Raw genomic sequence first — 60,948 nt, 5'->3', positions numbered from 1 at the left:
TGAGAAGAAAGAAGAAAAAAAAATGGGTAAAAAAAGAGCAGACCTTATAGGAATTGTGATTCACATTTCAGTCACATCATCCAAAGAAATGCTAAACCAGACGTAATTTCCCTTCCCTCATTCCCGACTGGTTGTCATGCATTAAAAGGTACATTATAGATATCTCACATGTTTGTGAAAAGGTACAAGACATTTTTCTCACCAAGCGATCTATTCCTCTTCAACAAGCTTCTCTCTCTACAGGAGCTTGAGTAATTTTAGACGCTCTTCGTGCTCTGAGTCCAGCTTTGGTGTTGTGTAACACCCACAAAGATCTTCAACTACATATTCCTGCAACATCTAAGAAGTAAGAAACAATGCCTATCTTTCTTGCTAAAGCTACTTTTAATCTAATTTGGACCCATATTTGGCTCGACTTCTTGCCAAACACAGGACCCAATAAGCTCACATGAAGAGAATCTACTTGGATATGAGGAATGATCCTGCATAGGAACATTACTAGAAACAACAAGATAAGTGATCCCCTGTAGCTGTGGTTATTTATCATTGGCATTGACGGCATTTTGGACACAGTATACATTCTTGTGAGATAACTGCACTAGTTTTCTGGCAATGGAGCTCACCACCAGAAGAAACACCAGGAACAGCCCAGAAAACCATTAATTTCTATTACTGCTGCATGTCCCATAATCATACAATGTCTATTTATGCCACTCAGCCACAGTGATTTACAAAGCCAGAAGAAAAAATTAATTAACAACTATATATAAAATCCACAAATTTTCACCAGAGTAACCAAGAAATTTTTACCTTTGTAAGCTCCCTCTTTGTGAGGATGTGGTAGTGTCTCTGCCAGATTCTCTGGATGGCCATGGTGGCAGCAAGAAAACCATAGGCAATGCCTAGTATGGCGAAGATGATGACAAAGATGATAACCAGGGCAAAGCATGCTTCCATTGAAGCTGGGAAGCAATCCAAAATGCCCCATCCATAACAACAATTCCGGCAGCCAGCCATGCACGGGTCATTATTATTGAATGACGAGCAATGTAGTATGAGCCCAAAAAACCCCAGCAGCACAAAGAAAGCTAGTACACCTGCAATTTCCAGGGGATAATAGAACATATCATACATCAACGTTTGAAACCTGGGTCTCAACTTTGAAATAGGAATATACTCACCCATCTGTTTACACCTGTTTACACCCTATCTTCGGTCAATAGACCGGACCTATTTCAGTGACTGACGAATTGTCAGTTTTCGATAAACGATCAGTATCCAACGAACGATCAGTGATTGACGAACAGTCAATGATCGACGAATGGTCAGAAGGGTAGTTATAATCAACACTCAAGGATGTAGGTAGTTGCGTAACTACATGGTAACTACCAAAAACCACCAGAACTGCCAAAAATGCATATAAAAGAGCATTTCAACAACAAAGGAAGGGATCCTCAGACCAACACACCAATCTTTACATTTTATCCTTTTATCTTTTTTTTTAGATGTAGACTTTTAGATTTAGATCTTGCTGGAGAATAACTCCAGCAATATGTCTTTTGGCTTGTGTTTCAAAAGACATTCATTAGCATCAAGTTGTAAGCTTCAACAATTCGTGGCTAGCAGAGTTGTAAGGCTTCAACAACTTGGTTACTGGAAAGTGAGCAATTTGGTCCTAGAGTAGTTTAGTTTTAGTGTGATTTAAATACCAAGTTGTAAGCCTCCTAATGTAGTCCTAGATAGGTAGGAGACCTACTAGGATCCAGGTAAATCAGAGTTTTTTAACTATGCTGGTCGAATGGGACAAAATAGATAAACTAGGGTAGAATTAGGGTTAGGGTTTTGAGCTAGGGTTTTATTTGATAATGATGTGCAGGTTTTTAGGAGTCTATTAATGTAAGTTTGGTTTGATTTGGATGAAGTTGGAAATCTAGGATTTCGGGTTAGAGGCCTTGTAAAAATTGGGTGTTTTAGAATCTAGGGTTTAGAGATGAAATCTGGGGAAAGTGAGCGGGTCGAGTGTTAATGGCAGTATGGGGAGTGAGATGAAAATAAAAAGATTAGATTTTGATGGGTGGTTAGGTCTAGGTTGAAGTTAGGGCTGTAGGGCTTAATTAGGGTTTAAGAGATTATAAGGTTGCAATGGAGAATTGAAATTAGGGTTGTTGTCGAGTAAAGTATGAAGGTTGTGGATGAAGTTTAATGATGATTGATGGAGGGAATAAGGATGCTGGTTTGATAATCTGAATTGGATCGATGGGGAAGGTAGGTTGAGGTTAGAGGATGAGAAGTAGAAGGGAATAACTGAAATTAAAATAGCTTACTGGTTTGAAGAGATCCCCAACAACAGTAGCCTGAGCAATTGTGAGAAAACCTCCCGATCTTCATGATGCAAGGAGTCGTAGGAGTCCACCTACCCTTTCCACCTTGATAAACCCACAAGGATGCAATCTCACAAGGAGCAGCAGCAATGGCAGTAAGCATAAAGCAAATTTTTATTAATCAAATTCGTATTTAATGCTGGCCTCCCTTACAAACTTATATAGAAGACTCAAAAATAGACTTAAACACTAAAAAGGAAAGGCCGAATCCTATCCCTAACCTATTAGGTAACTAACTGACTAGGAAACAGAAATAGACTCAAAATAGAGTCCTAATCCAGCCCAACTAAACAATTAAAAGAAAAACCAATAAAATCACTTAAATTGATCCACTGGTTCAAACCAGCTTTGGACCGGTTCAATTTAGAACATTAAAAACATGAAAATAAACTGAGTATAGGGCTAATCCCGTATGCAACTCATGTACCCCAACTTTAGGCCCATAAAAGTGGCCTATTACATAGAAAACCCATGGGATCAAAGGCCCAACATGTATAGAACCTAACCCTAGAGTTACTCCTAATAAAACAACCCTATTTTGTTGATGGATCTGCATCAATTCTCCTCAGCTTGAAAAAATCCGTCATCGAATTTTGTAGTGATAAGGGGGAAACAACATGTGAGTAGCAACTTTGACCATCCCCAAACAGAATTCCGGTGAAGCAGGAACATTGGGGATAAAATCTTCAAGGCGTGGAGCTTTCTCTTCAAAGAACCACGGTGGCAGAACAAACTCTATATGATCGACTTTTGAATCAATATCAAATATGTATGGCATGTTCATAGAGTCTTCAGTGTTAATAACCTTCTTAGACACAAGCTCCACCTCTTCAAGGACAACATTTTGAATGTCATTGTTTTCCTGTGGAATGTTATCAACCACCTATTCATCTTCTATTGTATCAACCTTTCCTACATTGGTTTCTTCGACATAGACCACTTCAGTAGGATCTTCTACATGTTGACTTTCCATCTTTGAAGTTTCAGGCATTGTCTCTTTCTTTTCATCATAATTCACTGTGATCACTTCAGCTTTGTCTTCAACTTATGCTCTCTCAATTTCCGTTGGCAATGTATATTTGTATTCAGCCGCTGATTTAACACTGGTGATGTTAGATTTCCAACACTCTTCAACTTGCAAATGGAATCTCATTGATGGAGGCTTCAAGTTGTCGATGGAAATTTAATTTACCTTGTTGTAGAGCTCTGAACGTCTGTAGGAAATATTTCTTACTCAGATCTTCTTTCATCTCTGCCCATGTAACAGGTTCTCTACCACGGTAGTCAAGATAATCCATCTGGGTTCTCCACCAATTATGTGCTGGATCCACTAGCTTGGTATGTACTAGTCTCATTTTCCTATGCTCAGGCAAATCATACCAATCAAAATAATCATCTAAAGCAGCTAACCAATCACAAAATACCTGTGGATCTTGTCTGCCATCAAAGTCTCTCAACTCATACGCCTCGGAAGGTCTATGGCATTTCCTGTAGTCTCTGTATCCTCTGTTCCTATCTTCACTATGTTCTCTGTACCTTTCTCTGTCTTCTCTGTATTGATCTCTTCCTGGGGCTCTTTGTACTACCGAATTGACTTGATATCTGTCCTTTTCTAGGGGAATGTTTACAAGAGGCACAATTTGCTTTTGCTCTACAATCTTTAACCGATCACTGATCTTATAAAGCATGTCCATGATTGCAGCCATGGGATCAGGTGGGGGTGGTAGTGCTGGATCAACAACAAGATTGCCATGTTCGTCCATGGCTCTGATACCAATTTAATGTAGTCCTAGATAGGTAGGAGACCTACTAGGAGCCAGGTAAATCAGAGTTTTTTAACTATGCTGGCCGAATGGGACAGAATAGATAAACTAAGGCAGAATTAGGGTTAAGGTTAGGGTTTTGAGCTAGGGTTTTATTTGGTAATGATGTGCAGGTTTTTAGGAGTCTATTATTTTAAGTTTGGTTTGATTTGGATGAAGTTGGAAATCTAGGGTTTCGGGTTAGAGGCCTTGTAAAAATTGGGTGTTTTTAGAATCTAGGGTTTAGAGATGGAATCTGGGGAAAGTGAGCTGGTTGAGTGTTAATGGCAGTATGGGGAGTGAGATGAAAATAAAAAGATCATATTTTGATGGGTGGTTAGGTCTAGGTTGAAGTTAGGGCTATAGGGCTTAATTAGGGTTTAATGGATTATAAGGCTGCAATGGAGAATTGAAATCAGGGTTGTTGAAGTATGAAGGCTGTGGATGAAGTTTAATGATGATTGATGGAGGGAATAAGGATGCCGGTTTGATAATCTGAATTGGATCGTGGGAAGGTAGGTTTAGGTTAGAGGATGAGAAGTAGAAGGGAATAACTGAAATTAAAATAGTTTACTGGTTTGAAGAGATCCCCAACAACAGCAGCTTGAGCAATTGTGAGAAAACCTCCCGATCTTCACGATGCAAGGAGTCGTAGGAGTCCACCTACCCTTTCCACCTTGATAAACCCACAAGGATGCAATCTCACAAGGAGCAGCAGCAATGGAAGCAAGCATAAAGCTAATTTTTATTAATCAAATTCGTATTCAATGCTGGCCTCCCTTACAAACTTATATAGAAGACTCAAAAATAGACTGACACTAAAAAGGAAAGGCCTAATCCTATCCCTAACCTATTAGGTAACTTAAACTGACTAAGAAATTGAAATAGACTCAAAATAGAGTCCTAATCCAGCCCAACTAAATAATTAAAAGAAAAACTAATAAAATCATTTAAATTGAACCATTGGTTCAAACCAGCTTTGGACCGGTTCAATTTAGAACATTAAAAACATGAAAATAAACTAAGTATAGGGCTAATCCCGTATGCAACTCATGTACCCCAACTTTAGGCCCATAAAAGTGGCATATTACATAGAAAACCCATGGGATCAAAGGCCCAACATATATAGAATCCAACCCTAGAGTTATTCCTAATAAAACAAGCCTATTTTGCTGATGGATCTGTATCACCTCCCCAGTTTGGAGTTGGTGAGTTGTAAAGACTTCAACAAATACGTTACTGCAAGTAAGCAATTTGATTTCAAAGTTCTTCTTCTTCTTCTTCTTGGCGTTGCAATTTTTACATTTAAAAGTCCTTGGAGCAATCAAGGCACTAGAAAGATCTCACATTTTCTTTGATTAGAAGTCAGATTCGATCCATTCGGTCATCTTTCAAGTCCGTGTGACTCTAGTACGCCAACACATCTTCAACTCATACAACCAATGTTGCGATGCCGAAAATAGTGGAAACACTTTTTGGCATGCCCGGTGGGACACCGGAATTGAATCTTATCGCCAAGAAGAAGGAATGTCGATGAAGGGAATCTAGTTCCGAATCAGGCAGTGAAAATATGCTCAACCAGGGGCACAATCCTATTGTAAATGAGCACTGAAAAGCTGTGACCTGTCGGATATTGGTCAATATTGGCCAAGCAAGGGGCAAGGTTTACCTACCAGCCTTGCTGCTGGTGTTTTGGATGGCCGGCAGTCTATTTTCTGGCCATAAACCAGACCCTCCTTGACCACCACCAACCAGGGGCAATGCAGGTGCTCAACCAAGGGCAAACCCCACAAAACATGTACAGAAGTTCCTCGAAGACCCAAAGGTACATTCAGATATGAACCTTAATTTTCTCAAATTTGACTCGCCCGTTCTCCTACTCGAAAACATATCATTATTTATTCGTCTGCAGTAGACCAATTTGCCTAACCGGACTGGTTTTATTCCGACAAAAATGAGCGTTGTTGGTTTGGTTTTCGGTAATGAAAGCTGCATTGTTGCTATTACTTGGCAACGAGGCATTGACGAAGTATTGTTGAAGTTTGCTGATGAATTCCACCAGCAACATTGTGATGCTAACACGAATAATGTTAGACTCAGTTCCAGTAGGATGAATATGAGAAGGCAGCATCATGTTGTTTATGCAGCACAAAGTTTAGACAATGTTCTCTTTCTACCGCAATTACCCAGTTGTCGAGTAGTGCCACCAACGATAATGGAGATACAAGAACGTGGCTGTAAAAGCCGTTAATTTTAGTGGGACCCATACCGTTTCATAATCAAAATGTGGGGAAGACCCAGTAACAGTTTTGTCAAAGGAGTCTTTTGCTACAACTGAAATTGACTCCAACATCTCAAATTGAAATCAGAAATTGACGAGACTGGGATTTCCCTCGAAGGCCTATTCGATTCTCGTTTTGGTTTTTTGGTTCTCTTCTCTCAAGTAGTGAGTGTTTTCAGTATTAGAATCAGATTCTGAAATGGAGAGTGGCAGAGCCACGAAGGGAGCAGGAGGAAGACAAGGTCACGATAGAAAGAAGGCAGTTTCCAAGTCCATTAAAGCTGGACTGCAATTCCCGGTGGGTCGTGTTGCCTGTATCTTAAAGAAAGGTCGCTACACACGGAGGGTTAGAACCGGTGCTCCCATCTATCTCACTGCGGTCCTTAGTATTTCGCCGCTGAGGTTCTGGAGTTGGCCAGAAATGCAGCCAAGGACAACAAAAAAAAAATTACAGAACCATCCCGAGGCACGTTCTTCTGCTCTGGTATGGAAGATACCTCGTCAGGCATCACTACACTAATGGAGGTCTCTCCATAGCCACCGTGTTCTCTGTTATGATAGGTGGACAGGCTTTGGGACAATCTGCTCCAAGAATGGCAGCATTCGCAAAGGCCAAAGATGAACCAGGGAGCTCCGCGAAGAATGGGGAAGCGGAGAATATGTCGTTGCCGCTGAAGCTATTTATTTTAGATCAAAGAAACTCTTCAATGGCGACTACCTCCGAGGCTTGGGTTTTCAAGTCTCTCAATAAATCATCTGGTTCTAGGCGCTTTGTGTTCAAGAGTTTCTTTCAGCGACTCGTAGAAGAGAAGGCGTTCCAATTAAATAAGCACAAGTACAGTAGTGATGCTTCAAGGACATACAAGCTTGGTGTTCTATCTTGAAGCCTGTGAATCTGGGAGTATTTTCGTGGGCCTTATACTAGAAGACTTAAATATCTATGCATGATTAAGTCCATTGGAGCCCGTGGAGCATTGAAGAGGGCAGATTTGGTCGATTGGATTCATTAATGTGACAAACAATTGAAGACATGCACCTTTCATCATAATGTTCTCTGGCTGAACAGTTTTCAAAATTAGGAATTACTCCTTTTTGATTGGTCTCATGGTGGTAGCAGTAGCGCATCCATGTGGTTTAATCGGGTCTTCATAGAGATTCTTTTGTACAGTGCTGCACTGAACTGCTTTAATGTCTCCAGCAAGGTTCAAGAACTCGGTTTCGGTACTGGTTTCTCCCAGCCAAAAAACAGAGTTGCTGCATTTTTTATTTTTTGAATTCAAAGGGTGGTTTTGGTGGGTTTTAGACATAGTTTGGGCCTGAAACTTGGTACGCAACCTATTTTAGGCAATTTAAACAAAATGACACTATCAGATTTTGCAAAAACAAAGCCCATATAGGGGTTTGACTTGGTGGGAAACTTATTTATGGCAAAAATAAGGACAAACACTTATTTATGGCAAAATTAATATCATTTAAGTAAATGAAATAATATTATTTCATTTACTTATGATATTATTCATTAATAAGCAAATACCCCCTATTTGAATCCAATAAAAATAGTTAAAAAATCAAATTCCAAACGGATAAAAAGTCAACCCCTCAGATCAAGAACAAAAATTGGATTTCTGGCATTAGGTACAATTTTCAACTTTTAAATGCTGGGGTTTTTCTCAAATCAAAAAATTCCATAAATCTTAATATGGTAAAACATTGATAAAAACCAAAAGTGTGGTAAAATATTCATTTGTTTTGATGTCTAAAAAACTATTTTAATTCAGAATGATTTTGACAGCATTCGTGTACTAAGCTTTCAAACAAATCCAAGATTGCTTAAATCTGATTTATATTGAAGGATATGTTTCGGTCAAACCTAATTTGGTGTGCACGAATGCTGTCAAAATCGTTCTGAATGAAAATATTTTTTTAGACATAAAAAAAATGAATATTTTACCGTACTTTTGGTTTTTAGCAAATTTTTACCATATTAAGATTTACGAAATTTATAGATCTAAGAAAAACCCTAGCATTTAAAAGTTTAAAATTGTACCTACTGTCGAAAATCCAATTTTTGCTCTTGAACTAAGGGGTTGACTTTTTATCCTTTTGATTTGATTTTTTAACTATTTGTATTGGATTCAGCACTATTTTACCCCCCTGAAGAGAGAACTTTGGCCTTCCAACCTTCCTCTGAATCTTTTCAATAAGATCCATAAAATATTCATAACGAGCACGTCCTTTGAAGATTGGAGCTCTTAAGTAAAACAAAGGAAGCTTTTTGCACTTTAGATCTCGTGACTCAACCTGTAGACGGCGATACCGCCACCTTCGGAGACATGATCTTCTCTTATTCACTTGTGCTGGTAGCGGAGAGGTCGGCGCCTATGTTCTGGCTCTGGGAGGTGTTCCCTTTCTCTTCTGCGGTTAGGTTGCCATCTAGGTCAAATTTTATAAACTTCGAAAGGAAGTTAGATGATCAGCAAGCTCTTGATCTGATCTAAGAGGTGACCCCTGAAGAGGTGAGACCAGCTATGTTCTCTTTGAAGGACAACAAGGCTCCTGGCCTGGATGGGTATACAGCTCACTTCTACAAGCAGGCTTGGAGTGTTGTTGGTGATGATGTTACAAAGGCGATTCAACATTTTTTCAGATTAATATCATGAGTAAATGAACATTTGCTTAAATGATATTAGGCATCAGTAAGTATCTGTCCTGTTTTTGGCATAAATAAGTGTCAGTATACCAAGTTTTGCATAAATAAGTGTTGCGTAACTATATGATAACTACCAGAACTGCCAAAATGGTTATGAAAGAGCATTTCTATAGCAAAGGAAAGTTGGAAGTTAAGGAACGTAGGGAAACAAGGGAAAGATGAAAGTAGGAGGTTGAAGAAGAAGAAGAGAAAATGATGCAATGTTGTGTGTTGGAGCATTGTCTCCACCACATCTATATTACTTCACTATATACGAGGAATTACATATGCCTCCCTAGGAGGTAAAAGGTAAAAAAAGAAAATTACACTATAAGGTAACTAGGCAATAAACTAGTTCCTAATGTACCCTTATTACATAAACTCTAACACCCCCCCTCAAGCTGAAGAATAAATGTCATGCATTCCCAGCTTGCATAATAGGGTACTAAACTGAAGAGAAGTAAGTCCTTTGGTAAAGATGTCTGCTAGTTGATCACCAGTCTTTACAAAAGGGATGCAGATGCAGCCAGAGTCTATCTTCTCGTTGATGAAGTGTATGTCCACTTCGATGTGCTTTGTTCTATCATGTTGCACCAGGTTATGAGCAATAATGCTTATAGTTGTTTTGTTATCACAGTAGAGCCGCATAGGTCCTTCAGTGTCAAACCCCAACTCCTGGACGAATCCCGTCTCAACCATATGAGTTTGCAAACTCCATGAGCCATAGCCCTAAATTCTGCCTCGACACTAGATCTAGATAAAACAGGCTGTTTTTTGCTTCTCCATGTGACTAAGTTACCTCCCACAAATGTGCAATAACCAAATGGAGACCTTCTGTTTGAGATGGACCCAACTCAATCAGCATCTGTGAAACCTTCTATTCTCAAGTGATTGTGCCTGACATATAATAGTTCTTTCCCTGGAGGAGACTTCAAGTATCTGAGAATGCAGTATACAACATCCAAGTATCCACTCTTAGGAGCATGCATAAACTGGCTCATCACTCCCATTGCATAAGAAATATCTGAGAGAGTCATTGACAGATAGATGAGCTTCCCCACTAGCCTCTAATACTTCCTGGCATCAACAAGAGAGGGACCACAATCTTCTCTAGTTTGTGATTTTGCTCAATAGGAGAACTTGTTGGTTTGCAGCCCAATATCCCTGTCTCTTTCAACAAATCAAGAACAAACTATGACATATGTTGATTCCCCTCTTGGACCTTGATACTTCAATTCTCAAGAAAAGGGATCCAAATCTTTAATCTCAAACTGTTACGCCAAGTTGGTCTTCAGTCTAGCTATCTTAGCTCTGTCATCTCCAGTCACTACAATGTCATCAACATAGACAATGAGGGTTGTGATGGTATCATTAGCTCGCCGGATAAATAGAGTATGGTCAGCTCGACTCTGGGAATAACCTTTTTTAGAATAGCCTGCCTGAACTGCTCAAACCATGCCTTTGGGGACTGTTTAAGACCATATAAACCCTTCTTGAGGAGACACATCTTTCCTTCAGCTGAAGGTACCTTGAATCCAGGAGGGGAGCTGCATGTACACTTCCTCCTCTAAGTCACCATGGAGGACGTCATTCTTCACATCTAATAGATATAGTAGCCAACCTCTACTGGCTGCCTATGATAAGATAACTCTTATAGAGTTGTGCTTAGCTACAAGAGCAAATGTCTCCTGATAGTCAATCCCATATACCTAACTATACCCTTTGGCCACCAACCTTGCCTTGTACCTCTCAATCACACCATCAGACCGATACTTGATTGTGTAGACCCACCTGCATCCAATTGGAACTCTCCCCCTGGGAATATCTACCAATTTCCAAGTACCATTCTTCTCAAGAGCTATCATTTCCTCCGACATGGCTTGCTTCCACTTTGGGTCAGAGATGGCCTCAGTGACATTTTTTAGAATGGAAACAGAAGAGGGAAACATTAAAGGCAAGACTTATAGGAGAGAGAGCATGATAGGAAAAAACTGGGCTATAGGATTAGTACAAACTCTTCCCTTTCTAACAGCAATAGGAAGATCTAAGTCAGAAGGAAGGGAAGGGATGTCACCTAACTGAGGATGGTGGAGCTCATGATGTGGATCCAAAGAGGACTCTTAGCAGGACTTTTTCTTCCTCTAACAGCCTCTTTTGTACACAACTGGCTCCTTCTCATTACCAGAACCACCACTTGACTGATCACCAATTTCAACCACAGCTACTTTTGTGTTTCCCAATGTCTAGCATAAAGGAGAAATAGGTAGGGGAGAAAGAAAGGGAATATCCTCAGCAGCCTTTTTACTCCCACTATTCTCCCCCTGAAGAGGATGTTGATGAGGAGCAAGGAGTTTTGTAGGCATGCGGTTGATGAAAAAGGAAACAATAAGAAGAGCATCAGACTAAAAAGTCTTAAGAACATGCATGCCAAATAATAGACTCTGAGTGACCTCCAATAAATGACGATTTTTCCTCTTAAACTACCCCATTTTATTGGGGTGTGTCAACACAAGTTAGCTGATGGATAATGTCATTATCGGTAAAGAGGTTTTGGAGGCCACCAAACATGTACTCCTTACTTTATTAGAACGGACAATCTTGATTCGAGTTTCAAAATAAGTAAGAATCATCTGATAAAAATTTTTAAATGCATCACAAACATCACTCTTATGTTTCATTAGAACAGTCCAAGTAGTACGGGAATAGTTATCAACAAATGAAACATAGTGATAGCCAATAAAGAGGTAGTAGGAGAGGGCCTCCAAACATCAGTATGCACTATGCACAATATGAAAAGGAATAGTAGATCTATTACCCTGATATGGATAAGATGAACGACAATGTTTGACAAACATACATGGTTCACATTGAAAACATACAAAGAAGGAAAAGAAGAAAATAAATGAGATAATTGTTTCATCATTACAACAAAAGATGGATGGCCAAGTCGACGATGCCATAACATTACAGAATCAACAGAACTACTATCACTACGTCTACACACATAAGACTAAGCTGTAGGCAAAAAAGACAGTTGAGGAGGAAAAAAAGTGACACAACAATTTAGGGATTTAGTTAAGTAACTCACAGATACAAGTTAGTGACAAAGTTAGGGACATGAAGAACGGAATCAAGAGAAATGAAAGATGTAATAGGAATACTGCTCTTACCAGAAATGGAGAGGGAGCCATCAACCGCCCTAATCTTGTCCCTTCCAAAACAAATGGTATAGGAATCATAATAATGGAACGTACCAATCATGCGGTCAGTGGTACTAGAGTCAATGACCCAAGATGGGATTATGGTAGGAGCTGATGTGGAGGCTTGCAAAGCTGAAGATGATGAGGAATTTGCCACTGTAGGTGTAATAGAAGGTGAGCTACCCAGATGTGACATGACCCTGAAATGCTGCAATGTCCTCCCTGGTGAATAAGCTAGAATAAACCTATATGCTAGGTGGGTACTCCAGAGTATCAGTCTTAGTCATAAAAAATATGCTCTAGCTCCTCCCTCTATGGCCACCACGTGCACCAATAGATCCACCACATGTACCAGGAGTATGGCCATGAAGAGCCCAACACCTCTCTCTAGTATGCCTAAGTCTCCCACAATGGTTGCATCTGGGCCTATCTCTGTCATTTCCACGGGATGACCCTTGGCCTCTGCTACCACCACGCCAATCGCTCTGGAAGATAGAAGAAAGAGCAGATGGCTCAAGGGAGGATACAGGTTCCATGGATACCCTCCGAGTCTCCTTGTTCTACAAATCATTGTACACCTCATCTAGGGATGGAAGAGGAGATCTGCCCAAGATTTGTACATGGATGGGCTCATACTCCGGGTTTTAGCCACTAAGCAGAATAAGAACATGCTCCTTCTTAGGGGTGCGATAAACCGTAGCAGCATCTTTGGGCTGGATAGTTGAGGATCCCTAAAATGATCATACTCTTCCTAGAGACAAACCATAGTATTATAAAATTCATAAATAATTCTATTCCCTTCCTTCATTGTAAGGATCTTCTAGAGAAGCTGATACACCTTAGCCGAATCACCAACATAGTCAAAAGTATTGGAAACACTATCACAGATATCTTTGGTAGTTTCCTTTCTAATAAATTTCCACCCAATCCCAGGCTTCATAGAGAAGATCAGCCAAGTCATGACCGTAGAATTTTCAGTCTCTCATTTTGGATATGTTGGGTCGGTTGGATTGGGGGCTTTGATTGTGCCATTAACATACCCAAGCTTCCCTCTACTTCGAAGAGAAAGTTTCACAGAACGTTCTCAGTCCCAGTAGTTGGTATTGTCCAACTTCACAATGGAAATCTGGGTATTTGGGTTGTCAAACATCATCTAAGGAGAAGTAGTACTTGAGACCATCTCTGTAGTGTCACTGCTTCCAGACATGATGAAGAAATACACTCACAAAGTAGAGACAACAACCAAAGTTAAATGGGGAGTCATTGCTCAACCCAAAAAGAAAAACTTCCAAACAATGGTAATCACAGTCCAACAAGCAAACCAGATAAATACTTCAACAAAATCCAACTCCACCATATGCTTCATGGCACAATAATCTCATACAGCAACATGAAGAGCTCAAACAATACAAATCACCAAAACCAAACAGCAAAAAATATCAAAAACCATCTTTACAAAAAACACAGACTGGAACAAAGGCTGGCGGTACCCTATAATCTAAGAGAGAGAGAGGAGTTGTGGAGCAGCAACTCTTAAAGACATGAAACGAGACCATGGGGGTGTAAGCACACCCTAGGTTGATCCAAATGAGCTAAACTCCAGCTCCTACAATAGCCGGATGAAGAAGAGAAAGAAAAAATACCAAGAAGTTGGCGGTAACTTGCTGCCTAGCTGGGTTCGATTTGAGCCCCAAACCTATTTCTTCAATTAAAATCCTCTTTTGGTGTCTCCATGATCTTCATTCACGCTATTACAAGATATCTTCAAACATTTCACATAATAGTTCTTTCCTTGGAACCCCTTTGTAACCTAGGGTTCCAAAGATAGGAAAGAAAAGGAAACAAGAAGGTGACTCGACTCTCAAACCAACAAAATGTGCTCTGATACCAAGTTGGAAGTTAAGGAATGCAAGTACACAAGGGAAAGATGTAAGTAGGAGGTTGAAGAAGAAAAAGAAAATGGTGCAATGTTGTGTGTTTGAGTATTGTCTCCATGGTGCAATGTTGTGTGTTGGAGTATTGTCTCCACCACACCTATATTATTTCACTAATAATTTAAGAGAAATTATATACACCTCCCTAAGGAGGTAAAGGATAAAAAAGGAAAATTACAATATAAGGTAACTAGACAATAAACTAATTTCTAAAGTACCATTATTACATAAACTCTAACAAGGAAGGGATCCCCAGATCAACACAACAATCTTTACATTTTATCCTTTATCTTTTTCTTTTTAGATGTAGACTTTTAGATTTAGATCTTGTTGGAGAATAACTCCAGCAATATGTCTTTTGGCCCGTGTTTCAAAAGACATTCATTAGCATCAAGTTGTAAGCTTCACCAATTTGTGGCTGGCAGAGTTGTAAAGGCTTCAACAAATTCTTTACTGGCAAGTGAGCAATTTGGTCCTAGAGTAGTTTAGTTTTAGTGTAATTTAAATATCAAATTGTAAGCCTCCCCAGTTTGGAGTTGGTGAGTTGTAAAGACTTCAGTGGATATGTTACTTTAAGTAAGGAATTTGATTTAAAAGTTCTTTTTTTTTGGCATAGCAATATTTACATTTGAAAGTCCTTGGAGCAATCGAGGCACTGGAAAGAACTCACATTCTCTTGATTAGAAGTCAGATTCGATCCATTCGGTCATCTTTTGAGTCCTTACGACTCTGGCACGCCAACGCATCTTCAACTCATACAACTGATGCTGTTGCGATGCCGAAAATAGTGGAAAAACCATCCTTCCAAATTAAAGGGACAAAAAACCTTAAAAAAATGCTGATATTTATGATCCTTCCAGACACTTGTCCAAAGTAAGATGTAAACTTAAAAATAACTAGTTTTCCAATTCCATTCTAACAAAAACCATTGTCTGTAAAAGTGTAAGTCTTTAAACAGTTGCATCCTGATTAGCCAATTATTTTTTTTAATCAAGGAGGTGAACTATATGGCATAGGTACACACCTCCTCGACTATGCATTTTGTAAGCAGTTGTGTGCTGGCAGACAGCTTTTGTGACCTTGCACTCATATCCTTACCAGTCTTTCTCTCTGCATCTACCAAGCCTTCAACCTTTGGCCTCAATGTTAGCTACATGCACAACAAATCATTGAGGTTGCAAAGAGGTTGGTATATCCTTACCATTCATTATCTTTAAAAAAACAAAAAACACTATAGGCATTTGTAGATGTTCATGGATTAATAAGATAGCAAACAATTTTCACATGGTTAAATTCCCAGTCAATCATAGGCTCACAGCAACTTTAGCACTTAGGATAAGACATAGATAACTATGACAAGCAGGACAAGATGAAGAGATGGGGAACAAAAAAATAGAATCATACCAATACAGTAGTAAAAGGGTATTGGATGTTTTGACAGTATACGGTCCCAACTATCGTTGAATGAATTCCGGAAATTTCCATTTTTGTCCATGAAGTAAGCAAAGGCACCAATTGCAGCAATCACCTGAAAAAAAAAGAGATATTATAAGGAAAAACAATATTAAAATTTTGCTCTAAAATAGGAAGAAATGAGGGTTTTCCCACCTCAGCAAAAAAGAAAAGAGAAAAAAAATTGAACTTTATCTTCATGATTTAAGCATCTAAAGTCAAATTGACACAGGTTTACCCTCAATAGGCTTCCACAGGGCACGATATCCCTCATTGATCAGATTGCATACCATTTGAGGATATATTGTTATAGCACACCCACCCCGCCCCCCCCCCCCCGAAAAAAAAATTACACAAATAGAAACGGAAAAATGTTCTATTTGGTGTAATATTCTATCAAGACAAGATTCTCCGCAATAAATGAGTAGCACTAAAATGTTTACTGCATAAATACGCAATTTTATCCATCAAACAAAAGGTATGAAAAGGACCAAATTTCTCATGAAGTATGGTAGGACCACACTAAATGGAAGTATTCCACCACCCTCTGATGTACAAGACCTATTTAGTTTATTTATTCCAAAAGTAATTGCAACCAGAATTTATAGTGTCTGACAGCTCAAGCTAAAATATAATTTAGGGCCAAGTACTCCACACAAATTCTATATAAGAGATGACACATTGATATAGACCATGTCATGCAACTCCTCCTGGGTAGTCTTCAAATCAGGTGGGGAAAATAATGATTTCCATTTTGTAAATACAGGAGAACCCTTGTTGCATGAAGGTAACTGAGCACAAGCTAATATCTTAGGCCAATTGATAGATAAGAGGAAGAAGAATATTGAACAGTGCATTGGCTTTAGTAGACATATTCGGCTAGCTCACAATTCAAAATAGATCAGAGCATAGACATTGTGATCCTCAAACCCAAGCACAATACCGTTCATAGATTGTATTTCATAATCTTATCTAATTCTTAGTACATGAACTAGGTTTCATATGGAAAATCTCAGCATTGAAAAGACAAAAATTAATTTGTGTCCTTTTCCATACTGTTTTACAATTGATAAGGCATCCCCTTGTCTCTCATACAATCTTATTATTGTGTGAAACATGAAAATTTTGTATTATTTAAACACATGCAACCAGACCCATGAATTATACAATTAAGGCTCAGTGAATCCAAGACTTCGTATGTTTAACAAACATAGGAAGTTCAACCATTTCAATGCAAAATATGTCAATGGACATGCATATAGGTAGTAACAAGGGCCTTACAGTTTGAACTGCCAAGAATACAAGCAGAACATCTCTTGCCACAAAAATTCTAAATTTTATTTTACGCCAAGAATAGTCCTCAAGTAATTCAACTCGAAGATGGAATTGTGCCTTGCAAGTTGTGCAATGTGAAAAAGCAAATCCTTCCTGTAGGAAGAAACAGAAACATTAAAACAGATTGTAGTATGAACTTCACTTGAAGTACAAATATGTTCGTTCATTATTAACTTTACAGTCAAGAGAAAGAAGATATGCCTTCACTGAGCGCCAATGGTCGAGGCACGAACGATGAACAAATTGCTGGGTTCCTTTGCACATGCAAGGAGATATTAATTCTTCACCTGTACGAGAAACAGAATTTATCCAGATCACATATTAGACCTGTTAAAAATCATGGTCTCCATCACTACTTCCTTGCAAAACTCCATTCCATAACTTATTTACAAGGTACTTCTTGACATTTACATTCAATAGGCAATATCAATAGCAACAACTGCACTTAGAAAGGAAATAAGCGACACATCTCAAACACCTGGACCTTCAAAACATTATAACAAAGACAAAAAAAAGTAATTTTCTATTTTAAATAAGCTCCTATATGCAAAAAAAAAAAAGATGAAACAAGCAGCTAAACTTAATTCGGACTCCATTTGTTGCAGAGCTTCCAAACATTAGTAAACTGGACTTCCAGGGTCTCTGTAGGATGATCTAAACCACCATACCATGGCATGGCAGCTATTGAGTAACTGCAGTATGATGTGATAAAAACTAAAATTCCAGTAATATCAGTGTTATTTTGTATCTTTTCACTGTAACTTCAAATGTGAACATTCAACCAAAATTGATATAATCATCCTAAAATTATTTTCAGAATATAATATATCAATGCAGTGATTTCTGTGGACTTTCTTAAAGAAATATGGAAGGTCTGGTTGCAAAATAAAGAATGCAGGAAGGGAAGCGAAGAATATCGACAGAAAATTTAATATCTTTCCAAAAGGGACTACAGTTCAATTTTCAGAAAGTGAGCATTACCTGGTTCGCCATCGTACTCCAGACAGATACGACAACAAGCCGCCGAAGCAGCTTCGATCTCTTCATCCTTTATTTCGTTCGAACTTCCCGTCAACGAGTCAGCCTCGTTCCCAAGCAGGGGATCGGAGTCATTTGCACTTCGCTCACCCGTCGGTTCAAGCTGCAACTCCCTCTTCATTGACAATTGTCTCGAAAACGAGAGGTTTACAAACCCTAGCGTAATCCAAGATCATCAAATTCTGAGAGTCAAAATCGGGACGAATAGAAAGTAAACGACTAGCGAGCAAAACAAAGATTTTCGAGCAGAAAGCACCAGAGGTTGGTATGAAAATATTGAATTTAATGAAGATAAACGGTTTACAAAACCCAAGCTAATTCGTAATGAAGATCACAAAAAGATGCAGACAGAGAAATTATGAACTTTCGACAAATTAACATCAATTAAAACAGAGATACCCGATACTATGCAAAATTGGGCAGATGGAATTGAAGAATCGATGAACTTACGAGAGCCCGAGGAAGAGATTGAAAGAAAAAAAATTCTAAAGATTCAAGAGCAAGATGGAGACGACGAGTTTCAGTTGCAAAATTAGCAATGAAACCAAAAGAACTGAAGAAGAGAAGAATTGTTCCATGGCTGTACACCAAGGGAGGAAACCTCTCTATAAAATTGGTGGTGCGTATCTCGCACTCATGGACTCAATACCAAAGCAAACATTTTCTGCCACGTAAGCATTTTTTGGGCCCACAAGCCACGAACTGGCTTACTATGCGTCTATGCCTGTAAGGCTGTAACTGTGCCCATCACCTTACCAAAAAAACGAAAAAAAAAACTGTGCCCATCATATGGTTCGGAGTGATTTAGGCTTGTAGGACTCTAAGCTTCCGTTTGCGGATGATAGCTGTTAAAAGCTTTCTTTCTGGGGAAGGCCCCCTCTGCGGTTCTGCACCTAGTGGTCGCCGTCAACGGATGATAGCTGTTATAAACTTTCTTTCTGGGGAAGGCCCTCTGCGGTTTTGCACGTAGTGGTCAAAATGTCTGAATAAAGAGTCTGTTTCCGAGGGAAAGTTTATCAGGGCCCCAAAGATTCATGTTTATGGTCCCACAGTCTGATGGACCCCACTCTAGGGTCTTAAGTAGCGAGAATGGGTTTTTTTTTTTTTTTTAAGGTAATAAGCCAATTTATTTAGGAATAAGGCATGAGGAGTTCAAAGCTTCCAGATTACAAAGTGGGGTAACCTCTAGCAGCGAAAATGGACTAATGTAGCATTTTAACCACTAGTACCCGGTAGAGAAATAATAGCATATAGAGTGGTTTTTTTTTAGGGTAAAGAGTGAATTTATTGCAAAAGATGGCAAAAGGAGCTCAAGGCATCCCGATTACATAAATTTTGGAGCCAAATAAAGGAAATAGGCCAATCTGTCTTACTTATCGTAGACATTGAACCAGTTTAAAGCTTTGAATCTCAAAATCAGGCAAAGAGGGAACCCAATGGCTATTCCAAATTTCCACTTCGTTACCATTGCCAACTTGCCAAAGGAGGCCACTCTCCAAAACCGATCTACCCACCAACATACTCTTCCAAGCCCACAATGGCTTGTTAACCGATCCAGCTTCAAGGAAATTAAAGTGAGGGAAGTAAATGGCCTTAACAAACCTAGTCCAAAAAGAATCTAGATAAGCCCACAATCGCCAAGCAACCTTTGCCAAAAGAGCTCGATTGTAAAGAGTAGGGTCACAAAATCCAAGGCCGCTGTAGATGCTGAATTTTGTCACCCCCCCAGCGATGATGACAACTAGACGCGAAAGACTGGCAATGCCCTTTAAACCCATTTTTTTCAGAGTACCCAAACATCCCCTGTTCCACCTCGAAGATACGCAGTCACATAGTATCCTTGGTGCGGCCCCGCATAAAAAACAAACCGCGGCCACGTGTAAAAAACCACGGCCCCACACGGCGGCCCGGGTAAAAAAATCGCGGTCCCACATGGCGGCCCCATACAAAAAAATTACTGCCCCGCATGGCAGCGCCGAGCATAGCCACAGTGCCGTGCTGCCGCCCCGCGTAGCCGCGGTGTCGTGCGGCAGTGTCAAACCTACCCCTGACTGGCTAGAATTTTGATTGAAGGACAGGAACCCCGACATGGCATCCAAGCACACTGTGAAGTATCACTCCAGTGATTGAATTGCTGTGATGGAAGGGCTTTAGGAAATTGTTATGAATGTGGAATTAGGAGATATGATTAAATTAGTTGATTAGATTAATTAGATTGTTTGTTGATTAGTTAGGTTGTTGTTACAAATGGTTGGATTGTATTACCCTGTAAATAAGGATTGTACCATATGCATTGGATATGGAATATGAAATAAGAAATAAAATAGTTTAGTCTCTCCTCCTATGTATTTTCCCAGGAGTTCTCTCACTTACTCGAATTAGTGAGAAAATCCCCCTTTTATGGTTCTTGAATCTCATCTTAGATTCTGGAATCATAACATTGGTGCTTTCATTGAACCTTCCCCTTCCAATGGGTTTGTTCACCCAATACAATAGGCTGGTCTTCCTTTTCCGGTAACTGGAACGTCAAGATCCGAAACATGCATTCCTTCCATGTCTTGAAGATGCAATCTGCAAAGAGCATGAGAGGATTTACACTGTTGATCTTGCGGCAATTGAAGATTTTGGTTCAATGGCTGATCTTGAACCTTACTTGACACTATCTGGAGCATCCGTGGCTGAGATCACTTCCATTGCCATGGTTGTGTTGTCATCCACCCCTGTAGTTGTTGTTGCTTCTACAGAAATTGCAGTCACCACTGCCGTTGGTGTTCAGCCAATCAACACTGAGAATGGCACAAACCACCTAAAGGATGAGGAGACTGTAGCAGCGAAGACCGCAGCCGATGATCGCATAACCGCTATGGAAGTTTCGTTGCAGGCTTCGTTGGTTGCGAAAAGTGACGGAGTTTTTAAACTCGATCTTGCCGACCTAGTGGCAATGGCCAAAATCCATTGCAAGAAACCCATTTCCGGTGCAAATTGGAATGATACTAGTGCTGCGACACCATTCTTGAAACAAGATTTCTCAGTTTTCTTGGATTTTTCGCTCACTCCGCCATGGCCACCACCGGTCAATCGGGAAATAACTTACCTTATTTTCCACCAAATGTGCGCGCAAGGAACAGCGAAGACTTGGATTTCTCGGCCGCCACCGGAGCCGCCACCACCAACTAACAAAATAGGTGACGGTGGGGGTTCGGATTTCCCACTTGCGGAGAGAATGGAGTTCTCCGACGCTGAAACGGTACGGTAGCTATTACAGCAAGCAGAGCCATCGATCATCGCCTCCACGAGTACAGAGTCGATTCCGTCGATTCCAGCCTCGGCGCTTGTTGCTGCAGGGGGCTCTGTTTCTTCGTAGGGTACCTCTGTCTCAACGGGCTTGCATCAGGAGATCGATGAGTTGGGACCAGGCGGTGTTAGTGGACTTCTGGGCGATTCCAACACCCCGAGATTCCGCAGTAACCGCCCTCACCCTCAGATATATCACCGATTATCGTAGCACCGGCAGCCACACCTTTGTTGACAGAGCCGTCAATATCGTCGGTTTCAAGGCAGAACACGGCGGAGCCAACAACATCAGAGTCTTCGGCCTGGTCGGAGACCAAGAAGATGGAGGAACCAAGCTTGAGTTCCGCGCCAAGGAGGAGAGGGAGCTCTTGTTCAGCCTTCATCTTTGGATACATAACTCTCTTCAGTTCCTCTGCTCCGAAAGCATTTCTGTACATCTGCGCAATCTCGTTTTCGAATCAGGGATCATTAGATGAGGTTAATCAGCCATCAACGATTGCAGCATTCTCCTGCGCCATTGTTGAGTAAAGCTGGCAGCAAGAAAGAAAAGTTGCAGAAAAGAACAAAGCGACAAAGACACAAAAAAAAAAAGAAAAAAAAAAAAGAAAAAAGAAAGTGCCATCTCCATCTCTTTTTTGCTCAACGTCACGGCCAATAAAGTGATTTTTTTCCCATAGATTTGCTGTCCCATGTGGATCTAATGGTGGTTAGGACACGTGGATTGGCCAAGCTCATGCTGGGGGTGTCAATTCATATTTGTTTGTGGCCTCAGTACCCATTTCTTTTCATTTTTGTTTGTTCTGTTGGCCTAACTTGTGGGCTAGCTGGTTTTATGTAGATTTTCATTAACTCCAACCTTGAGGACAAGGCTGTTTTGATGGGCCATGGAATGTTATGAATGTAGAATTAGGAGATATGATTAGATTAATTAGGTTGTTTGTTGATTAGTTAGGTTGTTGTTACAAATGGTTGGATTGTATTACCCTATAAATAGGGATTGTACCATATGCATTGGATATGGAATATGAAATAAGAAATAAAATAGTTTAGTCTCTCCTTCTCTGTATTTTCCCAGGAGTTCCCTCACTTACTCGAAATAGTGAGAAAATCCCCCTTTTATGGTTCTTGAATCTCATCTCAGATTCTGGAATCATAACAGAAATTCAAAGCAACAATGGAGATAAGGTTAGGCAGAGCCTTGGAAAAGATAGGGGAGGACGCTGTTGCTGCAAATCCTGCTACTTCGTTGGGGACTCAGCAAAGGAAAGTTAGGGGCAAGAGCACCAAGAAGGTAAAGAGCCTTAGGCGTATCACATGGTCAATGGACCCTGTGTTGGACAAGTGTGTGTCCATCAAACTCGGTTCGGTCCGGTTCAACCTGGTTCACCTTTGTATTGAACATTTATACATTTTAGTTTAATATTGTCACATGCGATATAAACTTTTTGAGCATTATGTGTCCGTAAGTTATACTTAAAATGGTAGTCACGACTAGGGTTTGGGCTGGGCACCCTTATCATATAGTCGTCGCATTGGGTATGCCTAGACATGTGATGTCAGGGTACGAATGCGAGTGCTCACATGTTTGATGTGTGCATTGGCGAAGAATCTACTTTGTCGATTCCCTCATGTATTACTGCCAGATGTAGGAAGGGATAGACATGTGTCACCGACACCCTGTACCTGAGGGAACCCTGTCACTGCAAAGTGTGATCGCATTCTTTGGTTCATCAATGACTGAGACTCAAGCGAGTCAAAGCCGGTGTTCTGGGAATGCGTGAACACTTTGGGAGTGAAGGAGTTATCCAACACGGTCACCACTGCCCGATTGGGGAACACCAAGATAGAGACTGTCTGTGCATGATCGGATCAGAATCTAGATCCAGTACCGTTTTGGAAATGGTTTTGCAAAATTTATTTTACATAAAATGATACATTATTTATAGTTATTTCAAATAAAGTGTTTTATCGAGTTTTGCGGGACCCGATCGGATGCACAGACACTCTTATATGGACATGTACTATGGATTGGGGTTTGGCAGTACATGTGTGCATGCCCTAGATTCCATAATGATGGTGTTGATTAGTGGGGGGGTTGTATATGGTAAATTGTTATCATATAGGGAGTTATTTGGAATTTGCTAATTTAATTGGCTCTTTATTTAATTAATGGATTTGGTGCTAATTGTAATTATCCATTAATAATTAAATAAAGAATCTAATTAATACTTTCCCTATTAGATTCTGCTTCTTCACCTGTGTAGCACTTTGAGTTTAAACAGAATTGCCAGACTGAGAGAGAGAGAGTCAGACTCTCACTAGGGCTCTATTAAATCTATCTAGGATTTAATTAAACCCTATTATTATAAATAGGGGACCAAAAATACGCAGAAGAGGAGCTCTCCACGTTTTTGGAGCAGACACTCTCTCTCTTACGTTTTTGGTTTCTCTCTCTCCCTCTTGTGATCTCTCTTCTTCTTCTTGCTTCTCTCACCTGTGTTTGAGAGTTAGGGTTTGTGAAACCTTAGATCTGTGCTGAGGAGTTTGAGGGCATCTGGGATTGGCGTGTAGAACCTTGGTAGCACCATTGGAGGTTCAGATCTGTTTGCTTGGAGCGCTCATTGGAGGAAGAACCACTGTCTATTGGAGGAGCAACACTTGAGGCTCACCAGGTTAGCAGTTTTTTATTAATTCCTTCTGTTCATTGATTATTAATATTTATGGGATGCGAAAGATACTCGAATCGATTATTTTCCGCTGCGCATTCGAGTATGGGATGGATCCCTCTTGCCATGTGATGGACTAGAGACGAGTTTCTCCGTCCCTATTGTGATAATTAATTTTATGGAATGTAATAGGGAAGGAGAAACCCTAATAGGGATGCACCAGGGTTCCCATGGGCGACCATGGGAAACCCTAAAATTAAAATGGGGCACCCATGAGACACCCTGGGCTAACCCAGGGCGTGCAAAACCCTAAAGATAAATATCTTGGTCTCCCTAGGGAACCAAGGTTTGATCCCTGGACGTTGTTTGGCCAACAGTGTGGTATCAGAGCCACCTTTCCCACCCATGAATATTAGATAATTAATGGTTAATATGATTATCATGAGTGGGATGCAAGTTGGCACATGGGTGGTTAGGATATGGTTGTTGTAACAACCTTCCCATGTGCACATGGGTAGTTACAAGGTTGTTAGTGTAACAACCTACCCATGTGATGATGGATTTGGTTTGTTTTGTTTATTCCAATTATTGAAGCATGTATCCAATCAGGTTGTGATTACTAATTTTTATTTTAAAATTTTTTAATCATGTTCTATATGTGGGGGGGGGGGGGAGCGCACGCTGCCAAGCCTCTGTGCACGCCCTTCCCCATGAACCTACCATTGTGCGCATCCCCTTGTGGGCTGCTGTCCATGGGCCCTGTGCCTATGGGCTGCGCAGGGAGTGCCTGCAGCCTGCGCAAGTGGGCTGCATGCACCCCCCTTGTTTTCCCTCCAGTTTAACAAAAAAAAAAAAAAAAAAAAAAAAAAACAGATTTTTCAAAACAGAATTTTATTATTTTGTTTTGTTTTTGGAGGATGATGATGTGTGAAGAGATTCCCTCTTTATCCACTTGCAATTAAAATGCTATTTTAATTTTATGGGCGTGGATACATGATATCACATGCGATGTGGTGGTTCAATAATTGAAGGAATCCATGTTTTAATTTTTGGTTCACTTGCTTTAATGCCCATGCATGAAATTATATTATGATGTGAGTATGGGAATGGCATTCTAATAAATGGATGGATTGTTTATGTATGTGATACATGGGGTTATGGGTGGATGTGATGCTTCTCTCTCTTTCTCTCTCTCCCCCTTTCTTTTTTATAAACAAATGTACTCCACCCCATGGGCAACCCAAATGGTGGGTTGGTTTCTCCATGCGGGGTTTCTTTATTATTATGGAAAGGAAAGTGTATAGAATTTTTCTAGGTTTCCATTGTAATTTTAGAGGAGTTAGGACTCCCAGGGCATGTAGATGGTGATCCACATGTGGTGCTCAAAGCTTATGGAGATGCAAGTCACCTACTTTGAAGACGTGATCGGGCGAAAGAGATGATCGAGGCGGGGGCATCCATGGCATGATAAATGCACCCAAAGTTGTTAGTTTTATTTTTATTGGGAGGGTTCTTTAATTGCTTCTGATAAAAATGCCGCCATCCCATAATCACTTTTAATTAATGTTGATTAATTATGTTGTTTAAATCTATCCATGTATGTGAGAGTTAATTAATCCCTCTTTATTCACAATACATGTATGATATGGACTAGTCTTAATCGGTAGACATGTCCATGGCTTCCTATTGAAGATAAATATAGAAAATGTGTGACATGACCCCGCATAAGCCGACAGGACATTGCCAGGACCTCTGTCACGCATTTATCTATATTTACCTCCATCTAGATACGTTAGGGTATGGATAGTGAGAGGGCACTGCGACAGTGGGCCATCTTTCATGATTCCATGATTCTAACTAATGCGATAGGTAAGTACATGACTTGGGTGTATGTTAGCCGACAGGATCTGGACATGACACCCAGGTGGCCGAAAATATTGGAAGCCCATGAGGCGGACAGCTTAGTCCACACTACCATGGTGTGTATAATGACTCCCGACAGGGTAAGTTATGCATGCAAGGGTTGTAGGTATCCAATTCATCTTTTGGGTTATGAGGGAAACCCAAATCATGAAAGACCATTGATGTGTGTGTGCTCAATTTATTATTTTCAATGGTCATTAATTAGCATGTGGTTATTTACTTGTGCATGTGTAGATTAATATACGATGGTTGCCGTTAATTCCAACCTATTAACACTCATTAGCGAATACAAACTTAATGGTACAAACTATGTCGATTGGTACCGGAGCATTAAGTTGCTCCGATCTTGAAGGATTGTACACACGTTTTAGATGAACAAGTTCCTCCTCAACCCGACCCGAACGATTTCGAGGCAAATGAAGAGATGCAATGGTTCCTCATGAGGGATTCCAAGGCATCACTCTATATCCTAGGATCGTTTGAAAAATCGATTGTAGACTCGATCAGGATATACGCACTTCTTGGGGTAAAATGGATAAGCTTGTGAATTGTTCAACAGTTGACACACGCACATTCTGATGCGGTGAGTCAAATCCATAACTCCAAGATGTCTCAGGGGACTCCAGTGATGGATCATGTAATGAAAATGATCAATCTGTTTGAAAAATTGGAATCCATGGGGACTGATTTCAGCCTGCGATACAAGACTGATGTGATCTTAGCGTCACTCACTTCTGCCTACGCACCTTTTAGGATGTCCTACAAGATGTTCGAGAAGGAGATGGAGCTCACCGAGCTTGCTAATGCACTGGTAGAGGCTGAAGCGTCCTTGAAAAAGGACAAGGCTGAGGTCAATGCAACTGAGGCAAAGCCTTCTTCAAATGGGAAGAAGAAGAAAAAGGGAAGTAATGGCAAGACCCTGAAAGCCAAGGGTGGGAAGTCTGGTAATAAAGGCAAAGGCAAGTGCTTCTATTGCAAGAAGGAGGGTCACTGGAAAAGAAACTGTCGTGCTTACCTGGCAACTTTGAAAGACAAGAAGCCGGATGAAACAGAGGCTGCTAAAGAAGGTACATGTGATGTTCACATTCTTTATGAGTCCAATTTGTCTTTTGAACCGACCAATTCTTGGTTGGTGGATAGTGGATCCACTGTTCACATTTGCAATGATTTGCAGGGGTTCAAGGAGACAAGGAACTTGGAAAGAAATAAAGTGCGTCTTCGGATGGGCACTAGAGCTGAGACCATGGCGTTGGTTGTGAAAACTTTTATTTTAAATTTCTGCTAGTTTAGTTTTAAAGGATTGCTATTATGTACCCTTTTTCAAGAGGAAGATAATTTCAGTTTCAAAACTTGTTTTGGACGGATATAGTTTAATTCTAAATTGATTATTCGTTTTAATAATTCCTTTGTGGCATCCGGATATATGCAAAGTGGTTTGTATTTTCTAGATTGCCCTATTAGAACGAATGTTGTTTCAAATGTTGATTTGAAACGGAGAGCAGCTCCAGTGAACTCAACATATCTGTGGCATCTAAGATTGGGTCACATTAATGTGGACCGAATCAGTAGATTGGTGAGGGATGGGTCCTTAGAGAGCCTGAGGGTGGAACCATTCCCCACCTGTGAGTCATGCTTTCAGGGCAAAATGACCAAGAAATCCTTTAGCAATAAAGGTGCTAGAGCCACAGATCTGTTGGAGTTGATACACACTGACGTGTGTGGACCCATAAACATACAAGCAAGATATGGGTATGAGTACTTTATCACGTTCATCGATGATTACTCTAGATATGGTTACATATACTTGATGCGTAGAAAATCGGAAGCCTTTGATAAATTCAAAGAATTTCAAGCCGAGGTCGAAAGACAGCTCGATAAACGCGTTAAGTCCTTACAATCAGATCGTAGAGGGGAGTATCTATCGGATGAGTTTAAAGAACATCTCATATCCCAAGGGATAGTTAGTCAACTAACTAATCCAGGCACACCACAACAAAATGGTGTATCCGAACGATGCAATCGGACCCTATTGGATATGGTTAGGACGATGCTCACTTATAGTGAGCTGCCTCTTTCTTTCTGGGGGTACGCTTTAGAGACGGCGATATATATCTTGAATAGGGTTCCATCTAAGTCTGTAGCCAAGACACCCTTTGAGTTGTGGAAAGGGCGAAAGCCCAGTATTCAACACCTTAGGGTATGGGGTTGCATAGCACATGTGCAAAAGCAAAGCAGACAAGTTAGAATCCAGGACTTCGAGATGCTATTTCTTAGGCTACCCCAAAGGCACGATAGGCTATTATTTCTATGACCTAGTTGACCAAAAGGTCATTGTAAGTAAACATGTCACATTTTTGGAGGAAGAAATGATGACCCGAGGTCCGAACCGAGTAGTCATAAAAGAGCTATCGGATGGCTCGAAACGCGTCACTTCCGAAGTGAGACCAACCGACATACCCGCTGAAATACCAACACCGAGGAACCTCGACGCAGTGGGAGGACTGTTAGACCACCCACCAGGCTAACTCTTCTAATCGAAGAGGAAACAGTGGAAGAGTTCCACATGGTATCAGTTGAATCGGATGATGATCCGATGACATACACTGAGGCTCTAAAGGATGTTGATGCCACTAGGTGGCTGGAAGCAATGCGCTCTGAAATCGATTCAATGCATTCCAACAAGGTCTGGACTCTAGTCGATCCACCACTTGGCGTCAAGCCGATTGGATGTAAATGGATCTTCAAGAGGAAGAAGGGCGCAGATGGAAAGGTCGAGAGATTCAAAGCGAGACTGGTGGCAAAGGATTATACCCGAAAGAGGGTATAGACTATGAGGAAACCTTTTCACCAAGAGCGATGATGAAATCCATCAGATTTTATTGGCTATCGCAAAGACACTTTGAATATGAGATCCGCGGATGGATGTGCAGACCGCATTTCTAAATGGGTTCCTTCAAGAGAAAATCTACATGGAACAGCCAGAGGGGTTCTCTTCCTTGGAGGAAGAAAGAAAGGTGTGCAAATTACAGAGGTCCATTTATGGGCTGAAGCAGGCTTCCAGGAGCTGGAACATCAGGTTTGATCAATCAATCAAATCATTTGGTTTTGATCAAAACATGGATGAACCATGCGTTTACAAGAAGATCAGTGGGAGGGCAGTATGTTTTCTTGTTTTATACGTAGATGACATACTGCTGATTGGTAACGATGTAGGATTCCTTTCATCACTAAAACAGTGGTTATCCACAACGTTTTGGATGAAAGACCTTGGTGAAGCTAGCTATATCCTTGGGATCAAACTCGTAAGAGATCGCCAGAAAAGGATGCTAGGCTTGTCACAGGCTACCTATATAGACAAAGTCCTGGCCAGATTTAGTATGGAGGACTCCAAGAGGGGAAGTGTTCCCTTCAGACATGGAGTCAATCTTTCCAGATTTCAATGTCCTCAGTCTCAGACAGACATTGAAGAGATGAAGAGGATTCCCTATGCCTCAGCAGTAGGGAGTCTTATGTACGCTATGTTGTGTACGAGGCCGGATATTTGCTATGCAGTAGGCATGGTAAGTCGTTATCAATCTAACCCTGGACACGAGCATTGGAGTGCTGTTAAGAATATCCTCAAGTACTTGAGAAGGACTAAGGAATATTTCTTGGTTTTTGGATCTGATCAGTTGTCAGTATTGGGATACACAGATTCAGATTTTTAAACTGACAAGGATGACAGAAAATCCACGTCCGGGATGGTATATCTAATGGGTGGAGGTGCCATTGTGTGGCGGAGTGCAAAACAAAAGTCTACAGCCGATTCTACTACCGAAGCAGAATACCTTGCAGCTTGTGATGCGGCAAAAGAAGGTGTTTGGTCGAGAAAATTCCTATCGATTTGGAGGTAGTCCCCATCTTGTCAAGGGCTCTATTCCCGTTATGTGACAACAGAGAGGCCATTGCACAAGCTAAGGAGCCTAGGGCTCATCAGAGGAACAAGCACGTGCAGCGGAAGTATCACCTCATCAGAGAGATTATCCAGCAGGGTGACGTGAGTATCTCCAAAGTGGACACAACTGAAAATGTGTCTGATGCCATGATAAAGGATTTGTCACCAGGAGTGTTTGAGAAACACATGGAGGGCATGGGTTTAAAATGTATGGGGAATTGGCTTTGATGTACAAGTGGGAGCTTGTTGGACAAGTGTGTGTCCATCAAACCCGGTTCGGTCCGGTTCAACCCGGTTCACCTTTGTATTGAACATTTATACATTTTAGTTTAATATTGTCACATGCGATATAAACTTTTTGAGCATTATGTGTCCATAAGTTATACTTAAAATGGTAGTCACGACTAGGGTTTGGGCTGGGCACCCTTATCATATAGTCGTCGCATTGGGTATGCCTAGACATATGATGTCAGGGTACGAATGCGAGTGCTCACACGTTTGATGTGTGCATTGGTGAAGAATCTACTTTGTCGATTCCCTCATGTATTACTGCCAGATGTAGGAAGGGATAGACATGTGTCACCGACACCACACTGAGGGAACCTGTCACCGCAAAGTGTGATCGCATTCTTTGGTTCATCAATGACCGAGACTCAAGCGAGTCAAAGCCGGTGTTCGGGAATGCGTGAACACTTTGTGAGTGAAGGAGTTATCCAACACGGTCACCACTGCCCGATTGGGGAACACCAAGATAGAGACTGCCTGTGAATGGTCGGATCGAATCTAGATCGATGCTTTTGGAAATGGTTTTGCAAAATTTATTTTACATAAAATGATACATTATTTATAGTTATTTCAAATAAAGTGTTTTATCGAGTTTTGCGGGACCCGATCGGATGCACAGACGCTCTTATATGGACATGTACTATGGATTGGGGTTTGGCAGTACATGTGTACATGCCCTAGATTCCATAATGATGGGGTTGATTAGTGGGGGGGTTGTATATGATAAATTGTTATCATATAGGGAGTTATTTGGAATTTGCTAATTTAATTGGCTCTTTATTTAATTAACGGATTTGGTGCTAATTGTAATTATCCATTAATAATTAAATAAAGAATCTAATTAATACTTTCCCTATTAGATTCTGCTTCTTCACCTGTGTAGCACTTTGAGTTTAAACAGAACTGCCAGACTGAGAGAGAGAGAGTCAGACTCTCACTAGGGCTCTATTAAATCTATCTAGGATTTAATTAAACCCTATTATTATAAATAGGGGACCAAAAATACGCAGAAGAGGAGCTCTCCACGTTTTTGGAGCAGACACTCTCTCTCCTACATTTTTGGTTTCTCTCTCTCCATCTTATGATCTCTCTTCTTCTTCTTGCTTCTCTCACCTGTGTTTGAGAGTTAGGGTTTGTGAAACCTTAGATCTGTGCTGAGGAGTTTGAGGGCATCTGGGATTGGCGTGTAGAACCTTGGTAGCACCATTGGAGGTTCAGATCTGTTTGCTTGGAGCGCTCATTGGAGGAAGAACCACTGTCTATTGGAGGAGCAACACTTGAGGCTCACCAGGTTAGCAGTTCTTTATTAATTCCTTCTGTTAATTGATTATTAATATTTATGGGATGCGAAAGAAACTCAAATCGATTATTTTCCGCTGCGCATTCGAGTATGGGATGGATCCCTCTTGCCATGTGATGGACTAGAGACGAGTTTCTCCGTCCCTATTGTGATAATTAATTTTATGGAATGCAATAGGGAAGGAGAAACCCTAATAGGGATGCACCAGGGTTCCCATGGGCGACCATGGGAAACCCTAAAATTAAAATGGGGCGCCCATGGGACACCCTGGGCTAACCCAGGGCGTGCAAAACCCTAAAGATAAATATCTTGGTCTCCCTAGGGAACCAAGGTTTGATCCCTGGACCGTTGTTTGGCCAACACCCTGGGGGTGTCACTGGAAATCATTGATTATGAATTGTCTATTTTGGAATTGCCCGGGGAATTGGCAATAAGCCTACGACTAGGTGTTTAAAATCTTTGATTCAGCTTCATAAGCTTGACATTGTGGCAGTAGCGGAACCGAAAGCCCGTTTTGCGAAAGCAAGGAAGGTAATGAGAAGAATTGGTTTAGATTCAGTGTATTCTAATGGTCACAATAATGGGGAGCGCTTATGGATTTTTTGGAGGAACACTTTCATAATTAATGTTGTGGAAGAGCATAAACAATTTGTCACTATGGAGTGCTTGGACTTGTCCACAGATGTGAGATTTTTTGTTACTTTTGTCCATGGCCTTTGCTCACTGGCGGATAGGAGAAGTATGTGGGACTGCTTAGGGCTTTTTTCTTGTTTTGTCACTCTACCTTGGGCCATTGGGGGTGGCTTCAACACTATTTTGTCCCCCTCAGAGAAGGTAGGTGGTTGCCTTGCTTGCTCTTTATTGCTTGAGGAGTTTGGAGACTTTGTTAACAGTGCTGGCCTTATAGATGAGGGGTATGTGGGTAACGCTTTCACTTGGACCAATAACTAAGTGGGAGAAAGGAAAGTCATGGCTTGTTTGGATCGTTTCCTGATGAATAGGTCTGCCTTTCCTTCTAGCCAGGTAAATCATTTAAATAGGACTTGTTTAGATCATTCCCCTTTATGGCTCAATGTTACCTTAGCTTGAACTCCCGACTTTTCTTCGTTCAAATTTCAACAAATGTGGCTATTTCACCCTTGCTTTCATGACTTTGTTAAGGACCAGTGGGGAAAGCCTAGCTTTGGTTCTCCGCTCTATATTCTTTATATGAAATTGAAGCAACTTCGTAGTAGTCTTCACACCTGTAACAGGCAGGTTTTTGGCAATATTCATCAGAATGTAAGGAATGCGGAGGATGAGGTTAGTAGGACTGAGGCAAACTATGACCAGTTTGCTACCACTCAGGCTAAGGATGCTTTGGAAGCGGCTAAGGGCAAGATGAAGCGTGTACTTCTGCAGGAGGAGATATTTTGGCGGCAAAAGTCCAGGGCTACTTGGCTAAAGGAAGGAGACCAGAACACAAAATTTTTCCATGCCATGGTGAATGTAAGAAGGAAAGGGATGGGCATAAATAGAATTAAATCTGCAGAAGGGGAGTGGATTGAGGAGGCTGATAGAGTGAAGGAAGAGGCTATTCAGCATTTTGCTAATATTTTTTCCTCACAGGGTTATGTGGTGGATGAAGAATTGCTGGATTTTATTCCACACTTGGTGACAGAGGAAGATAATGCGGTCCTTTTTAGTTCCCCTTCATTAGAGGAGGTGAGAGGAGCGGTTTTCTCGCTCTCTTGTGACAGTGCGTTGGGCCCTGATGGGTTTATTGGATATTTCTTTACTTCTTGTTGGGAGATTGTTGGGAGCGATATTTGGGCAGCGGTTAAAGATTTTTTCTCTAGAGGTTTCCTCCCCAAAAGCTATACATCGGCAAATCTAGTTCTCATTCCAAAGAAGGAGAATCCAGAGGTTATGTCTGACTTTCTCCTATAAGTCTTCGTAATTTCTCCTTTAAGATTATTGCAAAGATTATTTCTTCTAGATTAGCCGGGTTTGATTGCGGAAGAACAAGGTGCTTTTGTTCAAGGCAAGATGTATTCATGACAACATTGCTAATGTTTAGGAAGTGGTGCAGGACTTGAATAGGAAAACCATGGGGGTAATGTGATTTTAAAACTAGACATGGCTAAGGCCTATGATCGGTTGGAGTGGGGTTTTCTTTACAAAGTTCTATCCAAGTTTGGGTTTGCAGAAGCTTGAATTGAATTAATTAAGAATACCATGGAAAGCTGTTGGCTCTTTATCATTCTTGGAGGAGCTTCGGCTAGGTTCGTTAAATCAACTAGGGGGTGTGTCAAAGAGACCCTCTATCCCCTGCTCTTTTCATTCTTGCAGAAGAAGTCCTTAATAGAGGCCTTAAAAGCTTTTTTGAGGGAGGGCGGGCAGTCTATTTTCAACTTCCTAGAGGATGTCTAGGTATATCTCATTCTTTGTTTGCAGATGACACCATCATTTTGACCAAGGGTTTGAAGGCTTCCTTGAATTCAATGCTGAAATTTATTGGTAGATACGAAAGCTTTTCTGGGCAAATGGTTAATAAGCAGAAAAGTTGTTTTGTCATGAATGACAAGACTCCTGAGTCAAGGGCTCGTTTGGTTGGAACCATTACAGGTTTTGTCAGGAATTTTCTTCCTCTGACCTACCTGGGGGCGCCTCTCTTCACGGGAAGAATAAAGACAGGTTTTTTTTGGTCTCTTGGGGAAAATTAGAAATAAGATTGCAGGGTGGAAAGGGAAATTGTTATCTCCAGGGGATAGAATTATTCTTTTAAAACATGTTTTGGTCTCGATGCCAGTCCATGTTCAGGCCATGATTGAGCTTCCAAAATTGATGAGTAGAAAGTTTTATGGAACTTGTGCCGATTTTCTTTGGGGAAGTTCAGAATGGGATAATCAACATCACTGGGTGAGGTGGAAAAAAGTATGTCGACCCTTAACTGAAGGAGGGCTAGGCATTAGACTTTTGGAGGACATAAACCTTTCTCTGAGGCTAAAGGTATGTGGTATGTTGTAGCTAACCAGTCTTTGTGGAGTAATTTTTTCAAAGCAAAATTCTTAAAAAATGTTCATGTGGCTTTGGCTGAACCGAATAGGCAAGGATCAAAATCATGGAGAAGTGCCCTTGCCTATAAGGATTTTGTTTTGACCAGATCCAGGTGGCTAGTTGGATCAGGCAATATTTATTTTTGGCTTGATAATTGGTTAGGGGTTGTACCTCTCGACTTTGTGGCTAATACGATGTAGGTTGACCTATCTCTATGTGTTAAGGATGCTATTGAGGAGAGTGGCATGTGGAACCAAGAGGTTTTAATCCATATTGACTTGACAGAGGTGAGGGACAACATTACCAATGTTAAATATGGTCTTTACGATAAGAACGATAAGTTGATCTAGACTCCTTCCAATGATGGTATTTTTACAACCAAATCTATCTGGAATGAAGTGAGACAACAGGCGCCAATGGTTTCTTATGTGAAGTGGATTTGAAATTGTTTCTTGTCTACTAAGATAGCTTTTTTCACCTGGAAAATCCTCAACGGCAAGATTGCAACAAATGATTCTTTAATATCATTACGCATACCTCTGGCTTCCAAATGTTTTTGTTGTGGGAATCCAAGGAGGGATATGGAAACTCATTGCCTGATAGAGGGAGGAATGGCATCAAAGATATGGCTTTATTTTTCGAAGTTGTTTGATGTGGACTTGATTCACTCATAGGATGTGAGAGCTTGTATTTTAGCTTCGCAAAATGCAGCAAATTTTAAAAGTTTGGGGGGTTTTATTCCTGGCATTCTACCTTCTCTAATTATTTGGGAACTTTGGTGGGAAAGGAATAATATAAGACATGATGAGGCTTATCGTACTGTGGGTACGGTTATAGAAAAGATAAAAGATTGGGTGAGAGGCATTCCTCACTCGGTCAAGTTTAAACTTTCGGCCACTTCAAGATAAGTGTTAATTCTTGATTGCTTTGGTCTGCAACCCTCCCTGTGGAAGTGGAAACCCCCCATCCTAGTTTATTGGTGCCCTCCTTTTGGCACAGTCAAACTTAATGTTGATGGTGCCTGCAAAGGTAATCTTGGCTTAGGTGGCAGAGATGGAGTTGTTAGAAACCAGGAGGGGGGGTGGTCCTGATGGCTTTCATTAATTTTTATGGGGAATGCACCAATTCTATTACAGAATTAAGGGCCTTGCGAGATGGATTGAAAATATGTTTTGAGCTTAGGTTGTCGGATTTGGTAGTAAACTCGATGATAGTTAGAATGGTTAATCAGAGTAAGTGCAATCTTTGGAAGGGGTGGTACTAGTTTCAGGAGATCATGGAATTATGTAATTCTACTTGGTCTTGCATCACATTTGCATTTAGAATGAGCGGCGGATTGGCTGGCAAAGTTAGCGTGTGAAACAAATTCTAATAAGGTAATCCAGTTTGGGGAAGAGCCACCAAGGGAACTTCGACAAATTCTTTGGGAGGATAAAACTGGCCTTCCGATCCTTAGAAAGTAGATTTTTTTTTCTGCTCTTTTATCTATTTGTTTTTTCTTTGTTCTTTTGTAAGGGTGAGGGTTTTTTTGAGTGCTTTTGAGTGATGTTTCTCCTTTGGGTTGGGGTAAGGCGACTATGTCCCTCCTTGTACTTGTTTTTGTTTGATTTCTTTTCAATTAATAAAATTTAAGTGCTTCCTCAAGTCCCAGATAATATTTGGGATTTAAAAAAAATGCTAGAATTGGCAAATGAGTTGTACTGCAAAAGTACAGAATGTTGAGTTAAATTTCCACCTCAACTAGAATCACATCGATCCAAGCTCAAACGAAGAAATTATGAGCATCTTTGTATTATCACTGCAGAAGGCCTAGGTGTTCGATAAAATGTCCAAAAGGTGCCATTGAACATAAGCCTGTGGAACCCACTAATGACATCAACATTTAAACTGAGGTGGCATGACATTGACATGATAGGTGGAAGCATGTTGGTGATGAGGAGGTGATGTGGCATGGTGACAGCATGCATGTACAAATGTCATGACGGGTGATTGCATGATGGTGTACATGATAACGTGATATGATGGTATGAAGCATGCACATAAGTGTGCATGATGATGATGAATACACATGACAGGTCATGCATGGGTGTATGATGATATGACATGAAGGTGAGATAAGGTGGAAAGGTCACTGGCTATGGTGGCATCCTAAGTGGCAAGACATGGAGGCACGCATGCTTTAGTTATGGCCACGTTGCCTTATGCTTATCCCCAAAGACCAGTTCAAAGAGTACATAATGGACTGGAGAGTGAATATAGGAGGGGCGACTTCCGCGATTGAGGAAGGTGCCATTGTGCTCTCCAACAACGGTCACCTAAGACTCCTACATATACAATGATGGGAGTTTGAAGATAAACACACTCAAGTGAAAAATATCAATTGTATGTGGAGCCCTCTATCACTGAGATTTTCTCATTAGTTTGAAGTTCCTAGACTGGTATTAGAGCCTTTTTTTTCCTACTCTGTGATCACCGGAGATATTGACGATCTGCTTAATCTATTGCCCATCCTACAAGACAGCTTTACGATTTTGTTTTAGTCCCTATTGCAAGGCCGCTTGAGATCACTTTGCGAATCCTCAACCCGTAAATCATCTGTTGCGCAACACACTAGGCCTTGTTCTTGTTTCTGGGCGGACGACCTGCAACTAGAGATCAAACCTAATCCCATCGTACCTCCTTGATAAGTTGGTCACTTTGCCCTGAGTTCTTTTTCTCTTTATTTCAATTACTGAGTTAACTTCTTTAATAGGGTCTTTTCCATGTCAAAAAGGTTAGTAAAAGAAATTTTGATCTTTAATATATATATATATATATATTTATTATTTTTATTGCATTCATTGAAGAGAAAATAAAAAATCCTTATTCATCGGGCTTTATATCTCTGTTGACAACATATATATATATATATATATATATTGACTCCATGAAATGGTATACTATGGAATGCTCTCATACATCAAATTGTTATTTTTATTTTATTTTTTTGTGGATAAACAATAATACTTGGTTCACTTTCTTCAAAGCTTGTTCACCATTATTTTATTAAGATTTATTTATTATGCTGGAGAATCCTAACCTCAACTTTTTACCATTATTTTATCATTTGATTTTGTAGAACCCCATTCCCGATTTACTAAGTTTATTTAATTACTATGGGATTTTTTCGCTACATATATGCTTATACAGAATACTATAATTATATTTAATAAAGTACTCATTTAATTTTTATTATGTTATTTAATTAATTAAAATAAAAGGAAGAGAAAAGGTAACACCCTTTTCTTGGACAGTCTTACAATCTGGCACCAAAACATCACTTCTAGACTTTACCTATTGCCTTTGCTCCAAAGCATATAGTAAAGTTTATTAAATAAAAAATAGGGGGTCCAATGTACTCAATGGATGTGATGTTGCACTAGATTTCTTGTTGTTGAGTTGCTTTTATTATTATTCAACCATTATCTGATTCTCTATTTTGTTAAATTCAATTTTTTTTTTTAATTCTGCATGATCCCTTCTTGTAGCTTTTAAAAATCTGCTTATTGTTCTGAGATTGCAAGTTTATTATTTTTTTATTTGTTGCATATATATGTGTGTAAGTTTGTTTGGTAAACTATATTTAAACATAATATATCACTTCTTTCATATCAGAATGTGTGTTATGCCACTCTTGTAGTTGAACCGAACCGATTGAACTCTTTTACATAGAATATAAAGTTATTCTTGTGACTCGTTTGGAGTCGAATTGAATCGGAATTCAACACGAAAAGAGGAGTTGGATTCAATTTTTTTTACTAGTGTGTGAAAACAAAATAACATAGAAATTGTATTTACACATTCCTTCTATTTGGACAGAACTTCATCATGATGACTAGTAAACTTATTGCACATGAAACATCCAATCTAGAGAAGTTGAATGGGTCAAACTATGAAACCTGAAACTTGAAGATAACACACACTTTAATATGTGAAAAGTCGGACCATGCCCTAGAATCCAAACCTATGGTTGGAGAAGACTCAATAGTTGCTCAAATTAGGGTAGTTGAGAAATGGACTAATGATGATAAAGAGCTTGTAGTATGGTTCTCATAAAGAAGGATAACTATCTCATGAAGGTGTTTAATGATTTCAAAACCATAAAGGAGGTCCTTGAAGTTGTGAAGACTAAATACCACATAAAATCTGAAACTCACACACAACTGTTGATCCACAGATACAACATTTTAGAGTGACTAAAAGTGAAAATGTGGTAGACCATGTCAACAAGATATTGGTCCTAGCCAAAGACTTAGGAGATGCAAGATCTAAAGTATCCGAAAATTACCAGGTCTCCACCATCATCAACAGTTTGCCCCCTTCTTGGGCAATGGTACAGACGACATTGAGATTTTTGGAGGATAATCTCACTTTAGACAAGCTTCCCCAACAGTTGCAGTATTATCAAGAATGCATAGTGACAAAATCCACGAGTGAACTGAACATAGCCCAGCCCAACTGACTCAGTCAGCGCTTGAATAGGTGGAATCATTGGTACATCAACACCGGTCCCATTCCAGTACCAACCAGTGCCGCCCTAACACCAACCCAAATAGGTTCAAGGGGAAGGGTAAATTCAAGATCAGGAATTATCAAAAGGTGCCTACTGGAGCATGCTATGGATGTGGAAAGTTTGGTCACTTTAGGACTACTTGCCCTAATCCTCAGGAAAAGAAGAACACTCATGGAAATCCTGTACCACCTAAAAACCATCAACATAAAGAGTTTATTGGCACTGTTAAGTGCAATCTGTCTAGAGATCAATATGAGGGGTGGTGGATAGATTCAGGTGTGACACACCACATTGCTCGGACCACTCAAGGACAACAAGAATTAAAGCCTCTAGCACCTGGTGATCATAAAATCTACATGGAGAATAACTCGTATAATGAAGTACGAGGAGTTGCAGATTATGTGTTAGACCTCGGGAAGAACAATTTTTGTCTGAAGAATGTTCTTTTTGCTCTTGATATGCGTTGAAACTTGATATTTGTACCTGCCCTTGTCAAGAAGAGTCTTGATGTGCGCTTCACGGGCACTGAGGTCACTATTGGACGACACGATTGTTCTTATGCTTTAAGATGGTTTGTCCTCGAGCATGATTTATTTTTGCTTACCATTGTAGACAATGTTCACAATGTAACCACTGACATTAATGGAAATGCATCTAGTTCTTTGATTTATATTGATTGTGCAAATGTGAATGATTCATACATTTGGCATATGAGACTAAGACACCCTGAAATTAAGAAAATGGAACAAATAATTAAATTTGGGTCAATTCCTAGGTTAACTAAAATTGAATATGATGCATGTGAACATTGTTTAGCTAGTAAACTGACTAGGAAACCTTTCCCAGTAGGAATGAAAGCAAAGGAACTCCTCGGAGTGGTACACTTGACATTTGTGGGCTGCAAAATGTTATTACCCACAGTATAAAGACTTACTTTATCACGTTTATTGTTGATTTTCAAAATATGAGTATATTTATTTACTAAGTAAAAAATCAGAAGTATTTGAATGCTTTAGACATTATAGAACTTGAGTACAAAATCAGTTGGAAAGAAATATAAAGATTCTAATCGTGGTGGAGAGTACAACTCCATCGAGTTTGAAAAATTCTGTGAGGAACATGGAATCATTAAACAAAGGACTATGTCTTTCACACCACAACAAACGGTGTGGCTGAAAGACGGAATAGAACACTACTTAATATAGTACATTGTATGTTATCACATTCTTCTCTCTCCAAGAAGTTTTGGGGAGAAGCCATACTCACAGTAAATTATACTCTAAACAGAATTCCCACTAAGTCTGTTGAGTCTACACCCTATGAAATATGGACAGATAGGAACCGAACTTAAAAAATCTAAGGAAGTGGGGATCAATAGCCCATGTACTCATACCTGAGCCATATAGAAATAAACTGGATTCTAGAATTATAAGATGCAAGTTCATAAAATATACAGAAGGATCAAAAGGATATAGGTTCTATCACCCAGAAAAAGGGATTATTAAGAGTCGTGATGTGGAATTTCTATAGAAACTACACAAGGAACCGCAATAAGAAGATATAGAACCTCTATATGTCTTTGAAGCTGACTATGATGTTGATCCTCAATATGAACCATGAATTTTTTATCAAGGAAATGAAGCTCTTAAAGATCAAAATGATCCTCAAGGACAAAACCCGAAACCTAGAATGGGTGGCAGTAAAAGATCAAGAGCACCACCAACTTAGTTAGATGACTACTACCACTATCTGTGTGAGCCATCTTGCCATACAGTTGACACAGATGTGGAAGAAGCATTTGATCCCGTAACATATAGTGAAGCGATAAAATCATGAGAATTAGATGAATGATTGGATGCCATGCGGGAGGACATTGGTTCCATCATAAAGAATCAAGTATGGAAACTTTGTGACCTATCAAAAGGTAGAAATGCCATAGTTTGCAAATGGATACTCAAGAAAAAATATAAAAGAAATGGGTCTGTCAAAAAATTCAAGGCTCGATTAGTTGTAAAAGGATATACACAAAAGAGAGGTATAGATTATCAGAAAACTTACTCGCCAGTAGCAAAATTTACGTCTATTAGGTTGATATTGGCACTTGTTGCACATCTGGACTTAGAATTATTCTAGATGGATGTGAAAACCGCCTTCTTAAATGTCGAGTTAGAAGAAATCATTTACATGCGACAACCTGGAGGTTTTCAGGTAATGGAACAGGAAGATAAAGTGTGTAGACTTAAAAAGTTTTTATAAGGATTAAAACAGTTGTCTCAATAGTGGTACCTAATATTCCATAAAATGATCCTTAAATTAGGATTCATGGCTAACAATTTGGACAACTGTGTATATATCTTGAAGAGTGGGAGTATTTTTTACTATTATCTCCTTGTATATTGATGACATACTGTTAGTTGGAAATGACATAGACATGTTGAATAAGACCAAGTATGAACTCAGCAGTAGATTTGAATGAAGGATATGGGGGAAGCATCCTATATCCTAGGAATTCAAATCTCTAGAGACAGAACATAACGTAGGTTGTGTTTGAGTTAAGAAAAATACTTGAACTTTGTGTTGAAAAGATTTGGATGCAAAATAGCAATCCCTCATCAACTCCAATTATATTAGAAAAGACTTTGTCAAAAAGTTAATGTCCTAAAACAGGACAATAAAAGTTGAATGTACCTTATGCTTAGGTAGTAGGTAGCTTGATGTACACTATATTGTGTACACGATCGGATTTGGCCTATCCAGTTGATATGGTAAGTAGATGCCAAAGTAATCATGGCTCTGCCCATTGGGAAGCAGTGACAAGATTATGAAGTACATCAAATGAACTAAACACTTGAAATTATGTTTTCAAGCGGAAAGGCTTGAGTATTGGGGTAAAATCCACACATCACCTTATATGGTTTTGATGATAACAAATAAGCTAGTTGAACTAACTTGTGTTTTACTGTATAGAGACCTTACAAGAAATAAGCATCAAGTAAGGGGGAGCTTTCACAACATTATTGAACCTAGACAAAGTATCAAAGTATGGTGTGAAGAAAAAGACTGAGAGAAGGGCTATGTTCAAAGACCATGATCAAGCATCTCAAATACAAGAGTTTTTATAAGCATGTGTTCAACGTTTTTGTATTAAGATGTAGTTAAAGTTTAAGTCCATTTGTAATGCACACACTCACGCATGCATACATGTAGAGAGACCTAAAACATGGACCTAACCTAAGCTAATGGCCCCACACTTGTCCAAACATGGACTTAGCCATTTTTAGCAAAATCAGCTGATCCGGGATACCGAATCCTAATCCGGCATGCCGAATCCATCTTGACCTGTTTGTTTGCAATCTCAGGGTTTGCTCATAGAGAGCAACCGAAATGTGCTACATCTGATCCGGCATACCGAATTGAGAATCCGGCATATCGAATCAGATCTAGCATACCGAATTACAATATGTCTGTTGAGAATTAGTCATTTGACAACGGATAGATTCCATGATCTGGCATACCGAATTGGGAAACGGCATACCGGATTAGGACAGAATTATATCCTAAAATGGCAATGAACCTTAGATGCTTTGAGCACCTTTGCCTATAAATAGGTAAGCTCATTTGGACTAATGACAATCAATTAAGACTTATCAAAAGCATCGCAAAGGCATTCAAACTTGAACATTCAAAGTGTTGAAGCATTCATTCATCAAAGCATTCAAATTCACTTCCCTCTCTAGCTAATTATATTCACTTAGCATTGAAGCTTCAAAGTGGAAGTTAGCCATACATTCACTAAGGTTGAGGTAATCCTTACTTAATAAAGTTCTCTTTATTATATGTTGTGAGTCCTCTTGCTCGAAATCAAGAGTAGTTAAATGTGTTGAGTCCTCTTGCTCGTCAATCAAGAGTAGTTGGTGGTGTGAGTCCTCTTGCTCCTAATCAAGAGTTGTATGAGTTCTCTTGCTCATTCTCAAGATTATTTTTAGTAAAATTCTCTCTAAGGTGAGAGGAGTGGACGTAGGCATATTTGGCCGAACCACTATAAAACGATTGTGTTATTTTTATAATTTATTTATTTTGTTTTATCAATTATTTTATTTTTATACTATTTCCACTAGCTTCACCTATTCACCCCCCCTCTAGGTGAATTTACATTGAGGTCATTGGATACTCCAATGTTGACTTCGGAGGTGATAGAGATGACTATAAGTCCATCTTTGGTCATGTATTTATATTTAGAAATGCAATTATTTCTTGGGGTACCAAGAAAGAAGGGTGTATTACAAGGCACATAGAGGAAGCTGAGTACATTACTTGTAGTATGACAACTACTCATGCAGTTTGGATAAGACGGTTTTTAATAGAATTCGGACTCGATCTTATAAATGGGCCAATGAAAATATTCTGTGATAATCAAGTGGCAATAAGCTTGACACACAGTGGCGCAAATAGCTGGAAGGAAAAACATGTAGAAATATAATACCACTATATACGAGATGTTATACCCGTACCCAAGACCCTAATATTTTTATTAATATTTTCATGCCATGTAGACAAAGCTACCACCTATGTCAGTGAGTTGTATGCGATGGTCATCATGCCAAGTCACAAGATCATCGATCAACATACAAGTTGGTCATAGAGGATAGATTCCTCAATCAGGAGTAGGGGAAGTTCATCGATGATGACTTCACCGACTATCCTCCTAGTAGGAGTCCCAGAAGCAAGGAGTTACGAAGAGAAAACCCGGTGTCGTGCCACCTCAACACTTTATGCCTTTGCAAAGTATGAATGGAGATGAGAAGACCCTTCGATGGCTGGGGGGTACTTCTTGATGGACGAGGGGATCACACCTTGGTTATGTTTCTAACCCTAAGTTCTATGTGTACACATTCCCCTAGGAACCCTTGAAGTGCGGGCCAAAACCCGAAAGCTTTGCCCTTTGAATTAACCCTTTTCAGCAAGAGTGGAGGAAGGGGCGGATTCAGATGCTGATGCATCCGCCCATGAATCCACCTGAGCTGTTTGACCTATATTGAAGGGAATCCTTGTGGGACCCACTTTTCCCATTTCCCAGACATCATACTGAGTTCCTAGGCATGGAGGACCCTACTATCTCTCCTCACCTAGTGGGACTAAGGAGGTGGGCCCACATGGCACAATTGGGCCTTAATGAATTTGAGTCTCAATAATCTAAATGCAAATAGGCCTTAAGGCCCTCTTAACTACATAAGGGGGAAAGCCATTTATTGGCCCATTCATGTCTTACCTACCCAAATCGTTGGAGTAAGAGATAAAGAAGGAAAAGAGGAGGAAAAGAAGGAGAAGGAGGTGGAGGCTGCCATTTAGAGGATCTTCTTTGGGGCCACTCAACCTAGGTAAGTACAAGAACCCTTCCCCCTCTCTTCCCTTTTGATTTTTGGTTTTGGGGATTGTTCATTAGGTGGGTTAAACCTAGGGATCCACTTGGAATCCAAGTCTTAGATGGGGATTCCTATCCTAACTATTTTGGAGTAAGATACTCACCATTTAAGACCCTAAAGACCCTTGAAAACCCCCTATCTTTGACCTAGAGTTCCTATACGGTAAAACCCTTATTTTAAACCAATTGTGTGATTTCAACCTTTGGCCAATCAAGCCATAGTTGGATAGGTTAATTAGACCCTAGGGGACCTTAGGATATCTTCCCAATGCCTTGGAATCATAAAAATCTAAAAGAATTTGGTTTGGGAGGTGAAACCCTTGAATTCTCGGGCTTGACCTTGGGTGGACGCAGATGCGGACTCAGATGTTGTTGCATCCGCCCTTGAGTTCGCTCGATCCTAAGGGGTTATGCTTGGGCGGACGCAGAGGCGGAGGTATGCCCATGTATCCGCCCTTAAATCCATTCGCTTTTATAGAGATAATGGACGCAGAGCCAGATTCACTAATGTGCATCCACCCTTGTATCCATAGCTCATTACAAGGCAATTATGCCTGGGCGGACGTAGGGACGGACCCAGCTACTGGTGCATCCACCCTTAGTCCGTTCATGGCCTTTTGTGCATTTTTATAAATTAAACAATGGGGACCTTCTTGGGACCCCTCCTGCGCCACCTAATAATTATTGTCACGTATTCCTAGATAATGGTACACTTACGGCGTACCAACGACGATCAGCGACGAACCTTAGTTAGCAATACGTAAACCATTAGGTGAGTGGGTTCGGGTTTCGACTGTAATTTGGGATTATTGACATTATCACATGCCTTGTATTCCATTTGATATGAATATATCATGCTTGTATATTTAAACCATGTTTTTTATTATATTAATGAGATAAAGTTGTATTTTTGGAAATATGTGGCACTGGAATCATGTACTGTGTTATAAATTGCCTATCATGTGCCGTGTTGTGCTGGTACTCGAGTGATAGATGGTATGGGACGTTGATGCGCCCAGATTATCTCTTGATATGATAGTAGCATATAGTATACTTGTGGTTAGGACTGCGATCCCCTTGCTATGACTCTTACCAACAGGGGTTTAGGTGTTGGGTAATCAAGGCTCCCTGTGTGCCTGAGGAGTGATACGAGGCCAGGTCAGGGTTGATCATTGATTATCGAGGTCTACCTCTGGGTGGCATGTGGCTTCGACCGGCGCGACCCCTAATGTAATAATTGAGGTTGCATTTCGGTGATAAGATAAGTGATCCGCGATGTTTCTCGAGTTGTTACAGTAGCAAAAACCTAGTGACTTAGATGGTATATTAAGTGGATAATAATATACTTTAATACAAGCATCATGGACTATGTGTTGTTGCTTGCATATTTCCCCATCCCCTCATTGGGTTCAGTGGAGCTTACCCCTCTTGTGTACACCCTTTTAGATGTGATTGTAGGTGATGGCTATATGGCCAGCCTGGAGGTGTATTCTTCGGAGTACGACTCCATTAGTGTGGATGATATGGAGCTGATGACTGAGGATCACAACAACGATTGTCTGTGTGATGACTGTGCCTTCGGGGCAACTTAATTGAGGATTATACCTCTTTTTTATTCTTTTTAGGGCTTTGTCCTCGTATAAACATTTATTGTTATACTTATGTTTTGAGTACTTATGTGATGGTCATTTCTGAGACAAACTTATAATTACAATACTATTATCACCTAGATCGAATGAACATCATGTAACTATTAATATAAACGCTTCCGCAACTCTTGATCTAATTTGAAATGCTATATTACTTGGTTTTCGTGCTTTGATATTGTTATTGATACTATATTAGTTTGACTGTGATTCGACCCATTGCATTGAGATCCTGGTAGTTTTATAGGATGACACGTGTTGTCCTAGTCATACCCTGGTAAATGTACTAAATCATCCCTGGTTGGGATAGGCGGTGTTACAGCATGGTATCAGAGCGTGATGCTCTGCACCGAATCACAGTCTAGCGGAATGTCAATTTATTCTATACAACTAGGATCTAAATTAAAAGCTTCTAAGATGCTAAATTGATAGATACACAAACTAGGTAAAGACTAGCTAGGCGTGAAAGTCGACAACACAATAATAAAAAAGATAAGACAACAGTAAAGGAAAGCTTAAAGTCTTTCTATTGATAATCAGCTATTTTACACAAACCTCCCTTGGAGGTGAGTACAAAAAGGGAAAACCCCAAGAAAATTACAACTAAAATTTCAATCAGTTCTTGCTTTAGCAAATAAACTATTACAAATTTAACTAAACTAAGCAAAGTGAATAAAACATAATAATGCATAAAGAGAATCATGGAGCCTAAGCCTACTGCTCCATCCTGTCATTGCTCCCGTCATCGTTGCTGCTACCTTCTTCCCAATCATAGTAGAAGTAGATGTTGAGGTCGTGCATCTGTTTTTCCAGCCACTCAATCTGCCCGTCAGTCACCACGAGTTGACCCTGTATACTGGCAAAACCTTGGGCCATGTTGGTGTTTAGCTGGGCTACACTAGTGCCCAACTGTCCTATGGCTGCCATGATAGTAGTCATGTTAATACCTCCTATGGGAACAACAAAAGTGGAAGCAAACTTAGTGTCCTACTCCTGTGGAACCTCCTCTCTATGGCCCTCAGTTGAGAGAATCGGCTCCTTATCACTATAGGTGTCAGCTTTAATCTTCATCCTTACGATGGTGTGGAAACCAAAGGGCTCTACCTCAGTCACCTTCAGTGCCTCGTTGGCCACATCAACTTGGAACTTCAAAAAGACATCAGTGAGTAGTCTCCTGTAGGGTAAATTCAGTGCGTGATCCGGTTTGACCACAACTTGGGCCATAGTCTGGAGGATCACATATGGGAGACAAAATTGTTTCCCCTTGTAAAGGGCATATGCCAAGTAAGCCACGTAGATGGAAGGCTAGGTGGGATACCCTCCCTTTGGTAGTAGGTTGATCTGGACTAGGCGGCTCAAAATCCGCTGTGATTGACCAAATTGAGTCTCATTTGTTTATGAGTGCCTCGTAAGCTTCCGGTAGTGTTCTGCCTCAAGGAAACTATAAGGGTCCTTCACGGGGGCATGGTAAGTCTTTTCCCTAGCTGCCGACACTCCAATAAGGTCAACCAGCTGTCGCTCATCAAAATAAATCTTCACTCCCGTTACATAGGAAGTGATTCAGGTACCATTGGGGGCCCTTGTATTCGACTGTGATGTTGGCGTAGAAGTGTCTAACCAATTTGTGGTAGTAGAACTTTGGGGGTGTCAACATTGTACTCCACCCCAATGCCTTGAATATCGGGCTCACCTTGAAAGTGACGAGGTCATCCTGTAGAATATCCCTTCCCCTCAACTATAGGCCTCGTCTCAAAGTGACCTCGATATAGGTTTTGAGCTTCAGCGGACACAAACCAATCGGCATCATAAGTTGCCAGTACGTTGCATGGGGCACAGGCTTGGCGTTGTCTTGGGGCCATTGCTTAATTAGAGCTGCAAGCAAAAAATAAGGAGACGACCATAAACAATGATGTTCTAATGAACCTCCTCATTCCCAGTAAGAGTCTGACACTCTCTCTCTTGTTTGACTTAAAACCCTGATGGGCTTCTAATTAGTGAAGAAGTAGAATCTAAAAGAGAATAATTATAATTAATAAATTTAAACATTAATGGACCTTAAATAATTAGCATCAAGCCTATACTAGTTTAAATAAATTAATTACTAATTAGCAAATCCTAGAAATACCCCTGCATAACATATATGCACTAACCCTCCACTAAACAACATCATCGTCATAGAATCTAGGGCATGTACACTCGTATTGCCAAACTCCATTCCATGGTATATGTCTACATCGGAGTGTCTGTGTACTTGATCAAAATCTGCAAAACACGATTAAAAAATTTAATCAAATACATAAATATAATATGTCATTTTATATGAAAATAAGTTTTACAAAATCATTTAACAAAATGGTACAAGATCTGGATTCAACTCTGGCCATCCACAGACTAACTCTCCTTGATGTTCCTCAATCGAGCAGTGAAGACCATGTTGAGTGACTCTTTCACTCACATAATATTTACGCATTCCCAGAACACCGGCTTTAATTCTCTTGAACCATAGTCATTGGTGAACCAAAAAATATGCTCACATCATGTAGTCACAAGGCCTTCTCAGCAACTGGGTCTCGGTGACACATGTCTATCCCAAACCTACATCTGGTAGTAATACATGAGGGAATCGACAAAATAAGATTCTTCGCCAATACACACATCAACATATGCGTACTCGCATTTGTACCCCAACATCAAACATGTCCAAGCATACCCAATGTGACGATCATATGATAAGGGCTGCCCAACCCAAACCCTAGCCATGACTTCCAATTTAAAGTAACATTTATGGACATACATTGCTCAAAAGTTTATATTGCATGTGATCATATTAAACAAAAATGCATGAAATGTTTAATACATAATAAACCTGGTCGAACCGGCATGGACCAGGTTTGATGGACATATATATCCAACAATCTCCCACTTGTACATCAAAGCCAACTCCCCATACCATACCCTCCATGTGTTTTTCAAACACTCTAGGAGACACACCCTTTGTCATGACATCCGAAATATTTTTAGTAGTTTCTACTTAAGAGATACTCATGTTGCCCTACTAGATAATCTCCCTGAAAAGGTGATACTTCCGTTGCACGTGCTTGTTCATCTGATGAGCCCTAGGCTCCTTGTCTTGTGCAATTGCCCCTCTATTGTCACATAATAGGGGAATAGGGGATTTGAAAGGGTCAGGGACTACCTCTAGATCTGATAAAAATTTCCTCAGCCAAACACCTTCCTTTGCCGCATCACAGGCTGCAAGGTATTTTGCTTCGGTAGTGGAATTGGTTGTAGACTTTTATTTTACATTCCTCCATACAATGGCACCTCCTCCCATTAAGTAAACCATCTCAGAAATGGATTTTTTTATCATCTTTATCGGTTTGAAAATCTGAGTCAGTATACTCCAGAACCGATAACTGATCACATCCAAAAACTAAGAAATAATCCTCAGTCCTTCGTAAGTACTTGAGGATGTTTTTCACAGTAGTCCAATGCTCTCGTTCGGGATTTGACTAAGTAACGGCTCACAATACCTACTGCATAGTAAATATCTGGCCTTGTATATAATATAGCGTACATAAGACTCCCTACTACGGAAGCATAGGGAATCCTCCTCATCTCTTTAATGTCCGTAGTTTGAGGACATTGAGATTGGGAAAGATTGACTCCATGCCGAAAAGGAACACTTCCTCTCATGGAGTTCTCCATATTGAATCTGTTCAAAACTCTATCTATATAGGATTCTTATGATAAGCCCAACATCATCTTTGGCAATCTCTTACGAGTTTGATCCCTAGGATGTAGCTGGCTTCTCCGAGATCTTTCATCAAAAATAGTTTTATAATCACTGCTTAATCGATGTAAGAAACCCCACATCGTTTTCGATAAGTAATATGTCATCTACGTAAAGAGCAAAAAAACATACTGCACTGCCACTGAATTTCTTGTAAACACATGGTTCATCTATGTTTTGATCAAAATTGAAAGATTTGATTGATTAATCAAACCTAATGTTCTAGCTTCTGGAAGCCTGCTTCAGTCCATAAATGGACCGTTGCAATTTGCATACTTTGCCTTCTTCCTCCAAGGAAGAGAACCTCTTTGGCTACTGCATATAGATTTTCTCGTCGAGGAATCCATTCAAAAATGCGGTTTACACATCCATTTGCTAGATGTCATAATCAAAGTACGCTGATGGATTTCATCATCGCCATTGAGGAAAAGGTTTCATCATAGACAATACCCTCTTTTTAGGTATATCCCATTGCCACCAGTCTCGCTTTGAACCTTTCAACTTTTCCATTAGGGTCCTTCTTCCTCTTGAAGATCCATTTACATTCGATGGATTTTATCCCAACTGGTAGATCGACTAGAGTCCAAACGTTATTAAAATGCATTGAATCCATTTTAGAGCGCATTGCATCCAACCATTTAACATCATCAACATCTTTAAAAGTCTTAGAGTATGTTATCGGATCATCATCCGACTAAAATGACACCATGTGGAACTCTTCCATTGTTTTCTCATCATCTGTGAGAAAAAGTAACCTTGTGGGTGGTCTAGATATCCTCCCACTGCGTCAAGGTTCTTGAGGTGTTGGGGTTTCAGAGGTTTCAATGGGTACGTTGCTTGGTCTCACTTTAGGGAGTGATATTTTTGAGTTATTCAATAACTCATCAATAACTACAAGTTCTGACTTTCTTGTGAGTGTTTCCTCCTCAAGGAAAGTAGCATGTTTACTTACAATGACTTTTTGGTCATTGGGGTCATAGAAGTATAACTTATCGTGCCTTTGGGGTACCCCAAGAAATAGCATGTTGAAATCCTAGATTCTAACTTATCTGTTCATTGCTTACGCACGTGTGCGATGCAACCCCATACCTTAAGATGCTGTAAGCTAGCCTTATGCCCTTTCCACAAGTCAAAAGGTGTTTTAGCTATAGCCTTAGTTGAAACCCTATTCAAGATATAAATTACTGTCTCTAGGGAAAACCCCAAGAAAGATAAAGGGACCTTACTATAAGTAAGCATACTCTGAACCATATCCAATAGAGTTTGTTTGCACCGTTCGAATCCACCATTCTGTTGTGGTGTTTTAGGATTTGTTAGTTAACTAACAATCCCCTCTAATGTGAGATACTCCATAAATTCATCAGATAAATATTCCCCTCTGCGATCTAATCGTAAGGACTTGATACGTTTATCCAAATGTTTATCAATCTCGGCTTGGAATTCCTTGAATTTCTGAAAGGCTTCCTTCCAATTTTCTACGCATTAAGTAGACATATATCCATATCTAGAGTAATCAACAGTGAATGTTATAAAGTACTCAAATCCATATCTGACTTGTATATTTATTGGTCCACACATGTCAGTGTATATTAACTCTAACAAATCTGTGTGTCTAATACCTTTATTGTTAAAAGGTTTCTTGGTGATTTTGCCCTAAAGGCAAGACTTAAATGTGGGAAAGGATTCGACTTTTAGACTCTCCAGAGGTCCATCCTTTACCAACCTACTGATTCAGTCCATATTTATGTGACCTAATCTTAGATGCCACAGGTACGCTAGATTCACGGGAGTTGCTTTCCGTTTCAAATCAGTATTTGAAACTAAATTTATTTTATCATGGCAATCTAGAAAGTACAAACCATTTTTCTAAACAGCCATATGCCACAAAAGCATTATTAAAACGAATAACCAATTTAAAATTAAAGGAAAAACTATATCCGTCCAAATCAAGTTTTGAAACTGAGATAATCTTCCTCTTAAAAGAGGGTATATAGTAACAATCCTTTAAAACTAAAACAAAAGAAATAAAACTTAAAGTAAAAGTTCCAACAGCCATCACCATAGCTTCAGCTCCAGTGCCCATCCTCATGCGCACCTCATTTCTTTCCAGCTTCCTTGTCTCCCTGAACCCCTGCAATATATTGCAAACATGGATAGTGGTGCCAGAGTCCACCAACCATGATTAGACGATTCAATAAACAAAATCGACTCATAAAAAACATTTATATCAAATATACCTTCTTTAGGAGTACCTGATTCTTTCGGCTTCTTGTCTTTAACAGTAGCCAGGAATGCACGAAAGTTTCTCTTCCAATGCCCCTCCTTCTTGTAATAAAAACACTTGCCATGTGCCTTCTTATTGCCATCACCCCCACCCTCGGCTTTCAGGTCTTGCCCTTGTTGCCCTTTTTCTTCTTCTTCTGCTTGGAAGAAGGCTTTGCATCAGTGGTGTTAACCTTAGGCTTGTTCCCTTTTAGGGTCTTCTCTGTCTCAACCAAAGCAGTGGCCAATTCAGTCAGCTCCAACTCCCTGTTACTAATTTTATATGACATCCTGAAGGGAGCGTATGACCCTGGCAGAGATTTTAGAATCACATTCGTCTTGTACAAAAGATTGAATGCTATTCCCATGGTCTCCAGTCTCTCAAATAGATTTATCATTTTCATGACATGATCCATCACTAGAGTCCCTTGGGACATCCGGGTATTATGGATCTGGCTCACCATATCATAATGTGCATGAGTGAGCTGTCGATTAAACAACTCAGCTAGCTTCTCCATTTTACCCCCAGCCGTCCTTAGGTCTTTAATAGAGTCCACTAATGTCTTATCGATAGATCCTTGAATGTACAATGAGGCCTTTGATTCCCTCACAATGAAGTTTTCATAGAACTCTATGTATTCAGGATCATCATCTGGGTGGGATTCTTGGGGAGGTTGCTCATCAAGAACACTGAGGTAGATTTCTGCAGTTAGAAGCAACTTAATGCTACGGTACCAGTCAACGTAGTTAGGTCCAGTCAATTTTGAATCACTTATAAGGGCTCATAAACTTAAATTAACAAAAGCCATCGTAATTTAAATTTACACATGTACAAGTTCAATCACATGAATTAATAACTATCGACAAAATAATAAAAGCGAACAATCATCATCAATGGTCTCTCACAATTCAAGTCTCCCTCATGACTTGTAAAGTGAATTGATACCTACTATCCATGTATGCATAACTTACCATGTCAGGAGTCATTATACACAAACTTGGCAGTATGGACTATGTTGTCTGCCCCTACGGCTTTTAGTATTTTCAGCCACCTGAGTGCCATGCCCAAATCCTGTTAGCTAACACACACTCAAGTCATGTACATACCCATCGCATTGGTTAGTGTCGTAGAAACATGAAGGATGGCCCACTGTCGCAGTGCCCCCTCACTATGCATACCCTAACTTATCCAAAAGGAGATAAATATAGAGGCTTAAGTGATACGAACCGGGCCTTATCCTGTCCGATATCACAAAATTTCTACATTTATCTTCAATGGGAGGCCATGGATTTCATCTACCAGATTAGATTAATCCATATCAGACATGTATTACCATTAAAGAGGGATACTAATAACTCTCACATCATCACATGGATAGCAATATACGTTAGCAACAATAACAGTGATTATGGGATGGCACCAATTTTAAATAGAAGTGACAATTAAACCCTCCCATAAAAAATTAAAATAAATCTAATAACTTTCTATGAATCATGGGTGCATCATCATGCCAGGATGTTCCAGATGCCATGCCTCGTCCATCTCCTTCACTCGATTATATCCTAAAAGTTGGTGATTTGCATCTCCATAAGCTTTGAACGCCACATGTGGCTCAACATCAACATGCCCTAGGAGACCTAACTCCGCTAAAAATTGAAAACCTAGGAAAAATCTATACATTTTTCTTTCCAAAAATAAAGAAATCCCCCATGAGAAACCAACCCACCATTTGGGCTGCCCATAGGGTGGAGTACATTTGTTTATAAAAAAGATAGGGAGAGAGAGAAGCATCACATCCACCCATAACCCATAAAGAAACCAACGCATCACATTCATAAAGGCGCCATACATTTTATTAGAAAGCTAATCCCATAATCACATAACCAATGTAACATTATGTATGGGCACACAAACCATATGGATTCTACCAAAATTAAACCACCACATCACATGTGATAACATGTACCCAAGCCCACTGATACACCATGTTTTATCTATCCAATCCTTGCTTGACACGCGGCCCGACTTGGGTTACAAGAGACTAGCCCCCAGCCAGAAATATGGGGGGCCACACACGAAATATTTATACAAGCCTAGACACGTCAGCAAAGATATTTGAGAATTTCCAAGTGGGTATAGGCTTACAACCATAATTCACGAGTGGGAAGAAGGAAGATCCCAAGATTTGAGGGGAGAATCTTGGTTCTTGCCAAGTTTCCTAATCTGAGCATGTGGGGACCACTTGACTAGAAAGGAAAGCCCTCTGGCGGATCCAAGAGAGGCAATAGGAAAGGGATTGGACATGAACCTGTATAAATAGAAGTCCCAATACTCATGTATTTTCAATCAATAGAGAAACCAAGAAACATTAAAGAGTAGTCTTTGTTTTCCATATTCTTTCCTAGCCCAGGCTAGCTTAAAAGTTGCAGTGCTTGAGGGTCTTCCTCTAGCAACATTCTTTTGCAACATTTTGGCGCCATCTGTGGGAAACAAAGAACAGAAACCTGCGACGATTCCATCATGACTAACACCAAAAACCAATCAAAGATTACAAGGGCCGATGCCGCCGCCACTGCGACAGCCGTTGCTTCTGCCATCGCTCAGGAAGGAACTTTGGGTGGACCTACAGGCTCTTGCCAGGAGGCAGAGGATCCGATCCTCAAAGTGAATGAATCGCAGCAGGAGGAATCTCATCCAAGACTCCCCAGAGACCCACCATGGTATGTAACGGTGGAACAGTTTGGCGTGCTGCAGGCTCGATGGTAGGATAAGATGGATCAGATGGTGGAGCTACAGCGAGATTTCTTACAGGGGATCCAGATATCCCCACGTCCGCCGCATGAAAGAGAAAGAACTCCCTCCCTTGAGCATAGCGAGAACCACAGTAATGCGAATAACGCCCGACGAAAGGATAGAGAAGTATCGGGGAACAGCAAATGCCAGGGTTCCCAGATGACCAAAGTTGAACAAGCTTTGAACGACAAGGTATTGGAGCTGCAGGATCAGTTCCAGGAGGTCATGATAGGAAAGAACCTAGCCCCAAATCATGACTTCCACTTCACTACTGATCTGACATTTACAGACGAGATCCGGTCGGAACCTCTGATAAAGGGATTCAAGATGCCCGCCATAGAACAGTACGCAGGCACGACGGATCCAGAAGATCACCTGGAAACCTTTAAGTCCTTGATGTTCTTTTAAGGCGCCTCAGACACCATAATGTGCAGAGCGTTCTGACGGCGAGACAGTGGTTCTCGTGCCTCCAGCCGCTCCCTGACCAATTTTATGGTCCTGGGGCGGGCCTTTCTAGCCCACTTCGTGAGTAGCAGGGTCCAAAAAGACGGCCGCCAATCTTTTAGCTATAAAGCAGTGCCCCGATGAGTCAATCAGGGACTTTCTCACAAGGTTCAACAAGGAAGCCCTGGAGGTGCGAAACTTAGACCAGATCGTGAAGTTTTAGGCTTTACGCAGCGGCATCCGGGATGTCGAGTTGAAGAAATCCCTAATCATGGATGAACCGGGGGATATGTATGAACTTTTCTCACGCTACGAGAAATATATCAATCTGGCTGAAGTTTTGGCAGCCGAGCAAGAAAAACAAAGTAAACCCAAGAAGAAGGGTCAGGAAAAGAAAGAAGTCCAGGTCGGGGAGAGCGGTTCAAAGCATGACAGAGAACAGAAAGAGGGAAGAGGAAGAGAGATGACAAGAAGGCCTGGGTTGCCAAGAACGACGCGGGCCCAAAACCAACTTACATGGCTCTGACATACAACGAAGCATATATCTTGAATGAGATCAAGGACCAGGTGATCTTGCGTTGGCCTACTAAGATGGTAAAACTCGCACACGAGCGTAATAAGAATAAATATTGCCGATTTCATCCAGACCATGGTCAAGACACAGAGGATTGTAAGCAATTAAAGGACGAGATTGAAGCCCTCATCCAGAGAGGCTATCTAAGCCAATTTGTCAAGAAAGATGGCAATGAGAGGAGACAGGACTATCGTGCCCAGGCGGCTGAGGTAAGGCCCAGATCACCTGCTCGGTTGGATAGGGAGGGCCGAGCGAAAGGGAAACAACATGCCGAGAATGCCCCCTTGAGGGAAATTGCCATGATATATGGGGGCCCAGGGCTAGGAGGTGAATCCTCCAACTCTAAAAAGAACCAGGCTCGGAGCGTGTTCCAAACAAAAGTACCTGACAAGAGGAGGAGGATCGAGCACCAGATCATGTTCTCAGATGAAGATTTATTCGACACATAGTCTCCTAATGATGATGCTTTGGTAATCAAAATGACTATCACCAATTGCACTATAGGTAGGATCCTTGTGGATAATGGAAGCTCGGTTGATATCTTGTATTATGATGCATTTGAGAAAATACTTCTGAAACCCGAGATACTGAAAAGGGTTGAGTCTCCCTTGTACGGATTCAACGGAGCCCCGGTGCATGTAGAGGGGTCAATTGAACTATTGGTGACAGTGGGGACAGAGTCCAAGCTCGCTATGGTGAGGATGAACTTTTTAGTGGTAAAGGTAAACTCTACCCACAATGGGATATTGGGACGACTAGGACTTAATGCTCTACAAGCGGTGGTCTCCACCCCCCCACTTGGTGATGAAATTCCCAACCGATCAAGGAGTTGGAGAGTGCAGAGGAAGCCAGATAACCGCTAGAAAATGCTACGAGGGTTATTTAAGAGCCAAGGGTAAGGAACCTCAGATGCTCGTAATCAACCTGGAAGATGATCGGGACAGCTTTGAGCATGAAAGAACAGAGCTAGTAGAGGATTTAGTCCCCCTAGAGATCGTTGAAGGAGATGAAAATCGAACCGTGCAGATTGGGGCAGGCCTGAGTGGTGAGCAAAGGAGCGCCTTCATGGGTTTCGTGAGAGCCAACACTGATATAGCCGCATGGTCGGCATCAGACATGCCAGGAGTAGATAGGGAGTTGGCCAAGCACAGGCTCAATGTGTACCCTACCTCTAAGCCAATTTTTCAGAAGAAGAGGACCTTCGCCCCAAAGCGACAAGAGAAGGTGATTGAAGAGGTAATCAAGCTACTAGACACAGGGTTCATAGAAGAGGCCATCTACCCAGAATGGCTTTTCAATGTTGTAATGGTGCCTAAGCTTAACGGCAAATGGCGGATGTGTATTCATTTCACTGATTTGAATAAAGCATGCCCTAAGACTACTACCCTTTGCCTCGTATTGATTTACTAATAGATGCAACACCTGGCCATAAAATATTGAGTTTCATGGACGCCTATTCAGGACATAATCAGATTAAAATGTACAAGCCTGATATTTTGAAGACTTCCTTCATTGTCGGAAGGGATACGTACTGTTATACCCGTATGTCCTTCAGGTTGAAAAATACAAGAGCCACTTTATAAACGATTGGTGAACCACATCTTCAAAGGTCCAATAGGGCGTAATATGGAAGTATATGTGGACAATATGCTGGTAAAAAGTTTGAAGGCAGCCCACCATATTGCCGACCTAAGTGAGGCATTCCAGGTTTTGAGGGAAAGCAAAATGAAGTTGAACCCAGCAAAATGCGCTTTTGGGGTTACCTCGGGGAAGTTCCTCGGGTTTATGGCCTCAAGAAGAGGAATATAGACTAATCCAGCCAAAATCAAGGCTATACTAGATATGCACCCATTGGGCAGAGTCAAGGACTTACAAGAACTAATAGGAAGAGTAGTGACACTAGGAAGGTTTATCTCAGCTTCCGGCGATCGTTGCCTCCCTTTCTTTAAGGCATTAAAAAACCGAGCCTGGGAGAGATAAGCAAAAGGAACTAGGCTAACTTTTGAGTGGACAGAAGAATACCAGACAACGTTCACAGATTTAAAGAGATATTTGGCCCAACCACCGCTCTTGACCAAGCCAGAGCCGAGGGACATACTCCATCTCTATTTAGCTAGTACAACAGTAGCGGTGAGCGCGGTGCTGATTCGAGAGGATGTACGGGTGCAAAGACCAATCTACTATGTCAGCAAGGTGCTCTTAGATGCAAAAACCAAATATAGCAATATTGAGAAGTATGCTTACGCTCAGGTAATGGCCGCTCGGAAGTTAAGACCCTATTTTCAAGCCTATACCATAGAGGCAATAACAAACCAACCTTAGAAGAAAATCCTAGCCAAACACGACCATTCTGGATGGCTGATAGCATGGTCGATAGAACTGGGAGAATTTGACATCCAGTATAAGCCCCGCACTGCCATCAAGGCTCAGGCCCTTGTAGACTTCGTCATCGAATGCACTTTGCTGGGAGATGAGGCAACACTAGAGGACAGTTCTAAGGAGATAGAAAAATTGTGGACTTTGTACATAGACGGTTCGTCCAACGATAACGGATCTGGCGCATGCCTAATATTGACAAGCCCAGGGGGATTCTTGGTGTAGTACGCGCAAGATTTGAATTCCAAACCATGAACAATGGAGCAGAATATGAGGCCCTAATCGCAGGTCTAAATCTAGAAAAAAGTTTGGTGGTAAAAAATATAACCGTGCATAGCGGTTCCCAGTTAGTGGTTAATCAAGTGAATGGAGAATATGAAGCGAAGGAACCGCGCATGGCACAATATCTGGGAAAGGTGTGCAACCTAATTAATGAGTTTACCAGCTTTCAAATATTACAGGTGTCCCACGTCTCGGCAGATGAGCTTTCTAGACTAGCCATTTCGGAATTTCAAGATCTAGGCAGAACAGTGTACATAGACGTGCTCGATGCACCAAATATAGAAGAAGTTGAGGATGTACTACCCATTGAGGTTGAACCTTGCTGGATGGATCCCCTTATAGCATATCTCCAAGGGGGCATACTCCCGATAAATAAGGAAGAATCCATAAAGATGAGAATGACAGCACCACGGTACGTGATGATTGGAGGAGTACTCTACAAGAAGGCTTATGCCATGCCCTACTTGAAATGCCTTAGGCCATCAGAAGTAGAATATGTTCTAAAGGAAATCCACACATGCATTTGCGGACAACACTTGGGGGGCATAGCATCAGCTCACAAGGTCATCAGGCAAGGATACCTTTGGCCATATCTACAAAAGGAAGCAATGAGTTTTGTACACAAATGCATCAAATGCCAGACATTCACACCAATTACACGTCAACCGGCCACGGAGCTCACTTCCATCTCTAGTTTGTTACCTTTCATGCAGTGGGGGATGGATATCCTGGGTCCATTCCCAAAGGCATTAGGAGGTAGACAATTTGTGGTAGCGGTCGTTGATTATTTCACCAAATGGGTGGAGGCAGAAGCCTTGGTAGTAATCTCAGCTGAGAAGGTATGGAGATTCTTCCTCCATTCCGTCATATATAGGTATGTCATACCGAGAACACTTATCACTGATAATGGAAAGCAATTTGAGAAAAAGTTCAAGGAATTCAGTGATCAGTATAAATTCAGCTGCAAAAGACCTCAGTAGCACACCCACAATCTAACGGCTTGGCAGAAGCCATGAACAAAATCCTACTGGATGGGATAAAAAAGAAGTTAGAGACAGCCAAAGGATTATGGGCCGAGAAACTCCTGAGCATTTTATGGGCGTACCGAACAACCACGAGACTCACAACAGGAAAAACACCATTTATGCTGACATATGGAACCAAGGCAGTGAACCCTGTGGAAATAGGAGAAACATCACTGAGGGTACAACTATATGATCAAGGAGTTAATGATGAAGAATTAAGAGCAAATTTGGACCTGTTGGAAGAAATTCGAGAAACAGCACGGGTAAGGACCGCCGCGCACTAACAACGGATGGCACACCATTATAATGCAAAGGTGAAGCCAAGAAAATTTCATCAAGGAGAAACTTCGCAAATTAGAGGCCTCTGATCCGAGATTCATAAGAAAGTTAGCACCCAATTGGGAAGGACCATACAGAATCTCCAAACAAGTAGTGCCAAGAGCTTTCCATTTGGAGACTTTGGAGGGAGTACCCATACCACGGTCTTGGAATTCAAAAAATTTGCAAAAATTTTATCAATAAGGTTAGTCCTCGATTGTTTTAAATCAATTTGAGATTGATTCAAACCTTCATATGACTATGATCAATAAAGGCATCAACACTTATTCATCAACTTTGGGGAGCGATGATTTATTCTTATAATCAAATTTTACAATCATTTTTCTAAGCAAATTTTACATGTTATTATTAATGACGTACAAAAAATAATGGTCATTCGACCATAATGGTGAATTGCACCATAGTGGTGTTCTGCAAAAATCAATGGTCATCCGACCATAATGGTGAGTTGCACCATAGCGGCATTCTGCAAAAAATAATGGTCATCCAACCATAATGGTGAGTTGCATCATAGCGGCGTTCCACAAAAATCAATGGTCATCCGACCATAATGGTGAGTTGCACCATAGCGGCGTTCTGCAAAAACAGTGGTCATCCAACCATAATGGTGAGCTGCACCATAGTGGTGTTCCACATAAAGAATCAATGGTCATCCAACTATAATGGTGAGTTGCACCATAGTGGCGTTCCACAAAAATCGATGGTCATCCGACCATAATGGTGAGTTGCACCATAGCGGCGTTCCACAAAAATTAATGGTCATCCGACCATAATGGTGAGTTGCACCATAGCGGCGTTCTGCAAAAATAATGGTCATCCGACCATAATGGTGAACTGCACCATAGTGGCGTTCCACATAAAGAATCAATGGTCATTCGACTATAAT

The 60,948-nt window shown here is 40.6% G+C and overlaps 3 protein-coding genes across 5 annotated transcripts; 1 reads left to right on the top strand and 2 right to left on the bottom strand.

Moving 5' to 3' along the window:
- Nucleotides 1-211: 211 nt before the first annotated feature.
- On the bottom strand, nucleotides 212-18,599 carry LOC122670343. 3 transcript variants are annotated; one of them, XM_043867183.1, is made up of 7 exons: nucleotides 18,563-18,599; nucleotides 18,056-18,268; nucleotides 17,276-17,373; nucleotides 17,021-17,167; nucleotides 15,692-15,815; nucleotides 811-1,097; nucleotides 212-330 (listed from the first exon to the last, which is right to left on the bottom strand). In XM_043867183.1, the coding sequence occupies exons 2-7, from the start codon at nucleotides 18,231-18,233 to the stop codon at nucleotides 238-240; spliced, it is 927 nt and encodes a 308-aa protein (XP_043723118.1). In that variant the 5' UTR covers nucleotides 18,234-18,268; nucleotides 18,563-18,599; the 3' UTR covers nucleotides 212-237. The 3 variants fall into 3 exon arrangements, with proteins under 3 accessions (XP_043723118.1, XP_043723119.1, XP_043723120.1); XM_043867184.1 differs by having other exon boundaries at nucleotides 17,276-17,367; XM_043867185.1 differs by having other exon boundaries at nucleotides 17,276-17,361.
- LOC122671063 lies at nucleotides 7,133-7,348 on the top strand. The gene has a single exon (XM_043868155.1). It carries the CDS (start codon nucleotides 7,172-7,174, stop codon nucleotides 7,346-7,348), a length of 177 nt encoding a protein of 58 aa, XP_043724090.1. The 5' UTR covers nucleotides 7,133-7,171.
- A 33,751-nt stretch (nucleotides 18,600-52,350) lies between the features above and the next one.
- On the bottom strand, nucleotides 52,351-54,826 carry LOC122672218. Its single transcript, XM_043869711.1, has 3 exons — nucleotides 54,768-54,826; nucleotides 52,690-52,999; nucleotides 52,351-52,608 (listed from the first exon to the last, which is right to left on the bottom strand). Exons 1-3 carry the CDS (start codon nucleotides 54,824-54,826, stop codon nucleotides 52,351-52,353), a joined length of 627 nt encoding a protein of 208 aa, XP_043725646.1.
- Nucleotides 54,827-60,948: the final 6,122 nt, after the last annotated feature.

This window comes from Telopea speciosissima, chromosome 8 (assembly GCF_018873765.1).
Source record: "Telopea speciosissima isolate NSW1024214 ecotype Mountain lineage chromosome 8, Tspe_v1, whole genome shotgun sequence".
In the NCBI taxonomy this organism is placed as follows: Eukaryota; Viridiplantae; Streptophyta; class Magnoliopsida; order Proteales; family Proteaceae; genus Telopea; species Telopea speciosissima.
Note: the sequence above shows the minus strand (reverse complement) of the source record. Positions and strands in the feature narration are given on the sequence as shown.

Excerpts from the sequence above, each read along its gene's own strand:
- LOC122671063 (XM_043868155.1), top strand. The coding sequence starts at position 7,172 with ATGGCGACTACCTCCGAGGCTTGGGTTTTCAAGTCTCTCAATAAATCA.
- LOC122670343 (XM_043867183.1), bottom strand. The coding sequence starts at position 18,233 with ATGAAGAGGGAGTTGCAGCTTGAACCGACGGGTGAGCGAAGTGCAAAT. Across the intron at positions 1,098-15,691 it reads ACCCTTTTACTACTGTATTG|GTGTACTAGCTTTCTTTGTG; the intron begins GTATGATTCTAT and ends TGGAAATTGCAG. Across the intron at positions 331-810 it reads CAAAGAGGGAGCTTACAAAG|GAATATGTAGTTGAAGATCT; the intron begins GTAAAAATTTCT and ends TAGATGTTGCAG.
- LOC122672218 (XM_043869711.1), bottom strand. The coding sequence starts at position 54,826 with ATGGCAGAAGCAACGGCTGTCGCAGTGGCGGCGGCATCGGCCCTTGTA. Across the intron at positions 53,000-54,767 it reads GCCCTTGTAATCTTTGATTG|TGATTCAAAATTGACTGGAC; the intron begins GTTTTTGGTGTT and ends AGCCCTTATAAG. Across the intron at positions 52,609-52,689 it reads CTCATGCACATTATGATATG|AGACTGGAGACCATGGGAAT; the intron begins GTGAGCCAGATC and ends AATCTATTTGAG.